A 72,089-nucleotide genomic window follows, 5' to 3' on the forward strand; every position below is an offset into this window, starting at 1 on the left:
GGGAAACATAGCACTAAATGCTCACAAGGGAAAGCAAGAGAAATCTAAAATTGACATCTGACATCACACTTAAAAGAACTAGAGAAGCAAGAGCAAACAAATTCAAAAGCTAACAGAAGACAAGAAATAATTAAAATCAGAGCAGAACTGAAGGAGATAGACACACTAAATACCCTTCAAAAATCAATGAATCCAAGAGCTGTTTTTTGCAAAGATCAACAAAATAGATAGCTGGCCAGACTAATGAAGAAAAGAGAAGAATCAAATAGACACAATAAAAAATGATAAAGGGGACATTGCCACTGATCCCACAGAAATACAATCTACCATCAGAGAATACTACAAACACCTCTACACAAATACTAGAAAATCTAGAAGAAATGGATAAATTCCTGGACACATACACCCTCCCAAGATTAAACCAGAAGGAAATCAAATCCCTAAATAGACCAATAAAAAGTTCTGAATTTGAGGCAGTAATTAATAACCTACCAACCAAAAAAAGCCCAGGACTAGATGGATTCACAGCCGAATTCTACCAGAGATACAAAGAGGAGCTGGTGCCATTCCTTCTGAAACTATTCCAAACAATAAAAAAACAGGGACTCCTCCCTAACTCATTTTATGAGGCCATCATCATCCTGATACCAAAACCTGGCAGAGACACAACAAAAAAAGAAAATTTTAGGCCAATATCCCTGATGAACATTGATGTGAAAATCCTCAGTAAAATACTGGCAAACTGAATCCAGCAGCATATCAAAAAGCTTATCCACCAGCCGGGCATGGTGGCTCATGCCTGTAATCCCAGTACTTTGGGAGGCTGAGGCGGGTGGATCATGAGGTCAGGAGACCGAGACCATCCTGGCTAACACAGTGAAACTCTGTCTGTACTAAAAATACAGAAAAATTAGCTGGGCATGGTGGCGGGCACCTGCAGTCCCAGCTACTTGGGAGGCTGAGGCAGGAGAATGGCATGAACCCAGGAGGCAGAACTTGCAGTGAGCCAAGATTGTGCCACTGCACTCCGGCCTGGGCGACAGAGCAAGACTCCATCTCAAAAAAAAAAAAAAAAAAAAAAAAAGCTTATCCACCACAATCAAGTTGGCTTCATCCCTGGTATGCAAGGCTGGTTCAACATATGCAAATCAATAAATGTAATCCATCACATAAACAGAACCAATGACAAAAACCACATGATTATCTCAATAGATGTAGAAAAGGCCTTTGATAAAATTCAACATCACTTCATGTTAAAAACTCTTAATAAACTAGGTACTGATGGAACGTATCTCAAAATAATAAGAGCTATTTATGACAAACCCACAGCCATTATCATACTGAATGGGCAAAAGCTGGAAGCATTCCCTTTGAAAACTGGCACAAGGATGCCCTCTCTCACCACTCCTATTCAACATAGTATTGAAAGTTCTGACCAGGGCAATCAGGCAAGAGAAAGAAATAAAGGGTATTCAGATAAGAAGAGAGGAAATCAAATAGTCTCTGTTTGCAGATGACATGATTGTATATTTAGAAAACCCCATTGTCTTAGCCCAAAATCTCCTTAAGCTGATAAGCAGCTTCAGCAGTCTCAGGATACAAAATCAACGTGCAAAAATCACAAGCATTCCTATACACCAAAAATAGACAAACAGCCAAATCGTGAGTGAACTGCCATTCACAATTGCTACAAAGAGAATATAATACCTAGGAATACGACTTACAAGGGATGTGAAGGACCTCTTCAAGGAGAACTACAAACCACTGCTCAAGGAAATAAGAAAGTACACAAACAAATGGAAAACCATTCCATGCTCATAGATAGGAAGAATCAATATCATGAAAATGGCCATATTGCCCAAAGTAATTTATAGGTTCAATGCTATTTCCATCAAACTACTATTGACTTTCTTCACAGAATTAGAAAAAACTACTTTAAATTTCATACAGAACCAAAAACGAACCCATATAGCCAAGACAATTGTAAGCCAAAAGAACAAAGCTGGAGGCAGCATGCTAACTGACTTCAAACTATACTACAAGGCTGCAGTAACCAAAACAGCATGGTACTGGTACCAAAACAGATATATAGACCAATGGAGCAGAACAGAGGCCTCAGAAATAACACCACACATCTACAACCATCTGATCTTTGACAAACCTAACAAAAACAAGCAATGGGGAAAGGATTCCCTATTTAATAAATGGTGTTGGGAAAACTGGCTAGCAATTATGTGGAAAACTGGCTAGCAATTATGCAGAAAACTGAAACTGGACCCCTTCCTTATACCTTATACAAAAATTAACTCAAGATGGATTAAAGACTTAAATGTTAGACCTAAAACCACAAAAACCCCAGAAGAAAACCTAGGCAATACCATTCAGGACAAAGGCATGGGCAAAGACTTCAATACTAAAACATCAAAAATCAATGGCAACAAAAGCCAAAATTGACAAATGGGACCTAGTTAAACTAAAGAGCTTCTGCACAGCAAAAGAAACTATCATCAGAGTGAACAGGGAACCTACAGAATGGGAGAAAATGTTTGCAGTCTATCCATTTGACAAAAGGCTAATATCCAGAATCTACAAAGAACTCAAACAAATTCACAAGAAAAAAAAAACCCCAACAAAAAGTGGGCAAAGGATATGAAGACACTTCTCAAAAGAAGACATTTATGTGGCCAAGAAACATATGAAAAAAGCTCATCATCACTGGTCATTAGAGAAATGCAAATCAAAACTACAATGAGATACCATCTCACACCAGTTAGAATGGAGATCATTAAAAAAATCAGGAAACAACAGATGCTGGAGAGGATGTAGAGAAATGGGAACGTTTTCACACTGTTGGTGGGAGTGTAAACTAGTTCAACCATTGTGGAAGACAGTGTGGCAATTCCTCAGGGATCTAGAACTAGAAATACCATTTGACCCAGCAATCCCATTACTGGTTATATACCCAAAGGATTATAAATCATGCTGCTATAAAGACACATGCACACGTATGTTTATTGCAGCACTGTTCACAATAGCAAAGACTTGGAACCAACCCAAATGCCCATCAATGATAAAGAAAATGTGGCATATATATACCATGGAATACCATGCAGCCATAAAAAAGGATGAGTTCATGTCCTTTGCAGGGACATGGATGAAGCTGGAAACCATCATTCTCAGCAAACTAACACAAGAACAGAAAGCCAAACAACGCATGTTCTCACTCATGGGTGGGAACTGAACAATGAGAACACATGGACACAGGTAGGGGAACATCACACACTGGGGTATGTCACGGGGTGGGGGGCAAGGGGAGGGATAGCATTAGGAGAAATATCTAATGTAGATGACAAGTTAATGGGTGCAGCACACCAACATGGCATATGTATACATATGTAACAAACCTGCACATTGTGCACATGTACCCTAGAACTTAAAGTATAATTTTAAAAAATCAGTTTTATTTTGGCTTTTTCTTAGCTTTATACTTAAATATTTTTTTCTGATATAATTAGAGTGGAATTGTTTTTTGAATTTTATTTTTGGATTACTCATAGCTAGTATATACAATTGCAATTGAATTTTATATTTTGATTTTGTATCTTTTCACCTTGCTGAACTCACTTATTTGTTCTAGTAGATTTTAGGAAATTCCTTACAGACTTTTACATATAAGTTTATGAAAGATGCAATAAAGAACTTTATCTTCTTTTCCAAAAAAAAAAAAAAAAAGATTTGTGCACTTAGCTCAGAAAAAAGTAAACAAAAAATTAACACAGTTACAAATTAGGATTTTTAGTGCAGGGGAAGAAGTTGTCACCACGCCTCTAAGAGGAAGGGGAAGTCTCAGAAGTATTTTCAGTTTATGACAGAAGGGCAAAAACATTGACTGCCTCAAGGTCTCAAGCACCAGTCTTCACGGCGGAAAGCATGTTGTGGCTGTTCCAATCGCTCCTGTTTGTCTTCTGCTTTGGCCCAGGTAAATGTCAGTCCAGACCGGTGTAGTCACTGAGTGACTCCCTGGTTTTGTGCAGCTTGCTCAACCTAAATCGTCTGTATACAGTTGTCTGTCTGGCTCTCTGCCAAGGGATTGGGGCGGGAAAGGGGACGCTCGCTGGCAGTGTTACCTGATATACTACTACCTCCTCTCAACTTTGGATGCGATAAGCCTGAGATGGTTGTCGGTGAAAAATTTCAATTGTGTCTGCCTGTAAGAAAGTTATTTGCTGGGGCAGAGGAAATAAGCTTTTGAAGACAAGACTGTTTGTGGTTTATGACCAGCATCTTGTGTTATAAAGAGTACCAAGACCAAGAAAATGGGCCCTCATACCAATTTATCTACTACCGTACTGTGAACCTCAGGGAGGTTACTTATCCTTCCTGAACCTCACTATCCTCATCTAAAATATTAAAAACCTATTATTCAGTTGAGCCAAATTTTCTGGGCCCAACCAAACACACTAAAAATAACCCTCTCACCTTTTGTTCATTGCAAAAAAAAAAAGGTTTCCATCTCTCCCCTCCTTTAGTGCAAATTAGGGCTAGCTAGTCCAGCAATGCATTATATATGGCAGTGAGAAAAGAATGAACTGATCCAGCTGGCTTCTTGTTTCCTGCTGTCCATTATATGGAGAAGATGAAGATTCATATCATATTTGGGGAACTACAAGTGGTCCACGGGAGACAAAGTGTAGCATTCAGGCAGAGATAAGCCAGGAGACCAATGGAAATCTAGTCCAGAGCTAGCCCAGGGTAGCAGATAAAAGTAGGAAGCATTCACTGAGCACTTATTGTATTTCAAGTATTGTGCCAGGTGCTGTACACACGTTATGAGTCTCATGAGAATTCTATGAATTTATACTATTATTATCTCCATTTTAAAATGAAGAACTGAGGTGAACTTAATTTAAATAATTTGCCCAAATTTCATTAGCCAGCATGCGACAAGCTCTTGTAATAGTTATGAGAAACAATAACAGTTCAACAAGTGTGGCAGCAGCATAAGAGAAAGAAGAGACTGAAGCAAGAGATCCCATCAATATGGAGTTAAGTAGATGAATTGGTAATTGGAATGAGAAAGGAATAAATATTCATTGAACACCTACTGAATGCTTGGCACTGTTCTAGTTTGCATGAATACATCATGAACAAAGCAAGCAAAAATTCCTGCCCTCATGGAGTTAACATTTTAGCAGGAGACAAACTGTAAAAAAAGATAAACAAGTAAAATAGTGTATTGGATAGTGATAAGGAAGAAATAAATCAAGAAGGAAAGGGAGAGATGAAATATGGTAAAGAGGGCAGTGAAATTTCAGACAGGATAGCCAAAGAAAGTGACAAAATTGGAAGGTGGAGAGCAGCCACAGGAGGAAGGTGAGTTCAATTTTGGACCTACTGATTTTAGGATGTCAGTGTGCTATACATGAGGAAGTTACGTGGAGGTTCCTGGGAACTTAGGACTAGGGGTAGAGCTGAGGCTAGAGACTTAAAAATCAATGGCATAGAGATATGTTAAGCTGAGGAGAAAACTGGAATGAGAACAAAAGTTTGGGAAATATATATAAAATGCAGAAAGAGAGAGAATTCTTTCCTTCATTCAAGAGCCTTTTCCTGATCTGGGAGCAGAATCTTGAGTTTTTGCTTCATTTTTGCCACCCTGCAAAATTATTTCCACCTCTAGAATAAAATATTCTGAATGTCCTTGTGTTAAAATTCCTCTTCTTCTCCCTATTTCCATGAATACTTCTTATAATGACCCTATGAAATATACAGTGCTCCAATCTCCACTTCACAGATGGGGAAAGAAGGCACAGAACACTAAAGTAACTTGCTCACTGCCCCACATTTATGGGGGAAATGGGTATAGAAAGAGAAACACATTTGAATGAGTTTACAGGAGGCAGATGCAGGTGTTCTGAGACCCAGGAGGAGAGAAGTGGCTGCTAGAATTGGAAATCAGGAAGCTTGGCTCCGGAGTCTGTGCTCATAGCCACTTCACTATGCTACTTAGCTTACACACAGTCATACATTCACACAAATGCGTACATAATTAGAAAATTGCGGCTAGCAAAAAAAATAAGCAGGGCACCTTGATAGAGAAAAACACGGGGACCTGCTTTGGACGGAGTGATGAAGAAAGGACTTTCTGGAAAAGTAACATCTCATCTGATATTTAAATGGTGTGAAAAGTTAAACAGGAAAAGTCAAATGAAGAAGATTTTAGGGCAGAGGGAATCATGTGTGAAAAGCCGTGATGCAGGAAAGAGCCTGGAGTGATTTAGGAAGGGAAAGAAGACCACTGTTGCAAAAATGTGGGGCAAATGAAATTAATCTTTGAAACAACCATGAAAAACAATGACTCATGCCAGCCTACATTCTTTGAAGTGGGTTGGGCACTATCCTGACTCCTTTTAGAAAATTTAGTGGAAAAGACAAACCATATTGAAAAATAATCCCATTTCCTTTAACTCAAGCCCTGGGTGGCAAAACTAACAGAACAAAACAATAATTGTAACTAAAATCAAGCATCATGACTTCCTAGAGAAAATAAATCTCGTTTGTTTCTTCATTTCGATTTTTATAGATGGAAACTTGGAAACTTGTCAAACTTAAATGTGCATATAAATTACTTGGGGGAATCTTATTAAAATGCTGATTGGGGAATAGGGACTGAGATTCTGCATTTCTAAGAGGCTCCCAGGTGACACCAATGCTGCCTGTCCATGGACCACACTAAGCAGCAAGGTTCTAAATTCCAATGGACTTCAGTCATACTGGGATTGTAGGGAGGAAGAAATAGAAACTAACTTTGAGTGTGTTTGCAGGAAGCAGATATAGGTATTCTGAGGTCCAGGAGAGAGCAGTGGTTGGAAATGTAAGTAAAGCAAACACATGAGGGCTGATTCTGAGGTTGAGTCAAAATGTGCAATGCTCTTCTGTGAAGAGATTGTGACCCGATGGCCCCCGAGCAGTGTTATCTACTTTTTACCAACCGTCCACATCTTTCAAATGTTTATTGTGCTCAACAGGCAGAGAGCTGTTTTATATTTTTTCATTATCCTCAGACACGTGTTTTTCCACCTCTCAGAATCTGCAATCTCCAATGTGACCTCCACCTAGGTGTTCATGCCTCTGTTTTTGGTCCCTTAACCCAGATTCAGCTTTGATTGTTTCTCTGTTCACACTCAGACATTTTGTATTAAGGTGAAATTCTTGTAACAGGATGTAATAATTTTAAAGTGACATTTTGTACATTTTGTGAAACCACCACTTCTATTATTCTAAAACATTTTCATCACCCCAAAAGGAAACCCTGTACCCACTAAGCAGTCATTTCCCATTCTCCCCTCCCCTCAGCCCCTGGCAAATACCGATCTGCTTTCTGTCTCTGTGGGTTTACCTATTCTGGATAATTTCATATAAATGAAATCACACAATATATGACCTTTCGTGTCTGACTTCTTTCACTTAGCATCATGTTTTCCAGGTTCACCTATGTTGAACCATGTATCAGTACTTCATTCCTTTTTGGCTGAATAGTATTTTGTATTCTGTATATACTACATTTTATTTATCCATTCATCTATTAGTGGACACCTGGGTTGTTTTTGCCTTTTGGCTCTTGCGAATAGTGCTACTATGTGTACAAGTATTTGACTACCTGTTTTTATCTGGGTATATACCTAGCAATGGATTTGTCAGATCATATAATTCTATGCTTAACTTTTTGGGAAATTGCCAAACTGTTTTCCACAATGGCTGTACCATTTTACATTTCCACTAGCTGTGTACAAGAGTTATAATTTCTCCACATCCTCATCAACACTTGTTTTTTCCTTTTTAAAAAAATTATTATCACCATCCTAATAGGTGTGAAGTGGTATATTAGTGTGGTTTTGATTTACATTTTCCCAATGACAAATGATTTTGAGTATCTTTTTAAGTGTTTATTGGCCATTTGTATATCCTCTTTGGAGAAATGTCTATTCAAGTCCTTTGCCCATTTTAGTTGAATTATTTGTCTTTTTGCTATTGAGTTATAAGAGTTGTTTATATATTCTTGGAACCAGACCTTTAATACATGATCTGAAAATATTTTCTCCCATTCTGTAGGTTGTCTTTTCACTTTCTTAATAATGTTCTTTGATGCACAAAAGTCTTTAATTTTGATGAAGCACAATTTACCTATTTTTATCTTTTTTCTTTTTTATCATTTTATTTTAAGTTCCAGGATACACGTGCAGGATATGCAAGTTTGTTACATAGGTAAACATGTGCCCTGGTGGTTTGCTGCACCTATCAACCTCACCTAGGTATTAAGCCCTGCATACATTAGCTATTTTTCCTGATGCTCTCTCTCCCCCCGCCCCACCCCCGACAGGCCCCAGTGTGTGTTATTCCCCTTCTTGTGTCCATGTGTTCTCATTGTTCAGCTCCCACTTAAAGAACATGCAGTGTTTGGCTTTCTGTTCCTGCATTAGTTTGCTGAGAATAATGGCTTCTGGCTTCATCCATGTCCCTACAAAGGACATGATTTCATTCCTTTTTATGGCTGCATAGTATTCCGTGGTGTATACATACCACATTTTCTTTATCCGGTCTATCATTGATGGGCATTTGGGTTGATTTCATGTCTTTGCTATTATGAATAGTGCTGCAATGAAGATACACGTGCAATGAACATGCACATACACATATCTTCATAACAATGATTTATATTCTTTTGGGTATATACCCAGTAATGGGATTGCTGGGTCAAATTGTCTTTCCGCCTCTAGGTCTTTGAGGAGTCCCCGCATTGTCTTCCAGAATAGTTGAACTAATTTACATTCCCACCAACGGTGTAAAAGAGTTTCTATTTCTCCACAGCCTTGCCAGCATCTGTTTTTTCTTGACTTTTAAATAATTGCCTTTCTGACCTGTGTGAGATGGTATCCCATTGTGGTTTTGATGTGCATTTCTCTAATGACCAGTGATGTTGAGCTTTTTTTCATGTTTCTTGGCCACATAAATGTCTTCTTTTTTTTTTTTAACACCTGAAGAGTAAGTTTAATGGAATTCATAGTTACAGATATTCAGAAAATATTTGTTGGGGGAACTAATTAATACATTTCTTTCAATTTTTATTTTTAGTTCTGGGGTACATGTGCAGGATGTGCAGGTTTGTTACATAGGTAAACCTGTGCCCTGGTGGTTTGCTGCACCTACCAACCCATCACCTAGGTATTAAGCCCAGCATGCATTATCTATTTTTCTTGATGCTCTCCCTCCCCCATCCCCACTCCCCAGGAGGCCCCAGTGCATGTTGTTTCCCTCCCTGTGTCCATGTGTTCTCACTGTGCAGCTCCCACTTACAAGTGAGAACATGCAGTGTTTGGTTTTCTGTTCTTGTATGAGTTTGCTGAGGATAATGGCTTCCAGCTTCATCCACATCCCTGCAAAGGATATGATCTCATTCCTTTTGATGGCTGCGTAGTATTCCATGGTGTATATGTTCCACATTTTCTTTATCTTGTCTGTCATTGATGGGCATTTTGGTTGATTCCAGGCCTTTGCTATTGTGAATAGTGCTGCAATGAACATCTGCATGCATATATCTTTGTAACAGAGTGATTTATATTCCTTTGGATATATACCCAGAAATGGGATTGCTGGGTCAAATAGTATTTCTGGTTCTAGATCTTTGAGGATTTGCCACACTGTCTTCCACAATCGTTGAACTAATTTACATTCCCAACAATGTAAAAGTGTTCCTATTTCTCCAGAACCTCACGAGCATCTGTTGTTTCCTGACTTTTTCATAATCACTATTCTGTCACGAGATGGTAATTTATTGTGGTTTTCAATTGCATTTTTCTAATGATCAGTGATGTTGAGCTTTTTTTCATGTTTGTTGGCTGCATGAATGTCTTCTTTTGAGAAGTGTCTGTTAATGTCCTTTGCTCACCTTTTAATGGGGTTGTTTGATTTTTTTCTTGTAAATTTGTTTGAGTTCCTTGTAGAATCTGGATATTAGACCTTTATCAGATGAATAGATTGCAAAAATTTTCTCCCACTCTGTAGGTTGCCTGTTGGCTCTGATAATAGTTTATTCTGCTATGCAGAAGCTCTTCAGTTTAACTAGATCCCATTTGTCAATTTTTGCTTTTGTTGCAATTGCTTTCACTGATTTCATAATGAAATCTTTGCCCATGCCTATGTCCTGAATGGCATTGCCTAGATTGTATTCTAGGGTTTTTATAGTTTTGAGTTTTACATTTAAGTCTTTAATCTATCTTGAGTTAATTTTTGAATAAGGTGTGAGGGAGGGATCCAGTTTCAATTTTCTGCATATGGATAGCCAGTTCTCCCAGCACCAGTTATTAAATAGGGAATCCTTTCCCCATTGCTTGTTTTTGTCATGTTTTTTGAAGATCAGATAGTGGTAGATGTGCAGTCTTATTTATGGGTTCTCTATTCTGTTCCATTGGTCTATGTGTCTGTTTTTGTACCAGTACCATGTACCATGCTGTTTTGGTTATTGCAGCCTTATTGTTTGAAGTCCAGTAGCATGATGCCTCCAGCTTTGTTCCTTTTGCTTAGGATTGTCTTGGCTATATGAGCCCTTTTTTGGTTCCATATAAATTTTAAAATAGTTTTTTCTAATTTTGTGAAAAATGTCAATGATAGTTTAATGGGAATAGTAATGAATCTATTAATTACTTTGGGCAGTATGGTAATTTTCATGATGTTGATTCTTCCTATCCATGAGCACAGAATATTTTTCCATTTGTTTGTGTCCTCTCTGGTTTCCTTGAGCAGTGGTTTGTAGTTCTTTTTGAAGACGTTCCTTCACTTCCTTTGTTAGCTGTATTCCTAAGTATTTTATTCTCTTTGTAACAATTGTGAATGGGAGTTCATTCATGATTTGGTTCTCTGCTTGCCTGTGTGTGGTGTATAAGAATGCTTGTAACTTCTGCATTGATTTTGTTTCCTGAGATCTTGCTGAAGTTGCATGTGAGCTTAAGAAGCTTTTGGGCTGAGATGATGGGGTTTTCTAGATATAGGATCGTGTCATCTGCAAACAAAGATAATTTGACTTCCTCTCTTCCTATGTGAATACACTTTATTTCTTTCTCTTGCCTGACTGCCCTGGTCAGAACTTCTAATACTATGCTGAATAGGAGTGGTGAGAGAGGGCATCCTTGTCTTATGCTGGTTTTCACAAGAAATGCTTCCAGCTTTTGCCCATTCAGTATAATATTGGTTGTTGGTTTGTCATAAATGTCTCTTATTGTTTTAAGATATGTTCCATCAATATCTGGTTTATTGAGAGTGTTTAACATGAAGGGATGTTGAATTTTATAGAAGGCCTTTTCTGTGTCTATTAAGATAATCTGTGGTTTTTGTCTTTAGATCTGTTTATGAGATGAATTACATTTATTGATTTGCATATGTTGAACCAGCCTTGCATCCCAGGAATAAAGCCAACTCGATCAGGGTGGATAAGCTTTTTGACGTACCGCTATATTTGGTTTGCCAGTATTTTATTGAGAATTTTTGCATCAGTGTTTATCAGGATATTGGCCTGAAGCTTTCTTTTTTGTTGTATCTCTGCCAGGTTTTGGTATCAGGATGATACTGGCCTCATAAAATGAATTAGGGAGGAGTCCCTCCTTTTCAATTGTTTGGAATAGTTTCAGAAGAAATGGTGCCAGGTCCTCTTTGTACCTCTGGTAGAATTCAGCTGTAAATCCTTCTGGTCCTGGGCTTTTTCTTTTAGACTATTTATTACTGTCTCAATTTCAGAATTTGTTATTGGTCTATTCAGGGATTCAGCTTCCTCCTGGTTCAGTCTTGGGAGGGTGTATGTGTCCAGGAATTTATCCATTTCTTGTAGATTTTCTAGGTTATGTGCATAGAGGTGTTTATAGTATTCTCTGATGATTGTTTTTATTTCTGTGGGGTCAGTAGTGATATCCTCTTTTAACATTTTTTATTGTGTCTATTTGATTCTTCTCTCTTTTCTTCTTTATTAGTCTAGCTAACTAGCAATCTATCTATATTATTAGTTTTTCAAAAAACCAGATTCTGGACTCCTTGATTTTTTGAAGCATCCTTCTTTTATCTATCTCCTTCAGTTCTGCTCTGATCTTGGTTATTTCTTGTCTTCTGCCAGCTTTGGAGTTTGTTTGCTCTTGGTTCTCCAGTTCTTTTAGTTTTAATGTTAGCATTTCAATTTGAGATCTTTCTAGGTTTTTGATGTGGGCATTTAGTGCTCTAAGTTTCCCTCTTAACAGCTGCTTTAGCTGCATCCAGAGATTCTGATACATTGTCTCTTTGTTCTCATTGGTTTCAAAGAACTTCTTGCTTTCTGCCTTAATTTCATTATTTAACCAGGAGTCATGCAGGAGCAGGTTGTTCAATTTCTATGTAGCTATGTGATTTTGAGTGAGTTTCTTTGTCTTGAGTTCTAATTTAATTATGCTGTGGTCTGAGAGACTGTTTGTTGTGATTTCAGTTCTTTTGTATTTGGTGAGGAGTGTTTTACTTCCAATTATGTGATCAGTTTTAGAGTAAGTTCCATGTGGCAATGCATAGAATGAATATTCTGTTGTTGTAGGGTGGAGAGTTTTGTAGAGGTCTATCAGGTCCACTTGATCTAGAGCTGAGTTCAAGTCCTGAATATCTTTGTTAATTTTCTGTCTGAATGATCTGCCTAATATTGACAGTGGGATGTTAAAGTCTCCCGCTATTATTGTGTGGGAGTCTATGTCTCTTTGTACGTCTCTAAGAGCTTATTTTAGGAATCTGCTTTTGTATTGGGTGCATACATATTTAGGATAGTTAGTTCTTCTTGTTGAATTGAACCCTTTACCATGCCTTTCTTTGTCTTTTTTGGTCTTTATTGCTTTAAAGTCTATTTTGTCAGAAACTAGGATTGCAATCCCTGCTTTTTTCTGGTTTCCATTTGCCTGGTAGATTTTCCTCTATCCCTTTATTTTGAACCTATGTGTGTCTTTGCATATGAGATGAGTCTCTTGAATACAGCACACCAATGGGTCTTCACAATTTACCCAGCTTGCCATTCTGTGTCTTTTAAATGGGGCACTTAGCACATTTACATTTAAAGTTAGTATTTTTATGTGTGAATTTGATCCTGTCATCATGATACTAGCCAGTTATTTTGCAGACTTATTGATGTAGTTGCTTCACAGTTTCATTGGTCTTCATTGTGTACTTCAGTATGTTTTGTAGTGGCTGATAATGGCTTTTCCTTTCCATATTTAGTGCTTCCTTCAGAAGCTCTTGCAAGTCAAGCCTGGTGGTGGATGAATTCCCTCAGCATTTGATTGTCTGAAAAATATTTTATTTCTCCTTTGCTTATGAAGCTTCATTTGGCCAGATATGAGATTCTGGGTTGAAAATTCTTTTCTTTAAGAATGTTGAATATTGACCCCCAATCTCTTCTGGCTTGTAGAGTTTCTGCTGAGAGGCCTGATGTTATTCTGATGGGCTTCCCTTTGTAGGTGACTTGGCCTTTCTCTCTGGCTGCCCTTAACATTTTTTCCTTCATTTTGACCTTGAAGAATCTAATAATTATGTGTCTTGTGGTTAATCCTCTCATGGAGTACCTTACTGAGGTTCTTTGTATTTCTTGAGTCTGAATGTTGGCCTGTCTTGCTAGGTTGGGGAAGTCTCCTGGATGATATCGTGAAGTATGTTTTCCAACTTTGTTTCATTCACCCTGTCTCTTTCAGGTACCATAATCAGTTGTAGGTTCGGTCTCTTTACATAATCCCATAATTCTCAGAGATTTTGTTTGTTCCTTTTCATTCCTTTTTCTCTAATCTTGTCTGCCTATTTTATTTCAGCAAGATAGTCTTCAATCTCTTAAATTCTTTCCTCCACTTGGTCTATTTGGCTATTGATACTTATGATTGCATTGTGATGTTTTCATGTTGTGTTTTTCAGTTCCATCAAGTCATTTATGTTCCCTCTAAACTGGTTATTGTGATGAATAGCTCCTGTAATGTTTTATCCTGATTCTTAAGTTCTTTGCATTGAGTTAGAACATACTCCTTTAGCTTGGCAAAGTTCATTATTACCCACCTTCTGAAGCCTACTTCTGTCAGTTCATCCTTCTCAGCCTGAGCCCAGTTGTGTGCCCTGCTGGAGAGGTGTTACAATCATTTGGAGGAGAAGAGACACTGGCTTTTTGAGTTTTTAGCATTTTTTATTGATTCTTTCTCATCTTCCTGAGTTTATCTAGCTTTGATCTTTGAGTCTGCTGACCTTTGGATGGGCTTTTTGTGGGGACTTTTTTGTTGATGCTGTTGTTGTTGCTTTCTGTTTTTCTTTTAGCAGACAGGACCCTCTTTTGAAAGGCTGCTGCAGTTTGCTGGGGGCCCACTCCAGACCCTATTCACCTGGGTCCCTCCCCACCCTGGTGGTGTCACCAGTGGAGGCTGCAGAACAGCAAAGATGGCTGCCTGCTTCTTCCTCTGGGAGCTCCGTCCAAGAGGGGCACCAAACTGATAACAGTGGGAGTGCTCCTGTATAAAGTGTCTGGTAACCCCTGCTGGGGAGTCTCACCCAGTCAGGAGTCACAAGATAAGGGACCCACTTAATGAAACATTCTGTCTGTCCCTTGGCAGAAAGGATGTGCTGTGGTGGGGGGCATCCTACTTATCCAGACTGCCCAGATTCCTCAGAGCCAGCAGGGGAAAAGAGTAAGTCTGATGATCTACAGAGTCTGTAGCCGCAGTACCCACAGGGACTCAATCCCAGGGAGATCAGAGTTCTGTCCATAAATCCTTGGCTGGAGTTGCTGAAATTCCCACAGGGAGGCCCCATTCAGTGAGGAGGGATGAGTCTGGGTCCAGCCTAAAGATGCAGCCTGGCCACAGTCTGCCACAGCTGCTGTGCTGCACCGTGGGGAATTCCTCCTGGTCCCAAACCACCCAGTCCCTCTGGCACTGGCAGGGGAAAGCAGCAGACAGAAGCTGCAGTGATGGCTGCTGCCCCTTCCCACAGGAACTCAGTAGTCTTAGACAGTCTCCAGCCAAGTGGCAGCTGAGAATCTGCACAGCTCTGTGCTTGGGATCCAAGGCCCTTGTTGTGTTGGCTCACGAGGGGATCTCCTGGTCCATGGGTTGCACAGATCCATGGAAAAAGCATGGTTTCCTGGGTAGGGTAGCACAATCACTCACCACCTCCCTTGGCCAGGGGTGGGAGCACCCCTCGCCCCATCAGCTTCCAGGTGGGCTGTTGTTCCACCCTGCTTTTCCTCACTCCCTGTGGGTCATGCCAACCACCTAGTCAGTCCCAATGAGTGAGCCTGGATACCTTAGTTGCTGGTGCAGGATTCACTCACTGTTTTTGTTCTTCTCAGTGGGATCCTCCAACCACAGCTGTTTCTAGTTAGTCATCTTGGCGCCTCCCCACGTTTTATCTTTTCTTACTTATGCTTTTGGTGTCATATATCAGAATCCATTTCCAAATCAAAAATCATGAATATTTATCATTATGTTTTCTTCTAAGAGTTTTAGCTCTTATATTTAGGTGATCGATACATTTTGAGTTAATTTTTGCATATAATGAGAGGAAGGGGTCCAACTTCATTCTGTTGTATGTGGATATCCAGTTGTCCCAGCACCATTTGTTAAAGAGAGCATTCTCTCCCTATTGAATGATCTTAGCACTCTTGTCAAAAATCACCTGGCCATAAATGTTTGGGTTTATTTATGGACTCTCAATTTAATTTCATATAGACATCTATACGTTTATCTTTATGCCAGTACCACACTGTTTTGATTACCATATCTGTATCAGTTTTGAAATTGGAAAGTGTGAGTCCACCAATTTTGCTTTTCTTTTACAATATTGTTTTGGCTACTTGGGGCATCTTGAAATCACATACAAATTTGAGAATTAGCTTTTCCCTTTATGAAAAAAACATCAAAATTTTGATAAGGATTGCGTTGACTCTATAAATTGCTTTGGGTGGTATCGGCATATTAATATTGTCTTCTAATTAATGAACATAGGATGTGTTTCCATTTATTTAGATTTTCTTTCTTTCAGAAATGTTATTTAGTTTTCAGTATATTATCTTGAACTTCTCTGGTTAAATTATTGCCAGGTATTTTGTTCTTTTGAATGCTACTGTACATGGAACTGCTTTTCTTAACTTCTTTTTCAGATTGTTCATTGCTAGTGTATAGGAACAGAACTGATTTTTATACATTGATTTTGTATCTTGCAACTTTGCTGAATTTATTTATTAGCTCTGATCATTTTTGTGGATTCTTTAGGATTTTCTATTTTCAACATCATGTTATCTGTGAATAGGAATAGTTTTACTCATTCTTTTTCAATTGAGATGCATTTTATTTATTTTTCTTGCCTAATTGCTCTGGCTAGAACTTCCAGTTCAATATTAAATAGAAGTGGTGAGACTGGGCACTGTTGCCTTTTCATGCTGTTAGTTGAAAGGCTTTAATCTTTTATCCTTGAGTAAAATGTTAGCTGTGGGTTTTCGTAAATGCCTTTTATCAGACTGAGGAAGTTCCCTTCTATTTCTAGATTCTAAAGTGTTTTTATTTAAAAGGTGCTGGTTTTTTTCAAACGTTTTTTCTGCATCAACTAAGATGGCCATTAGTCTATTTTTCTTCATTCTGTTAATATCGTATACTGCATTGATTGATTTTCATGTATTGAACCACTTTTGCATTTCTGAGATAAATTCTACTTGGTCATGGTGTATAATCCCTTTAATATGAGCTGGATTCAGTTTGTTAGTATTCTGTTGAAGGTTTTTGCATCAATATTCATAAGGGATATCAGTCTGTAGTTTTCCTTTTTCTGATATTTTTGGCTTTGGTATCAGGGTAACGCTGACCTAATAAAATGACTTAGGAAGTGTTTTTCTCCTCTTCTATTTTTGGGAAGAGCTTGAGAATAATTGAAGCTAATTATTCTTTGAATAATTAGTAGAATTTACCAGTGAAGCCATCTGGATTTTGTCAGGAGGTTTTTGAGTACTGATTCAATCTCTTTTCTTGTTATAGGTCCTCTTTAATTTTTTATTTCTTCTTAAGTCAGTCTTGGTATTTTATGTGTTTCCAGAAATCTATTTCATCTAGGTTATTCAATTTGTTGGCATATAGTTATTTATAGTGTTCTCTTAATCCTTTTAATTGTTATTTCTGTAAGATCTGTAGTAATGTCTCCACTTCTACGTCTACTTTTAGTAATTTGAATCTTTTCTATTTTGTTCTTTGTCAATTTAGCTAAAGGTTTGTCAATTTTGTTTATCTTTTCAAAGAACCAACTTTTGGTTTCATTGATTATTTATCTTGTTTTTCTATTCTCTATGTTATTTATCTCTGCTCTAATTTTTATGATTTGCTTCATTCTAATAGCTTTGGGTTTAGTTTGCTCTTCTTTGTCTAGTTTTTTAAAGTGTAAATTTCCTCCTTTTTTTTTTAATATACTTTAAGTTCTAGGGTACATGTGCACATCATGCAAGTTTGTTACATAGGTATATATGTGCCATGTTGGTTTGCTGCACCCATCAACTCATCATTTACATTAGGTATTTCTCTTAATGCTATCCCTCCCCCAGCTCCCCACCCCCTGACAGGCCCCAGTGTGTGATGTTCCCCACCCTGTGTCCAAGTGTTCTCATTGTTCAATTCCCACCTATGAATGAGAACATGTGGTGTTTGGTTTTCTGTCCTTGTGACAGTTTGCTGAGAATGATGGTTTCCAGCTTCATCCATGTCCCTAGAAAGGACATGAGCTCTTCCTTTTTTATGGCTGCATAGTATTCTATGGTATATATGTGCCACATTTTCTTAATCCAGTCTATCATTGTTGGACATTTGGGTTGGTTCCAAATCTTTGCTATTGTGAATAGTGCCACAACAAACATACGTGTGCATGTGTCTTTACAGTAGCATGATTTATAATCCTTTGGGTTTATACCTAGTAATGGGATGGCTGGGTCAAATGGTATTTCTAGTTCTAGACCCTTTAGGAATTGCCACACTGTCTTCCACAATGGCTGAACTAATTTACACTCCCACCAACATTGTAAAAGTGTTCCTGTTTCTCCATATCCTCTCCAGCATCTGTTGTTTCCTGACTTTTTAATGATAGCCATTCTAACCGGTGTGAGATGGTATCTCATTGTGATTTTGGTTTGCATTTCTCTGATGACCAGTGATGATGAGCATTTTTTCATATGTCTGTTGGCTGCATAAATGTCTTCTTTTGAGAAGTGTCTGTTCATATTCTTTGCCCACTTTTTGATGGGGTTTTTTTTCTTGTAAATTTGTTTAAGTTCTTTGTAGATTCTAGATATTAGCGCTTTGTCAGATGGGTAGATTGCAAAAATTTTCTCCCATTATGTAGGTTGTCTGTTCACTCTGATGGTAGTTTCTTTTGCTGTGCAGAAGCTCTTTAGTTTAATTAGATCCCATTTGTCTATTTTGGCTTTTGTTGCCATTGCTTTTGGTGTTTTAGTATTGAAGTCCTTGCCCATACCTATATCCTGCATGGTATTGCCTAGGTTTTCTTCTACAGTTTTTATGGTTTTAGGTCTAACATTTAAGTCTTTAATCCATCTTGAATTAATTTCTGTATAAGGTGTAAGGAAGGGATCCAGTTTCAGCTTTCTACATATGGCTAGCCAGTTTTCCCAGCACCATTTATTAAATAGGGAATCCTTTCTCCATTTCTTGTTTTTATCAGGTTTGTCAAAGATCAGATGGTTGTAGATGTGTGGTGCTATTTCTGAGGCCTCTGTTCTGTACCACTGATCTATATATATGTTTTGGTACCAGTACCATGCTGTTTTGGTTACTGTAGCCTTGTAGTATATTTTGAAGTCAGGTAGTGTGATGCCTCTAGCTTTGTTCTTTTTGCTTAGGATTGTCTTGGCAATGCGGGCTCTTTTTTGGTTCCATATGAACTTTAAAGTAGATTTTTCCAATTCTGTGAAGAAAGTCATTGGTAGCTTGATGGGGATGGCATTGAACCTACAAATTACCTTGGGCAGTATGGCCATTTTCATGATATTGATTCTTCCTACCCATGAGCATGGAATATTCTTCCATTTGTTTGTGTCCTATTTTATTTTGTTGAGCAGTGGTTTGTAGTCCTCCTTGAAGAGGTCCTTCACATCCCTTTTAAGTTGGATTCCTAGTCTTCCTTCTTTCTTTCAGAGGGATAAAAATATCCCTCTGAGCACTACTTTTGCTCCATCCCATGTTTTGGTAAGCTTTGTTTTTGTTTTCACTTGGTGTCAAGATATATCCTAATTCATCTTGTTATTTCTTCTTTGATCCATTGATTATTTTACACTATCTTAATTAGGACATATTTGTGAATTTTCCAATTCTCCTTCTGTTCTTGATTTCCAGTTTTATTCCATTATGGTCATAGAAGACACCATATATTTAAGTCTTTTATAATTTATTGAGACGTGTTTTTGTGGCCTAATATATGGTCTGTCCTATGAGAATGACTTATGTGCATTTGAGGAAAATGTATATTTTGTTGTGTTTGGATGTAGTGTTTTTCATATATGTGTTAGGTATTGTTGGTTTATAATGTTTTCCAAGTCCTCTATTTCCTTATTGATCTTCTCTCTAGTTGTTTTGACCATTATTGCAAGTGAGGTATTGATGTCTCCAACTATTACTGTAGAACTATCTATTTCTCCCTTGAAATTTGTTACTGTTTGCTTTATATATTTTGGGGCTGTTGTTTGGTGCATATGTGTTTATAATTGTTATAACTTTTTGCAGGGTTGACCCTTTTATTAATGTATAATGTCCTTTTTTGCCTCTACTAATAATTTTTGACTTAAAGTCTATTTGCCAATATTAGTATAGCTACTGTAACTCTCTTTTGGTTACTACTTGCTTGGAATGTCATTTTCCATCTTCTTCCTCTGAAAGTATTTGTGCCTTTGAATCTAAAGTGAATCTCTGTATGTAGAAAGTAGTTGAATCCTGTTTTTTCAATTCATTCTGCCTATCTCTGCATTTTAATGAAGATTTAATTCATTTACATTTAAAGTAATGACTGATATGTAAGGACCTACTTCTTGAATTTTGCCATTTCTTTTCTGTATGTCTTAAACCTTTTCCCCTCAGTCCCTCCACTATTCTATTCTTTCATGTATAGTTTATATTTTTAAGTTTAGATTCCTTTCTCATTTCCTTTCCTGTATTTTTAGTTATTGTATTGTTATCCTCAGTGTTACATTTAACCTCTTCAACTTACAACAAGCTATTTTGAATTCACACTACCTTAGCTTCAATAATATACAAACACTGTGCTCCTATGTTGTTTCATTCTGCTGCCTTTATGTTGTTGTAACAAACTACATCTTTGTGCATGTGTGCTCATTAACAGATTTATAATTATTGTTTTACTCATTTGTCTTTTAAATCATGTGGGAAAAAGGAGAAGTTGCAAAGCAAAAATGCAAGAATACTGGCTTTTGTATTAATCTATGCAGTCAGATTTACCTTCATTCTTTGTTTCTTGGTAGGGATTTGAGTTACTTTCTAGTGTGATTTTATTTCAGCCTGAAAGATCCCCTTTAGTATTTCTTACAGTACAAGTCTACTAGCAATAAACTCTATCTGCTTTTGTTTATCTGCAAATGTCTTAACTTCTCCTTCATTTTTGAAGGATAATTTTTTCAGATGTAGAATTCTTGGTTGATGGGTGTTTTTTTTCTTTCAGCACCTTAAATATGTCATCCCACTGCCTCCTGGCAATCATGGATTCTTCTGAGAAATTGGCTGTTGATTTTATTGAGCATGACTTGTACATGACTAGTTGCTTTCTCTTGTTGCATTTGAGATTCTCTCCTTGTTTTCATTTTTCTGGTTTGATTATAATATGTCTTGTTATGGATCTCTTTGTGATCATTCTTCCTGGAGTTCATTGACTTTCTTGGATGTATAAATTCATGTCTTCTATAAAGTTTGGGAAGTTTGGGGCCATTATTTTTTCAAACATTATTTATGCCCTTTTCTCTCTCTCCGCTCCTCCTTGGACTCCTATTATGCTTATTTTTTGGTATTTTTGATGGTGTCCTACAAATATCTTAGGCACTGTACATTTTTCTTCACTGTTTTCTTTTCTGATCCTCAAACTGGATAATTTCAATTGACCTAGCTTCGAATTCGCTATTTCTTACTTCTGCCTACACAGAGCTTCTGTTGAAAGCCTCTAGTGAATTTTTTATTTCAATTATTGTATTTTTTCAGCTCCAGAATTTCTACTTGGCTCCTTGTTATTATTTCTATCTTTTAAAAATATTCTCTTTTCTTTATATATCCTTTTCTTGATTTCCTTTAGTTCTTTGTCCATTGTTTCCTTTAGCTTTTTGAGCATATTTAAGATAGTTGAGGCCAGGCAGGGTGGCTCATGCCCATAATCTCAGCACTTTGGGCGGGCCGAGGCAGGTAAATCATTTGAGCCCAGGAGTTCAAACCAGCCTGGGCAACATAGTGAAACTGCATCTCTACAAAATATTTTAAAAATTAGCCAGGGATGGTGGCATGTGCCTGTAGAACCAGCTACTCAGGAGGCTGAGGTGGGAGGATGACTTCAGCCCAGGAGGCAGAGGTTGCAGTGAGCTGAGATTGCACCACTGCACTCCAATCTGGGCAACAGAGTGAGACCCTGTCTCAAAAAAAGGCAGTTGACTTAAAGACTTTGTCTAGCAAATCCAGTATCTGTCCTTCCTTGGGGACAATTTCTGTTTATTTCACCTGTGAATGGGTCACACTTTCTTGTTCTTCACATGCTTTATAATTTTTTGTTGAAACTAGATGTTTTTAATATTATAATATGATAACTCTGGAAATCAGATTCTTCCCCTTCCTCAGTATTTTGTTTTGTTGCTTGCTGTGGGTTGTAATTCTTGTTTTTTTTTTAGTGACTATTCTAAACTATTTTTGTAAGTGTATTATTTGTCACATGTAGTCTCTAAAATGCCTTTTTCTTTAGCTTATGGTCAACTAGTGTTTTGACAGATATTTCTTTGAACACCCGAAGGAATAAACAAACAAACAAATAAATAAATTTCTGTGCTTGTCTTTGCAGATTGTTTCTGTTTTGGGGCACTCCTTTAATGCCTAGACAGGCTACCACTCTGCCTTAGCCTTGACTTTCTTCTTGTACCCAGCATAATTATCAGCCATAGATAAAATCTTAGAGTCTTCTCAGAACTTTTCTAAGTATGCACCCTGCCCTAGGCATGTATGTGGCTTTCCAAATTCCCTGGTATAAGCAGACATTTTTTAATGCCTGAATTCTTCTAAGAATCTTTCTCCCCAGCTTTTCTTCCCAGGCATTCGACATATCTATTTTTTGCCTCCACTATAATGTTTTGCCCCAGGTATTGATGGGTTATTCATTGCCTTTCAGTGTTTATGAGAAATGTCCTCTGCATGGCTAATTTTCTACCTGAAAGAGAGGTAGTTGAAACAAAGACAAGTGCTTTTCCTCAGTTTTTTAGGGAGCATCTAGATAGTTGAAAACAGACAAATACAATTCTTTCAGAACCATGTCTGCTCTATGCCTGCTGGAACCAGTGACCATAGTCTCCTACTGAAAATGTAGACGGCCGTCTTCAAGACTGCTATCAAGTTGGAGAAAAAAGATTGGGGAAAGGGCAATCAAACATTCTGCAAAGCTCCCCAATCATTTTTTTAAATTGTATATATCTAAGCTGTACAACATGACATTTTGATATATGCAGTGAAGTGGTTACCCTAGTCATGCAAATTAACATATTCATTATCTTGCACTGTTACCCTTTTCGTGCAAGTATGGTAAGAGTATCTAAAATCTACTCTGAGCAAGTGTTCGGTATACAATACAATCATATAAGTATAGCCTTCATGTTGTATATTAGATTCCTAGACTTATTTACCCTACATATCTGCAACTTTGTACCCTGTGACCTACATCTCCCCATTTCCTCCCTGTTCCCTCTCTCCACCTCTGATAACCACTGCTTTATACTTTGTTTCTATGTATTTGACTTTTTTAACTCCTTTTTTTCTTTTGTTTTTTTTTTTTTTTTTTTTTGAGATAGAGTCTCACTCTGTCACCCAGGCTGGAGTGTAATGGCATGATCTCAGCTCACTGCAACCTCTGCCTCCCAGGTTTAAACAATCCTCCTGAGCTGGGACTACAGGCATGTTCCACTCTGCCTGGCTGATTTTTTTGTATTTTCAGTAGAGACAGGGTTTCACCATGTTGGCCAGACTAGAACTCCTAGCATTTTTAAGTTGCCTCTTTTTTTGACTCATCTTTTGTTTGGTTGCTATAATCCTTTGACTAGTTTCTACAGTTTTGACAAAGTTGATTCTGACAATGTTTGCTCACTCTGTGTGTGTTCGCATGAGTGTGCATGTTTTTTGTGGAGGGATGGACCCTTGCAGTTATTTATTGTGCCATTTTGACTAATGTCACTGACCCTCAGACTTTAGGCCAGCAATTTCAACAAAGTAATCACCATTCCCCTGAAATCCCTCTCCCCTTTGATGCCACACCTACCTATACTATGCCTATTGCTAATATTAGGTGATCCCCAGCACCTTCTTTCCCTGTTCCTGGGCTACATGTGCTATAATCATTGGAGAAAGTTATTAGTGTGGTGCAAAAGTGATTGTGGTTTTTCCCATTGAAGGTAATGGCAAAATCCGCAATCGCTTTCGCACTAGCCAATGCAAAACTGGATGGACTCCATGAATGGTGCGTGTCAACCAAGCTTGGCCAGTTCCTCCTCACTGCTTCCACACTCATCTATTGATGACTTGTCAGTTTCCTAACAAATTCCTCATAGCAGCTTTTACATGTCTCATCTGTCTTCCTCTAGATTCTATGAGATCTACTTCTCTTAGAACAACTTTGAGAAAAACATAAGTGAAATATTCCAACTTCTTCCCCTTTACCCTCTAAATCTTTTGAGATCTTTAACCTTATTCTTTTCAGTCTCAAAAGAAAAGGAGAACCACGTCTACCCAAGACTAACCGCTTCACTTATGCTCCTAAGCCCACCCTGGCTTACTCCTCAGAAATGACACCGTTTTGAATACTCCCTTTCACCATATCTTAAGTTTTTTCTTTTTCTCCCGGCTGCTTCCCTTTGCTCCAAATTTGCTCAGGACTCTGTTACCCTAAAGAGTAACTTCCATTTGTCCTACCTTCTTCTCAATATCCTGACTATGTTTCTACTCCCTTCCCTTTAAATTCTCTTGAGAAATCAGCCCCTACTCTCTTTCATACTGCACTTGCCTCCTGTGGAGCTAACACAGCTTGCTATATTCCTGTTAGCTATAGATGGGCCTAAGCTAGTACCTCAGGTTAGAAACCCCAAAGTTCCTTGACTTTTCTCTCTTTTTCAGAATCTGCTTAGTTCTACCTCTCTCCTCTCTTTCCTAAGACACTGCTCTCTTTATACTTTGCCAATTTTCAAAAATACTTCATGTTTTTTAATACCTTCCAAACTAACCCTCCACTAATCAGATAACCCTTAAAAACTTCTCTATTCTAATCCCAATCTACTTAACATTCACTGAGTTCCCTGGACCAGGTTATGGGGAAATACAATGCTGACTAAGATATTATTTGAGTTCCCCAAAACATATCATACAGTAGATGAAACTTGTAAACAAATGTACCCCAAATGTCTGCTGTCTTAACATCCTCACCAGTGGATGGGCAAGACCTCAGCACCACCTTCATGTTGCAAGGGGTTCCCCAGTGACTTATGAGAGTCTCAAAGGAAAGCTTCCCATGAGTCCCCAAAGCAGCCTACGAGTTGTAGCCAACATGAGGCATCTTTTCCATTCCTAATCTCCTTTTCTGGTTCTAGTCCTCCACACAGGATGCCAGCAGAGCCATTTAGATGCCCTGCCTATTCCAAGAACATCAATGTCCATGCCAAGGGTGCTGGTCCCGGATGCTCCCAAAGCATCAGTGTTGATTCCTGGCAGAGCAGAGAAAAGGACCTCCATGTGCCCTCTGGGCCACACCACAACACCTTGGCCCTGAAGCAGCTCTGCTTCTGTCCAAAGTCTCACGTAGGGTCTTTTAAACATTTTCAGTAGCATCTGACCTTCACTGTCCCTAAGCATATTGTCTCAAATCTAGTTTTGCTTTGGTTTGGTTTTGGGTCTGTGGGGAACTATTCCTACCATCTCATCCATCCTGTGCTCCTTCTCCCTTTGCTTCACCACAAACTCCTTTCTCCCCTTCCCCATGTACCAATGCAAAACCCCCATAAATATAAGAGGCAAACAGATATTTTAGCTCATCCTTGAAGGATAAATAGGAGCTTACCATGTAGGAAAGATGAAGAAAGGCATTTTAAGCAGAGGGAAAAGCAGTGCAAAAAAAAAGGCAAGGCATTATTGGAAGAATTACAAATAATTAAGTAATGGAGAACTCATAGCTTTTATTCAAGACTTTGCTACAGTGTCATCTCCTGTGAACTGTTCCCTGACAACTCCCAACTCTTCCCAGTTCATGATTCTCTAAATTTTTGCTCCCATGGAGCACATATCTCTAACCATTCCACATTTATTGAGCTAGAAATTGTGTGCTAAGTTCTAGGAATATAGAAATAATAATCAGAATCCCTGACGTCAAGATTATGGAAAAGAAAGGAAAATAATCTTGTAATTATAACAAAGAGAAAGAACTGCTTGCAATTGCCTGTGTAACTGCAATAGTGATACGAGGGCAATGCAGAGGCAAGCCTTACACTAGCTCAATGCCCAACCCACCACATCAGAACTAACTACTCATTTACCTGTCAGCCTCCTCTATCAGATGATGGACCCAGAGGACTGACAGTATCTTATATTCCCAGTTTCCAGTCCAGAAACTGGTACATAAAACAGACCTAATAAATATGCCATGGTTCCTAAGGTTTTACTAATTGAATTAGCATGAAGTTAGCAAATATTAGAATATTCGAACACCAGAATGAATAAACAAACAAACAAATAAATAAATTTCTGTGCTTGTCTTTGCAGATTGGCTCTGTTTTGGGGCACTCCTTTAATGCCTAGACAGGCTACCACTCTGCCTTAGCCTTGACTTTCTTCTTGTAAGCAGCATAAATATCAGCCATAGATAAAATCTTGTTACATAAACTAATTATTTCAATCTATAAAATCAATGGAACTTAAACGAGTGTTCCAGGCAAGGGAAGAACAGCTCCTGGTGAGTCCTTAGGCCACTGAGTAAGCCCAGACTCCCTACCAAAATGAACTGAGCTTTAACATTCTAGACAGAAAACCTCCAAGAGATGGAATGGAGATATGTCTATTCACTAAATAAATATTCATGGGATGCTTACTATGTGCCAGGTACTGTTCAAGAACGTTCACAATAGTAGACAAAAGAGACAAAAATCTTTGTCTCCATAGAGATTACATTCTAGTGGAGAGGTGAGAAAATAAACAAAAACAAATATGTAAATTATAAAGTATACTAGATGGTAAGTACTAGATGGTAAATCCAAAGGCAGCTGGATGTGCAAGGGTGGATGGGGGCTGATGGTGCAAAAAGAGTGGTCACACTTCTTTAAATTCTCTGAGCAGGAATGTTTGCATTAATAACTTTATAGAGGCAAAAGAGTGAGCTGCATGGATACTTGGAGAAAGTACATTCCAGACAGAAAGGACTGCAAATGCAAAAGCCCTGGCCTGTTCAAGGAATAGCCAAGGGGGCTGGAGCAAAGTGAACAAGGGGGAGAATATAGGAATTAGGTCAAAGAAAGAGAAATGGCCAGATCATTTTGGTCCTTATAGACCATAGACATGGTTTTGTTTTGCTCTGCTTTTGTTACTATTTTAACTTTTTAAACTGAAATACAAAGAGAAAAACTATACGAATCTTAAATGTCAGCTCAATGAATTATCATAAAATGAACAAATCTGTGTAGCCAAATACAGATCTAGAGATAGGACATTATCAGTATTCCAGGATCCTTCCTTTATACTCCCTCCTATTCACCACTTCTCCCTCCTCCTCAAAGGTAAACACTCTCTTGACTTCTGACAGCATAGATTTGTCTGTTTATCAACTTTAAATAAATAGAATCATATAATTGTATTCTCTGGTATCTGGACATTCTGCTCAAAATGTTGCTTGTAGTATTCACCCATGTGATTCAGAGGAAAGAGGAATAAAGATGACAAATAACAGTGTGTTAAAATGCTGATGGGAAAGATGTTGATGACAGCAATGCTCATGTGCCTGGAACCCATATGACAATTCATGAAAGAGAGAGGAAGTGCAAGCTCACCCAGGAGCTGAGCACTAGGACTCCAAGAGACATTTCCTTCCCTATTCAGCTCCTTAACCATATACAAAAATTAACTCAAGATGGATGAAATATTTAAATGTAAAACCTCAAGCTATAAAAATCCTAGAAAAAAAATAGGAAATACCCTTCTTGACATTGGCCTTGGCAAAGAATTTTTGGCTAGGTCCCCAAAAGCAATTGCAACAAAAACGAAAATTGACAAGTGGAACCTAAGTAAACTATAGAGCTTCTGCACAGCAAAAGAAACTATCATTACCATAAACAGACATCTTACAGAATGAGAGAAAATATTTGCAAACTGTGTATCCAACAAAAGGTCTAATATCCAGAATCTATAAGGAGCTTAAACCAATAAGCAAAAGGACGAATAACCCCATTAAAAAATGGGCAAAGGACATGAACAGGCACTTCTTAAATGAAGATATACAAGCACCCAGCAAACATGAAAAAATGCTCAGCATCAGTAATCATCAGAGAAATCCAAATCAAAACCACAATGAAATACCATCTCACACCAGTCAGAATGGCTATTACTAAAAAGTCAAAAAAAAGAACACAATAGATGCTGATTTGGTTTTTGATATGGTTTGATTGTGTCCCCACCCAAATCTCATCTTGAACTGTAGAGCTCCCATTATTCCCACATGTCATGGGAGGGACCCGGTAGGAGGTAATTGAATCTGGGGGTAGGTCTTTCCCGTGCTATTCTCATGATAGTGAATAAGTCTCATGAGTTCTGATGGTTTTATAAAGGGGAGTTCCCCTGCACATGTTCTCTTTGCCTGCCACCATGTAAGATGTGACTTTGCTCCTCCTTCACCTTCCACCATGCTTGTGAGTGCCATGGCCTCCCCAGCCATGTGGAACTGTGAGTCAATTAAACATCTTTCCTTTATAAATTACTAGTCTTGAGTATGTCTTTATCAGCAGTGTGAAAATGGACAAATAACACTTTTTTGACTTTGTAATAATAGCCATTCTGTCAGAATGACAGCTGGAAGAGAACAGAAAATTCAGAATACACTAATACACTTTTTTGTGTTTTTGTATAGCCATATGCAGAAGATTGAAACTGGACCCTTCATTCTTTCAGAATGGCATTATTAAAAGTCAAAAAATAAAAAAAAACAGGTGCTAGGTCCCACTTGGTGAGGTTGCAGAGAAAAGGAAACAGTTATACACTGTTATTGGGAAATATAAATTTTCACTGTGGAAAGCAGTTTGGAGATTTTTCAAAGAACTTAAAACACAGCTACCATTCAACCCAGCAATCCCATTACTGGGTATATAGCCAAAGGAAAATAGATCATTATACCAAAAAGACACATGCACTTGTATGTTCATACTATGCTATTCGTAATAGCAAAGACACAGAATCAACCTAGGTTCCAATCAATGATGGATTGGATAAAGAAAATTTGGTATATATACACCATGGAATACTAACCAGCCATAAAAAAGAATTAAATCATGTCTTTTGCAGTAACACGGGTGGAGCTGGAGGCCATAATCCTAGCAAACCAACACAGGAACAGAAAACCAAATACTACATGCTCTCACTTATAAGTGGGAGCTAAACACTGAGCACATATGGACATAAATATGGGATTAATAGACGCTGTGGACTACTAGAGGGGGAAGGAAGGGAACAGGTAATGGGTTGAATAACTACCTATTAGTTATTATGCCCACTATCTGGGTGTGATATACCCATGTAACAAACCTGCACATGTACCCCCATATCTAAAATAAAAGTTGAAATTTTTAAGAAAAAGAAGCAAGAGATCCTGAGAAGGTTGAGGTAATGGTTATAGTTATTCATTCATTGACCCACTAGAACATTTCCACAGACTCTACTATGTGTCAGACATGGTGATGAGTACTGACATGCAAGGCTAATTAAGGCGTGGTCAGTTAGACAAACAGGTGAACAAAACTACAAAATAGTGTAATAATTGCTAAGAATTTGGGAAAGGATGCTAAGGAAGCATCTTCTTTAAGAATCATTGTGACCATTTCACCACTTAAACATTGATAGTTCTGAATAAGTTCACAAGAATGTGGCCATCATGTGTTACTTTGAAATTATATTTATTATTTCTATATGTATCCATTTTGTCTCCTCAATAACTACACTATAATCTTTCTGAGAGAATAAAAAAAAATCTTCTGGTATCATGAAGAGAGCACAAAGTCACTGGAGTCAGAAGACCTGGGTTTGAATCCTGACTCTGCTATTCTTTAGCTGTGCAACCCTGGGAAAATTAGTTAACTTTTCTGTAGCTCAGTTCCTTTATCTATAAATGGAAGTAATAATATCCATGCTGCCTGCCTCACAGACTGTAGTCAGCGTCAATGAAATAATATATAAGAAGAACTGACTATCCTATAAATCCCTGATATTAGTCCCTGTTACCAGCCTTCTAAGTTGCACAAGCCTACTATGTTGGACACACAGTAAGTAATCAGTAAATATCAGGCTTTAATTATGCTTTATTAGCAAAGACTTGCAGTTTTTGGAGTCTATAGTTTCCTGTCCCCCTCAACCTAATGTCCAAGGACTTCAGAGGCTAGGATCACAAAGTATAGTTATGACCTAGGAGTGACCAGCCAGTGTAGGACCCAGCATGGACTGGGCCGGTTTCATCTAGACTAGCTGCCTACTAACCAATAGTGGCTGACATTTTGCTGGAGGTGATGCTCTGGGACTGTGATTATTCATTTAGAAACATCTCCTTACCCTTTCCTACTCTGTCATATCTCTGAGTTTTGGTATCAGAGAGCTCTAACAGACTGGCAGAGTTAGGTGAAAGGGTGCAGGACTTGGCAGGGAGATGGTCAGGAACATTTTTAAAACCTTTCCTTCTGTGTTTACAGGGAATGTAGTTTCACAAAGCAGCTCAACCCCATTGATGGTGAACGGGATTCTGGGGGAGTCAGTAACTCTTCCCCTGGAGTTTCCTGCAGGAGAGAAGGTCGACTCCATCACTTGGCTTTGCAATGGAACATCTCTTGCCTTCATAGTACCCCATGAAACCAAAAGTCCAGAAATCCACGTGACTAATCCAAAACAGGGAAAGCGACTGAAGTTCACCCAGTCCTACTCCCTGCAACTCAGCAACCTGGAGATGGAAGACACAGGCTCTTACAGTGCCCAGATATCCACAAAGACCTCTGCAAAGCTGTCCAGTTACACTCTGAGGATATTAAGTAAGTCAAAATATGGGGTTTAATTCCATATGGACTGAAAAATATACAAGTATTTCAATCCTATGTGACTTCAAATGTGCACTGTCGCCTAGTGGTAAAGAATATGGCATTTGGAGTCATTGAGTCAGTGTCAACACAATGACACTGCAAAGCCAGTTAATGACAGAGCTGAAGACAGAGCCTAAGTCTTGTGTCCCAGCCCAGAATTACTTCACTCCAATAAAATGGTCTTCTTCAACCAGAAATGTAGCAGAAGTAATGGAAATCAAATATTTATGATGGTGTTGCCCTGTGCACTACATGTATTTGCCATGTAATTCTCACAAAGACTCCATGAGGTAGGTACAGACCTTATACCCTTGAGGCACAGCCTCAGTCACAGTGATTTGCCTACAAGTCACAGAGATAGTAATGGTAGCACTTCCCACATAACTACCTGCCACGACACCTCCCTTTTCACAAAGGCTAGTCTGACCCAGTAGAGTGGTCAGTGTACAGAACAGTGGTCTACCTAGAAAGTTATCTGCAAAGATAGGCTGATAATGAGAAACATCCTTTCTGTCAAGGTTATTTAATTTTTAACAATATTTTCCCCCAATGGCTCATATTAATCACCAGTCAACAATCTGCCTTCCCAAGATTAAAAAGAATGAAAATGTTATCAACATAAAATTATGAAAACTATAATGAGATTTCTTATGAGTCAATATCAGAAAAATACCTCTCTAGCAATCAGTGATATTCAGAGATGCCACTAATGGCTTTAGAATAATCACTTAGCAGGAGATTCAAGCATTAAATTGGCAATAAGACCAGAAAACATTAAAGGCCATGGAAATTCTGTGATTTTTATCCACTTGAGGGCCTGTAGTGTCTAAAATTCACTCAGAGTCCTTTGGGTTAAGACATGGTACTCAAAAAAGCACTGTTAAAATAAAATGTCTCCACAGACAGATTACATGTTAACTTTTAGTATCCCCTGAATATCTGGCAGGTTTATTGTGTTAGATTAGTCAAAATCTTGTCCTTGAAGAATAGAACACAAAACAGGTAAATGTAATGGGAAAGAGGTGATGTCTGGAAAACTTCTATACAAGCGATTCTAACTAAAAAGGAAAAATCACCCTGGGGCAATGTATTACTTTCCTGAGGTTGCTGAAATAGAAATACCATAAAGTAGGTGGCGTAACAGAAATTCATATTCTCTCACAGTTCTGGAGGCCAGAAGTCCAAAATCACAGTGTGGGCAAGGCTGTGCTCCCTCTGGAGGCTGTAGTGGGCAATCTGCTCTTTGCCTTTCCCAGCTTCTGGTTGCTGCCAACACTCCTTGGTTTTCTCTGGCTTGTGGCTACGTCACACCAATCTCTACCTCCATAGTCAGGTTGTCTCCTTCTTTTCTGTCTGTCTCAAACATCCTTTTCTTTTCTCTTATGGGAACATTTGTCATTGGGTTTGGGGACTATCCAGATAATACTGGATAATGTCATATAACTTAATTCCATCTGCAAAGACCCTTTTTTCCAATAAGGTAATATTCAGATTCTGGGAATTAGGACACAGACAGATCTTTTCTGAGGTCATTATTCAACCCACTACAGGCAGAATCACCCTGGGTGACCAGTAATTATCAAGGCAGTGTAGGACACTGGAGAGAAGAGAGACTCATCCAATGGAAAGCCTGAAATGGGTACCAGGCTTCATCACATTTGCTGAGATAATGTTCCTCTAACATTGTTGAGAAGACCAGGTATGACTTATCTTGTTACAGCCACCCTCTTGAGGCTCAATGCTGATCTCTTTCAGGGCTTTTTAGAGTGCCATCTCCTTCAAAGTCACATACACAGAGAACTGTGTAAGCTACACCAGGTAGTTTTACAATAGTGCAAAGGAACTTCAAGGTTTAAGTTATATAGGTTTGATTTTTAACATTGATCAATCTCTTGGTATGTGCTAGGATATGAATGGCAAAGATTTGATTTTATGGGCCAATACCAATTAATTGGGAGTGACTGCTAACCTGGTTTGGCTCTGTGTCCCCACCCAAATCTCATCTCGAATTGTAATCCCTACATGTCAAGGGAGGGACCTGGTGGGTGGTGATTTGATCATGTGGGAGGTTTCCCCCATGCTGTTCCCATGATAGTGAGCTCTCATGAAAGCTGATGGTATTAAGTGTGGCACTTCCTTGCCCTTTCTCTCTCTCTCCTGCTGCCATGCAAAACGTGACTGCTTCCCCTTGCCCTTCCATCATGATTGTAAGTTTCCTGAGGCCTCCCTAGCCATGTACAACTGTGAGTCAATTAAACCTCTTTTGTTTATAAAGTACCCAGTCTTGAGTAGTATCTTTATGGTAGTGTGAAAACAAACTAATACAACTGCCTAGAGTTCAGTGTTAAGAAAATCTTGAAGCCATGATAGGTTTATTAATTGAGTCGACAATATTTGTTAGACATGGATAACATCCAAGGCACTGTTATAGGCACCTGGAATACATCAGTGAGCAAAACAGACAAAGATCACTGTCCTCATGGAGCAGACATTCTGGAAGGGAAGTAGAGGAAGGTAACAAGCAATTCACATAACATATAAACAAGTGATACAGCATGTAAGAAAGCCCTGAATGGTATAAACAAAGGAGAGATTAGAACAGCATAAGAAGCATCAAGAGTGCCAGGGAGCAGGGGACAATTTTAAAAGGAGTGATCAGAACAGGCTTCATTGAAAAGATGACATCTGAGCCAAGACCTGTTGGAAGTGAGGAAGTGTGCCATGCAGATAACTGGAAGACACGCCATCCAGCATTGATAGCAAGATCCCCTGTGCCTAGACTACTCAAGAAACACCGAGGAGGCCAAACGTCCAGGAGCAGAGTAAGGGGGAGGTAATAGAAAATGAGGCCAGAAAGGAAACAGGGACCACATCGCAAAAGGACTGAGAGCCATCACAAAGACTTTGGCATCTACTCTCAGTGACTCTGAAAGCCATCAGAAGGTTTTGCAAACAAGTAATATGATTTGACTTACTTGTCTAAAGGATTCCTTTGGCTGCTCTGTTGAGAATAGAGTTCAAGGGGGAAGGGTAGAAGCCAATGGGCCAATTAGGAGACCATTGCAATAGTCCAAACAAGAGTTGATGCTAGCTTGGATCAGGGTGGTAGCAGTGGAGATGGTGAGAAGTGGTTGCATTTTGGACATATGTTGAAGGTAAAGCCACCAGGATTTCCTGATGTGGGAGTATGAGATGAAGATATGAATCAGCGATAACTCCAGGGGTTTTGGCCTCAGTGATAGGAAGGATGCAGTTGTCAACAAGTCAGATGGGGAAAACTGCAGGTTGAGAATGTTTGGGAGAGAAAAACAGAAGTCCTTTAGACTATACCAAGTTTGAGATATACTTACACACTTACATACCTGTGGAAATGTCCTTACATATTCATTAAGTGGAAAAAGGTAACAAGATGGATTTTTTTTTTCAGTTCAGCCATCAACACTGGATGAGGGAGATGTGAATTTCATGCCAAATATTTGCCATCCCTGTACTAGGCACTGTCTCATTTATTCCTCAAAATTACCTGAGAAGTGGGTATTATTAGCTGGTCTTACAGATAAGGAAACTGAGGCTTGGATATAGCAATAATTTGTCCGTGGTCATGTAGCCAGTAAATTACAAAATTCAGGTCTTGACTCCAATTCCAACACTTTTCCCATACATGAATACTCTGTTCTGGCAAGATTTCAGTACAGATACTCCACAACCCCTACTCAACTAAGCTTAAAGTACTACTCAGTCTCTTCTAATCAGAGAATTGGAGTCATTCTCTTCCTGGTTGGGTCATCTTTACTTCAAACCTCAGGCCAAGGCTAAGTCAGTGGCCTTTTCTGTCTTGCTCCCATGTTCCCATTGGTTCACAGTTACATCTTACTAGGCAATATTTCCTGGTCTTTGCTCTCAGAAATATCTGCATCACATGTCATCTCACATGCCTAGATACGCCGCACTTCTTTGCTCCCCAGAATTGCTTGCTTGCTCTCTCAACTTCTTCACTTCTTCCTTCCCCACTTCTTTGGTTCTCAGCATTTTCCTTTCTGTCTTGCTGACCTTCTACATCTGAGTCTCTTTCTCACTATTGGAGCCAGCTTTAGATACAGTAGGAACCAGGATCCCCATAGATTCAAATTCCCCAAGGAAGTGATGCTTCCATCTTCCACCCCAATTAGGTAATTCTGATAGCAGAGGAAACAGGACTCTTCCACCTGGTCTCTTGGCTTCTGACATCACTGAGTTGCCCTCAGAGTTCTTGGCTTGGTCTCCAAATTGTCTTTACACAGGGGCAGAGTGCAAGGACTAGAAGGGACCCCAGGGATAAACTGGAGACCAGAAATATAAAATGACCACCCCAAAACTACCCAACTAGTTGATGGAAACCTCAGTCTCTCCCTTCCCACTTCTTCTGCTGACTATCCTGCCCCATACTGATGTCCCGCATCATTTGGTCATCCCAGACCTTGCTACCATCAATTAGGTAATATAAGCAGAGTCATTTACAGAGTCTACAGACCATAACACACAGCAAAGGTGAAATACAAAACATTGAGGTGAAGGATATTTTTCACAGGGGGCTGAGCCAAGACATTTGTCCTTAATCTGGATCTTTTTTTTTTCTGCAAACAGGACAACTGAGGAACATACAAGTTACCAATCACAGTCAGCTATTTCAGAATAGGACCTGTGAGCTCCATCTGACTTGCTCTGTGGAGGATGCAGATGACAATGTCTCATTCAGATGGGAGGCGTTGGGAAACACACTTTCAAGTCAGCCAAACCTCACTGTCTCCTGGGACCCCAGGATTTCCAGTGAACAGGACTACACCTGCATAGCAGAGAATGCTGTCAGTAATTTATCCTTCTCTGTCTCTGCCCAGAAGCTTTGCGGAGGTAACAGCCTGCCTCAGGTCTGAAAGCCTTGAGCAGCTATGGGGTTTAACGCATCCTCACATCCTACATAATTTCCAATACAGTGGCCCAGTGGGAGGCAGAAAATGCTGCTGGGAGGGGACAGATGCCCTCTGGAGCTCTGCATCTCTCAGTACTCCCAGAGGACTCTCCTTCCTTCCTCTCCATTCCCCAACCCCTCCTCCAACCTACTCAGAACCCAAAAATCAAAGGCCTGGGAATGTAGGATTGCTTTCTCCCCCCAACTCCACTGGGCCCCACCCTCCCCTGCCTGCCACATAGGACTCCCACCCCAGAGCCTCCGGGTATAGACAAACCTACCTAGTCCCCAAAGATGGCCTAGAAGAGGCTCCACGGAGGCTCCAAGAACAGTGGGCTTCACTTGATGTGTCTCAAATGTCATTTCTTTTTTCTCTTTTCAGATGTTAAAATTCAATATACAGATACCAAAATGATTCTGTTTACGGTTTCTGGGATATGCATAGTCTTCGGTTTCATCATACTGCTGTTCCTTTTTTTGAGGAAAAGAAGAGGCAGGTTTCCTTTCTTCCTACTTGTCTCTTCTCCAAGGTTCCAGGGATTGAGAGTTTGGCGCCTCTGATTCCCAAGGATCTCTTGTGGAAGACAGGAGGAGGGAGGGAGGCTGCAAACCCTGGCTCAGCTAATCCACTGAGATAATCCCTGGGTGTGATCTTGCACCTGCTAATATCCTGAGAGAAATGTCCTACTGGGAAAAGTGGGACCCTGTCTCAGGGCTGCTTGCCCTTCCTTTTGGGTCCCCTCCCACCACATCCCAACACTCATGGGGTTAGGGGTGAAATGCCTCTCCCCCTGCTGTCACACATTTCAATTTTCTGGTTTTATTTTTCAGATTCCCTATCTTTGTCTACTCAGCGAACACAGGGCCCCGGTGAGCATTCAGACTCTTAACTCTCCATCATAAAGCAGATGGGAAGAGCCAAATGGAAGAGAGAGGGGGATGGCAGAGGGCTGGATAATGACAGAGGAAGGAGTCAGAATGTCATTACTCAGACCACATGGTGTGAGAGGAGATGATCTGTAATCATGGGTCCTACATGGTTCATAGGCATAGGCATGTGAACCAGTCACTCACACAGTTTCTCTTGGTGATATCAGGTTCATTCACCACCCTGCTGATGGAGAAACTAAGTCCCAGTGAAAGGGATCATCCCTTGTCACCCAGCAAGTCCAGGGCACAGGCAGGATTAGAGCATCTAAGGCACAAAACCAAACTCTCTGACTGCATCATTACTGTTCAGCCAGGGTCTGGGCAATGGATAGACACAGTGGAAAGAGAAAACATGATATAGAAACACAAACACAGGCTCTGGACTCAGATTGGCTTTGGGTCTCATTTCATGCATGAGTGATGCATGACATCACTTGCAGAAGAAAAGGCATAAGGTTTGAAGTCAGAAGACATGCATTTGAGTTCCTGTTTCATCACTATCTGTATGGCTTTGCACAAGCCAGTTAAGTTTTCTGAGCCTCCAGTTCCTCATCTCCAAAATAATCAAATCCACTATAGGGACCTCTGAAAAGCTTAATAATATCCCTTATGTGAAATAACTGGCTCCATTATGTTTGCCAACGAGGTGTCTTTAGCCCTTCCATAGGCAGGGCTATTTGGTCCCAGGAGCTTCCTGACCCACATGTGAAGCCTGAGGGAGACTCTGAAGCTTTAGGGGACCTCAACACCACCTCCTACCCCAAGAGATGTGGTCAGAAATAGACCACATGACTGAGAAGGTTCACCCAGAGCTCCAAAGACTGTCAAGAATGAATGATCCCTCAGGAAAGGAGATGCTTCAAACACCTGCCTATCTGGGGACACGGTGTGCTCTGGGGAGGGCGAAGTCCTGGGAGAGAAGTCCCAGAGTCCTTGTGCCATTGACTGTGCCTTCCTATGTTAACAGCAGAGTCCGCAGGGAACCTAGAGTATGTTTCAGTGTCTCCAACGAACAACACTGTGTATGCTTCAGTCACTCATTCAAACAGGGTGAGTCCTTTCAGCTTTATACGCCATTGTTGTCAGTTTTACAGCCATTGTTCACAAACTTGTCACCATAACCATCTCACTGATGGGGAGGAGAAGACAGCCACAGCGACAGGAGCTGCAAAGTTATGTGCTAGACCACTCTGGTGTCTGCCTTTCTCACCCTTAAGGGAATGTTTATTCATACCCTGCCTTACACGGTTCTCCAACTGCTTGATGCATCAGTAAGTCTTGTCCCTTCAGCTTAATTACAAGCTGAACGAAAGTACAAATTATGTCTTCCTCTCTCTTGCCCTATATCCTAGCATAACGATCAGTAAATACTTGCTGAATGGGTCAGAGTTCCACTAAGTTTGAAAGTTTCCTATGGACGTAGTTCCATAGCAGGTGGCTGACTTCTCACTCTGCATGTAGGGGTCTTAGGGGAGCTCAGAAGTAGTCTCTCAAGAGGGGAAGGGGGCACAGTAGAGGCCACTAAACCATGAGCAATGGTTCACCCCTCCCCTCTCATCTAGCAGCATAACAGGATGGCCTTGGTCAAGCATCAGCAACTCATCTGTCATGCATCAGCAACTCCCCACCACCCCTAAATAAAGGACCTGCAGGTGGCACATCTCTAAATAATACCATACATTTTGAGAGGCCAGTTTTCGGAAAAATAAGCCAGGAAAGCTTAGCATTTTCCAAATGATGTAAGCAATGATCTAGCTAGAAATCTTGGATTCCCTTCACCTATATTTGCAAAGTATGCTCCTTGATGACAGGAAGCAAGAAGGGGTACTCTCACTTGCTCAGACATTTCTATTGCCTTTGCAAATTCCTCCTGAAAACAAGTCAACTCACACTCTGACAAATCAAAAAACTAATTTCCCACAAATTTGTTAGCTTTCTCTTTAGCAAAAAGCAAAAAAAAAATGTGCTTTGGAGAGTTTGAGGTCTTTTTGTTTTTTTTTGTTTGTTTGTTTTTTGGTTTTTGGTTTTTTTTTTTTTTGAGACAGAGTGTCACTCTGTCACCAAGGGTGGAGTGCAGTAGCACGATCACAGCTTACTGCAGCCTCAACCTCCTCAGGCTCAGGTGATCCTTTTACCTCGGCCTCCCAAGTAGCTGCGACTACAGGCGAGCACCACCACATCAGGATAATTTTTCTACTTTTTGTAGAGACGGGGTTTCACCATGTTGCCCAGGCTGGTCTCAAACTTCTGCACTCAAGTGATCCACCTGCCTCGTCCTCCCAAAGTGTCGGGATTACAGGCATGAGCCACTGTGCCCAGTAGAGATCTTGATAATTCTCTAAATACTTCTTCATTAATTTAAAGTGTCAAAATCTTTGAGTAGGTTCTTTGAGGGCCGCAGGGACTTCTGCTATTATTTCTGTAATGTGCATTCCAGGCAGAGCCATTCTTAAGGCCAAGTGTTCCTATTCTACCAATTCCCCATGCTTGAGAAGACCCCAATGACAGGATGACAAGGCAGTTAGAATTATAGCAAAAGATGGAGCAGGCAAAATGGGTAGTTTCAGTCATAGTTAGTAAAAATTTGAGACAAAACATATAATATAACTATCTGGTATATAAGTTTTTTCTTAAAAATGGAGGAAGGAAAGTAGAGCTGGACAAAGGACAAGAATACTTCCTTCCCTTCATACAGCAAGGCTGCCTTTCTCTGGCTCTTGAGCCCATTGGTTTGCTGCAGTGTTGCTGTTCTGTTTGGGGCTCAGGAAATGCCACTAAATCCTCACAAGTTTGATAGCTAGTCGTGCTTGGTCTTCCACTGAACATTCCCCGGCCTTCCTCTGGAAGAACTTTGACATATTCTCTTTTTTGTCACACAGTCTTTCCTAAGAATATATCTATGCATTAATCTCTTTGTCTCTGTGTAAGCCAAATTGGTATGATTCTTTTTACAGGAAACAGAAATCTGGACACCTACAGAAAATGATACTATCACAATTTACTCCACAATTAATCATTCCAAAGAGGTAAGCCCACGATTGCTCCACGTTTTTATATTCTTACCTCTCTCCACAGACCTATGATTTTTCAAATAAAGTAAAAATAAAACGGTCATTTTACAGATGCACAAACACCAGCAGCATGCGGAAAGTCTCAGGACATCACCAAAACATAATCAAGAAGTTATTTTGTATTAGGATCACCATGCATAACTGAGTTTTCAAATTACATGTTTTTAAATTTAATCCTGCCCTATGCTATCAATATCTCTATTATCTGCCTCTCTGTAGTCTCCAGTCCTCTCTCTGTAGTTATGAGGAGTGGGCTGAGGTTCCAGTTCCAATTAACCTACCTCATCTTCCTCTTTTTCCCACAGAGTAAACCCACTTTTTCCAGGGCAACTGCCCTTGACAATGTCGTGTAAGTTGCTGAAAGGCCTCAGAGGAATTCAGGAATGACACGTCTTCTGATCCCACGAGACAGAACAAAGAACAGGAAGCTTGGTTCCTGTTGTTCCTGGCAACAGAATTTGAATATCTAGGATAGGATGATCACCTCCAGTCCTTCGGATTTAAACCTGCCTACCTGAGTCAAACACCTAAGGATAGCATCATTTCCAGCATGTGGTTCAAATAATATTTTCCAATCCACTTCAGGCCAAAACATGCTAAAGATAACACACCAGCACATTGACTCTCTCTTTGATAACTAAGCAAATGGAATTATGGTTGACAGAGAGTTTATAATCCAGAAGACAACCACTTGTTTCCTTTTAGAGAGCAGCAGGATTGACTTATTGAGAAATAATACAGTGTGTTGGTTACATGTGTAGTCTCTGGAGTTGGATGGGCCCATCCTGATACAAGTTGAGCATCCCTTGTCTGAAATGCTCGGGATTAGAAATGTTTCAGATTTCAATTTTTTTCAGATTTTGGAATATTTGCATTATATTTAGTGGTTGAGTATCCAAATCCAAACATCCAAAATTCAAAATGCTCCAATAAGCATTTCCCTTGAGTTTCATTCATGTCGATGCAGTGCTCAAAATCTCAGATTTTGGAGCATTTTGGGTATTGGATTTTTGGATTTGGGATGCTCAACTTGTACAATGTTTATTAGACACATCTCCTGGGACATACTGCCTAACCTTTTGGAGCCTTAGTCTCCCAGACTGAAAAAGGAAGAGGATGGTATTACATCAGCTCCATTGTTTGAGCCGAGAATCTAAGTCATCCCTGACTCCAGTGTCGTTGTCACCAGGCCCTTTGGACTCTACCTCAGAAATATTTCTTGGACCTTCCGCTTCTCCTCCAACTCCTTGACCACCATCCTGTATCCAACCATCACCACCTCTAACCGGAATCCTACCTTAAGATCAGAACAGTTCTCCTCACTTTTGTTCTTGTCCCTCTCCAACCCACTCTCCACAAGACGGCCAGAGTAATATTTTTAATATAAATTGGATCCTTCCGTTTCCTGCTTGAAACCCTGCAGGTTTCCCAATGCACTCAGAAAGAAATCCAGTTTCCATGGCCCTGGATGGTCTGGCTCACCTCCAGCCTCAGCTAGCATTACCCTTCTGACACTCTCTATGTAGCCTCCCTGATCTTCTTTCAGCTCCTCTATTAAAGGAAAAGTTCTTTATGTTAATTATTTACATCTTCCTGCAGGCCCTTCCTCTGCCTGCTGGGGTCCTCCTGTTCTTTAGGTTTAATTTTAAATATGTCACCTCCTAAGAGAAACCTTCCCAGACCACTCTATCTAAAATGAATCTTCTAGGCTGGGCATGGCGGCTCACACCTGTAATCCCAGTACTTTGGGAGGCCAAGGGGGGAGATCACATGAGGTCAGGAGTTCAAGACCAGCCTGGCCAACTTGATGAAACCCCGTCTTTACTAAAAATACAAAAAAATTAGCCAGGCTTGGTGGTGCACCCCTAAAATCCCAGCTACTTGAGAGACTGAGGCAGGAGAATCGCTTGAACCCAGGAGGTGGAGGTTCCAGTGAGCCAAAATCATGCCAATGTATTCCAGTCTGGGTGACAGAGTGAGACTCTGTCTCAAAAAATAAATAAATAAAATAAAATGAAATAGATCTTACTATTCTGTTACACCTTCTATGTCATTTATCATATCATTAAATATTTATTTTTACTTTTTTAACATCTATTTCTCCCACTATACCCTAAGCTCTTCAGAAACAGAGACAATAACTGTTTTGTTTATCACCGTAACCCTAGCACCTAACACAGTATCTAGCATATAGCAAGTGTTCGAAAAAATGTTTTAATAAATAAATGAATATGTAATGGGGTTTTGTGAAAATGAAATAAGACAATACACCTGGAGTCCTTAGCATAGCTCTCAGCCACATAAAGGAGCTCAATAAATGTCAGTCAGCATTGTTGGTATAATTACTGATATAATTAGTATAAATTAATAATAGTAAAAATTAATTATTACTGAATTACACAGAATCATCTCACAAACCTTCAGCACAACAAGACATGTGACAGAGATCAGCTCTCAAGACCACAAGATTCAAAGGGAAGGGGTTTGGAGAGTTGGAATGGGGAAAAACTGAAATAATGGCTGAAAAGAATAGAAAAAAACAAAGCTCATCAAAGTTAATTAATCTCAAATACCAGCCATCAATTACAGTATTAGTCAGTGGAGTAGGACAAGATAGGGAAGCTTAATCAAGAAGAAGGAAGAGTTTCCAAGGAATAGGTTCTGGGTTCATGGAGACTTCAAAGAAAAGAGTAAAAAGAGGGTTACTGCCATGTTCGTGCAAGATGACCTGAAGCTCAGGAAATCTCACTGGGCAGGTAAGAGAGTGTTTTCCTTTCAAGGGGACCCAAATATATATATATATATTAAGCTTTTTTGTGTGTGTGGAAACTTTGAAGAATTCCAAGGTTCTTCAGAGAGGGAAAAGGAATAATCTGTAAAGTCAGTGCAGATAGAAAAATATTTGCAACATCTAGGGTGCCCAAAACCAGCAAGAAAATTAGGGGATATGTCATGGAAGGCACAACTAATCCATCTAGAGCAGGAAATCTACCAGAATCTACCCTGAATCTGGACTGCGCTGGGGAGGATCACAAACAAAACAAAAACTAAGGGCGTATCTATGGATATCTAAGAGGTGAGTAAGAAAAGAACTCATAAGAAAGCTAAGCTCACATGTCATTATAGACCAGCTACTAAAACATAGAATTCCTGATTGTTATATTTCTTTCAATCTCTTCAACCTTCTCCCTTTTTATCATAAATACCACACTCTCTTCTCTTGGCTTCTGTGACACTACATTCCCCAGGTTTTACTCCTTCCTTCCTAGCTGCTTCTCAGGCTCTTTGCAGAGCCACTGCCTCCTCCACAGGACCAGTAAAGACTGAAGCTAAGGCTCACATGTGGGTCCCATTCACTTCTCCAACTAAGTACTCTTCTTATCTGATGTCAGCCATTCCTATTGCCTTAATAGCCTTTATAAGCTAATGGTTCCCAAACACATCTTTAGTCCTGACCTCCTGGCTTACCTCATTAACTGCCTACTTGGCATCGCCATTTGCATATCTGGTAGATATATCAAAGTTTTTTAAAAAATCAAAACTCTTGGGCAGATGCGGTGGCTCATGCCTGTAATCCCAGCACTTTGGGAGGCCGAGGCAGGTGGATCACTTGAGGTCAGGAGTTCGAGACCAGTCTGGCCAACATGGTGAAACCCTGTCTCTACTAAAAATACAAAAATTAGCCGGGTGTGATGGTGGGTGCCTGTAATCCCAGGTACTCAGGAGGCTGAGGCAGGAGAATCACTCGAAACCGGGAGGCGGAGGTTGCAGTGAGCCAAGATCATGCCACTGCACTCCAGCCTGGGCAACAGAGTGAGACTCTGTCAAAAAAAAAATCAAAACTCTTGATTTCTCTTATCAAGCCTTTTCTTCTACTATGCTTTTTCATATCAGTAAATGGTATCATTGTTATGGGACACTCTTGAACAGATCTCCTTTACAAAACTGAAAACTACCCAGTACTCACCATATAACTAATCATTTTTGTTTTCTTGCGGGAAACAAATGGATTTAATCAACAAAAACCTAATCTATTGTTCTAAAGTTAAATACATTAAGACCCAGATGCCCCATTCCCAAAAGATAAATCATGCATTTTGCAAGCAGGGAAGAAAACATGCAATGCTTATAAAATTCCTACCAGAAAACAAACTTTCTTTGCCCAGGAGGTAAGCTTGTTCTTTAATATTTTTATTGTAGAATTGAGGAAAGGGTAGCCCCATTAAACTACTTTGAATAAGGTAAGATGGCTGTGATTGGCTATCCTGGAAAGGTAATAAAAGGGAATAAAAATACTCTTCCCACTCTGCCAGCACCCAGTCATTCCCACTAGGGGGTCACAAAGTGTTGACAAGGCCTACAAGACCCCTACTCACATCTCTACTCCTTCTTTCACTGCATTCCAGCCACACTGTTCTTTATTCAGCTCCTAGAATAATCCAGACTCTCCTTCCTACTTCTGTGCCTTATGGATACTGGGACCACATCCCTATGAGGCAACAATTAGCTGGTGCTGAGTAGCCTCTGTTCTATTCTAAATGGGGCTTGCACTTCACATTTCACTCCTGGCCTGCACTGCCTGCTTCACTCACTTAAGATACCTACCTAGTACTGAAAATAGTTAAGTTTCCAACCTCTTACCTATACCATGAAGCTTTGCCCCATATCATGTTGGTCAAAAGAGCACATTAACTAGTCCCAAAATAACAATGTCTGATCTCACTTGTCCACACCCCATCCCACCCTCAAGCCAACACCTGAACCCCGTGTAGCTTTAGGACACTTACTTGAAGATTTCATCGTTTAGCCTCCCTCAGGGTTCAGTGTACACGTTGTTATGAGGAAGCAGGGCCACAGCTAGATGCAGAACAGAGAGAAGGCTACCCTGTCCAAGGTCACTGGATAGACATTTCACCCTGAGTTTCAAGTTGATGAAAGGAATGGGCTAAGAAGTGACTTCTCAAATGGGGAGGGAGCAAGTCTGACCCCCTGACTTTCCCCTTCCCAGAGGCCATCTAAAAACACTCCCTGTGGGAAGAAAGGAAGGGGACATCATCACTGACCTTTTACTACCAGATGTCTAGAATGGCCATATCCAAAGCTTTTGCTTCCTCACCCCTAGCCCACTCTTCTGAAGCTGCATGGCTAACTAGAATAACCAATGCAGAGAAGTCCTTAAAGGACCTGATGGAGCTGAAAACCATGGCACGAGAACTATGTGACGAATGCACAAGCCTCAGTAGCCGATGCGATCAACTGGAAGAAAGGGTATCAGCGATGGAAGACGAAATGAATAAAATGAAGCAAGAAGAGAAGTTTAGAGAAAAAAGAATAAAAAGAAAAGAACAAAGCCTCCAAGAAATATGGGACTATGTGAAAAGACCAAATCTACGTCTGATTGGTGTACCTGAAAGTGATGGGGAGAATGGAACCAAGTTGGAAAACACTCTGCAGGATATTATCCAGGAGAACTTCCCCAACCTAGCAAGGGAGGCTAACATTCAAATTCAGGAAATACAGAGAATGCCACAAAGATACTCCTCGAGAAGAGCAACTCCAAGACACGTAATTGTCAGATTCACCAGAGTTGAAATGAAGGAAAAAATGTTAAGGGCAGCCAGAGAGAAAGGTCGGGTTACCCACAAAGGGAAGCCCATCAGACTAATAGCTGATCTCTCGGCAGAAACTCTACAAGCCAGAAGAGAGTGGAGACCAATATTCAACATTCTTAAAGAAAAGAATTACAACCCAGAATTTCATATCCAGCCAAACTAAGCTTCATAAGTGAAGGAGAAATAAAATACTTTACAGACAAGCAAATGCTGGCAGATTTTGTCACCACCAGGCCTGCCCTAAAAGAGCTCCTGAAGGAAGCACTAAACACGGAAAGGAACAACCGGTACCAGCCACTGCAAAAACATGCCAAATTGTAAAGACCATCGAGGCTAGGAAGAAACTGCATCAACTAGCGAGCAAAATAACCAGCTAGCATCATAATGACAAGATCAAACTCACACATAACAACACTAACCCTAAATGTAAATGGACTAAATGCTCCAATTAAAAGACACAGACTGGCAAATTGGATAAAGAGTCAAGACCCATCAGTGTGCTGTATTCAGGAAACGCATCTCATGTGCAGAGACACAAATAGGCTCAAAAAAAGTGATGGAGGAAGATCTACCAAGCAAATGGAAAACAAAAAAAGGCAGGGGTTGCAATCCTAGTCTCCGATAAAACAGACTTTAAACCAACAAAGATCAAAAGAGACAAAGAAGGACATTACATAATGGTAAAGGGATCAATTCAACAAGAAGAGCTAACTATCGTAAATATATATGCACCCAATGCGGGAGCACCCAGATTCATAAAGGAAGTCCTGAGTGACCTATAAAGAGACTTAGACTCCCACACAATAATAATGGGAGACTTTAACACCCCACTGTCAACATTAGACAGATCAACGAGACAGAAAGTTAACAAGGATACCCAGGAATTGAACTCAGCTCTGCACCAAGTGGACCTAATAGACATCTACAGAACTCTCCACCCCAAATCAACAGAATATACATTTTTTTCAGCACCACACCACACCTATTCCAAAATTGACCACATAGTTGGAAGCAAAGCTCTCCTCAGCAAATGTAAAAGAACAGAAATTATAACAAACTGTCTCTCAGACCACAGTGCAATCAAACTAGAACTCAGGATTAAGAAACTCACTCAAAACCACTCAACAACATGGAAACTGAACAACCTGCTCCTGAATGACTACTGGGTACATAACGAAATGAAGGCAGAAATAAAGATGTTCTTTGAAACCAACGAGAACAAAAACACAACACACCAGAATCTCTGCGACACATTCAAAGCAGTGTGTAGAGGGAAATTTATAGCACTAAATGCCCACAAGAGAAAGCAGGAAAGATCCAAAATTGACACCCTAACATCACAATTAAAAGAACTAGAAAAGCAAGAGCAAACACATTCAAAAGCTAGCAGAAGGCAAGAAATAACTAAAATCAGAGCAGAACTGAAGGAAATAGAGACACAAAAAACCCTTCAAAAAATTAATGAATCCAGGAGCTGGTTTTTTGAAAGGATCAACAAAATTGATAGACCGCTAGCAAGACTAATAAAGAAGAAAAGAGAGAAGAATCAAATAGACGCAATAAAAAATGATAAAGGGGATATCACCACCGATCCCACAGAAATACAAATTACCATCACAGAATACTACAAACATCTCTACGCAAATAAACTAGAAAATCTAGAAGAAATGGATAAATTCCTCGACACATACACTCTCCCAAGACTAAACTAGGAAGAAGTTGAATCTCTGAATAGACCAATAACGGGATCTGAAATTGTGGCAATAATCAATAGCTTACCAATGAAAAAGAGTCCAGGACCAGATGGATTCACAGCCGAGTTCTACCAGAGGTACAAGGAGGAACTGGTACCATTCCTTCTGAAACTATTCCAATCACTAGAAAAAGAGGGAATCCTCCCTAACTCATTTTATGAGGCCAGCATCATCCTGATACCAAAGCCAGGCAGTGACACAACCAAAAAAGAGAATTTTAGACCAATATCCTTGATGAACATTGATGCACAAATCCTCAATAAAATACTGGCAAACTGAATCCAGCAGCACATCAAAAAGCTTATCCACCATGATCAAGTGGGCTTCATCCCTGGGATGCAAGGCTGGTTCAATATACACAAATCAATAAATGTAATCCAGCATATAAACAGAACCAAAGACAAAAACCACATGATTACCTCAATAGATGCAGAAAAGGCCTTTGACAAAATTCAACAACGCTTCGTGCTAAAAACTCTCAATAAATTAGGTATTGATGAGACGTATCTCAAAATAATAAGAGCTATCTATGACAAACCCACAGCCAGTATCATACTGAATGGGCAAAAACTGGAAGCATTCCCTTTGAAAACTGGCACAAGACAGGGATGCCCTCCCTCACCACTCCTATTCAACATAGTGTTGGAAGTTCTGGCCAGGGCAATTAGGCAGGAGAAGGAAATAAAGGATATTCAATTAGGAAAAGAGGAAGTCAAATTGTCCGTTTGCAGACGACATGATTGTATATCTAGAAAACCCCAATGTCTCAGCCCAAAATCTCCTTAAGCTGATAAGCAACTTCAGCAAAGTCTCAGGATACAAAATCAATGTACAGAAATCACAAGCATTCTTATACACCAATAACAGACAAACAGAGAGCCAAATCATGAGTGAACTCCCATTCACAATTGCTTCAAAGAGAATAAAATACCTAGGAATCCAACTTACAAGGGACATGAAGGACCTCTTCAAGGAGAACTACAAACCACTGCTCAATGAAATAAAAGAGGATAGAAAGAAATGGAAGAACATTCCATGCTCATGGGTAGGAAGAATCAATATCGTGAAAATGGCCATACTGCCCAAGGTAATTTACAGATTCAATGCCATCCCCATCAAGCTACCAATGACTTTCTTCACAGAATTGGAAAAAACTACTTTAAAGTTCATATGGAACCAAAAAAGAGCCCGCATCACCAAGTCAATCCTAAGCCAAAAGAACAAAGCTGGAGGCATCACACTACCTGACTTCAAACTATACTACAAGGCTACAGTAACCAAAACAGCATGGTACTGGTAGCAAAACAGAGATATAAATCAATGGAACAGAACAGAGCCCTCAGAAATAATGCCGCATATCTACAACTATCTGATCTTTGACAAACCTGAGAAAAACAAGCAATGGGGAAAGGATTCCCTATTTAATAAATGGTGCTGGGAAAACTGGCTAGCCATATGTAGAAAGCTGAAACTGGATCACTTCCTTACATCTTATACAAAAATTAATTCAAGATGGATTAAAGACTTAAACGTTAGACTTAAAACCATAAAAACCCTGGAAGAAAACCTAGGCATTACCATTCAGGACATAGGCATGGGCAAGGACTTCATGTCTAAAACACCAAAAGCAATGGCAACCAAAGCCAAAATTGACAAATGGGATCTAATTAAACTAAAGAGCTTCTGCACAGCAAAAGAAACTACCATCAGAGTGAACAGGCAACCTACAAAATGGGAGAAAATTTTCGCAACCTACTCATCTGACAAACGGCTAATATCCAGAATCTACAATGAACTCAAACAAATTTACAAGAAAAAAACAACCCCATCAAAAAGTGGGCGAAGGACATGAACAGACACTTCTCAAAAGAAGACATTTATGCCGCCAAAAAACACATGAAAAAATGCTCATCATCACTGGCCACCAGAGAAATGCAAATCAAAACTACAATGAGATACCATCTCACACCAGTTAGAATGGCAATCATTAAAAAGTCAGGAAACAACAGGTGCTGGAGAGGATGTGGAGAAATAGGAACACTTTTACACTGTTGGTGGGACTGTAAACTAGTTCAGCCATTGTGGAAGTCAGTGTGGCGATTCCTCAGGGATCTAGAACTAGAAATACCATTTGACCCAGCCATCCCATTACTGGGTATATACCCAAAGGACTATAAATCATGCTGCTATAAAGACACATGCACATGTATGTTTATTGAGGCACTATTCACAATAGCAAAGACTTGGAACCAACCGAAATGTCCAACAATGATGGACTGGATTAAGAAAATGTGGCACATATACACCATGGAATACTATGCAGCCATAAAAAATGATGAGTTCATGTCCTTTGTAGGGACATGGATGAAATTGGAAATAAACATTCTCAGTAAACTGTCACAAGAACAAAAAACCAAACATCGCATATTCTCAGTCATAGGTGGGAATTGAACAATGAGAACACATGGACACAGGAAGGGGAACATCACACTCTGGGGACTGTTGTGGGGTGGGGGGAGGGGGGAGGGATAGCATTGGGAGATATACCTAATGCTAAATAACGAGTTAATGGGTGCAGCACACCAGCATGGCACATGTATACATATGTAACAAACCTGCACGTTGTGCACATGTACCCTAGAGCTTAAAGTATACTAATAATTTAAAAAAAAAAGAAATAGAACATCTATTAAACTATATTTCCTAGACTTATAAAGCTAGGACAATGCCTCTGTTTTTCTTCCTCAGCTTTTTGTTGTGCAGACATAGCTTTGAAGGAGGCAGAGCTGGATTTAATCAGTGTTAGCATTTCAGAAATAGAATTCATCTTTCAGAAATATAATCCACAGGCATTGGTGACTTGACTGCATATAGGAGATGAGGAAGAGGGACTATGATGAGTTAAAAGTGGTGGACTGAAATTCAAAAATGAAGAAGGAAGTTTGGAGAGGAAGATAACTAATTCAGTCCTGAATGAATTTAAGCTGCCTGAAAGTCATCCAAGGGCAACTTGGTAGGCAGTCAGAAATACAGGACTGAAGCAATGGAGCATAGTTGGGGATGGAGACACAGATTTGGAAGCCACATGCATTTGGGTGGAAGCTGAAGCCATGAGATTGGTGAGATCACCCAGGAAGTGTGTGAACTGTGAAAAGAGAGGACATGTAGGGAGCTCCAGGCAATTGCCACTGAGAAGCAGAATCCAAGAGATGACAAAAAAGAGGGGGTGAGGTGGGGGCAGGAACTGATAGAGAGGTAGGAAAACCAACAGATCCCAGGGTCATAACATCTCAAAAAAAAAAAATTTTTTTCATGAAAGTGGAAGTGATGACAAATTCTGTATAAAACTTCAGATCCATTTTTGGTAACTAGAAGGTCATGCATGACCATAAGATGAGCAATTTTAACCTTGAATCTCATGTTACAAGATTGTACCACCACTACTCTTCCTGTTGCAGTCATCTGTTATCCTCAGGGCACCACTTCCTATTCCTTGAAGAGTTTAGCTTCTGGTTGGCTCTTACATTCTTCGACACCACTCCATAATTCTTTCCATGTAGATGATCTTTCCGTTAGCCCAGCTTTTCTGATCCTTGACCTCCTCTCCTCCAATGATGCTGTCCTCTACCTTTTTTAATCCTTTAGCCTTTCAGCCTTTCACTTCCATAGTCATACCCTAGTACCAAAAGCTATAACCCTTCTATAATCTTAATTTCAAGCACCCCACTGTCTCTAATCACTACCTTATATCTTTTTTTTCATTTCCTCTTGTGCCCCAACTCCAACAATCCTTTAACTTCCATCCTCTGGCCTACAATCCATTGATCCAAGCACTTTTCACTATCCTTCACACCCCTTGTGCCATCACTTTCCTCCTTATTCAACTTAAATAAAAGTCATTCTCACCACTTTCTTTCATACAAAGCAGTTGACTCCGTTGTCCCTCAACTTTATGTTGTAACTGCCAGGCCTAATAATAAAATAATAATAATAATAATAATAAGAAGAAGAAGAAGAAGAAGAAGAAGAAGTTAATACTACTTAAATCCAACTGTTTGGCTCAATCATGCCTGAATTTGCATAACTAAAGGTAGTTAGAGAAAAGCATACAACCATGTTGACTAGTCTTACTGAAAGTTATGATCCATAATCTCAATGCTGACAGATAATTATACTTTATTTCCTTAGTTCATTCTCTCACTCCCCAAGACAACTAGGAGATGAGGGCAGAGAGGTAATGAGAGCATGAACCTTCCAATACTTCTACCCCCATCCTCGCTCCCAGTTTCCTTATTGATAAAATAGAAGCCATCTGAAGAATATTTCTATGCACTTCCACCATAACATTTACCACCTGCCTACATCTATACCCTACCCTGTCTTCTCTTCTGTTACTGTGGATGAATTAACTGTGCTTCTAGTAAAGGACAATTCCTCTACTAGAACCCATCTCTTCTCACCTACTTAAGGACATCACTCCAGCAATTCTACCCTTTCCCCGCTTTAACAAAATTTCCTCTTTACTGGATCTTTCCCATCAAGTTACAAACATGTTTTTATTTCTCTCATCTAATAAACAAAATTCTCTTGAGCCCACTTCTCTCTCTAGCTACTGCCCCATTTTTCTCCATCCTTTACAGAAAAATTCCTATTTCTTTCCTCCCACTCTTTTGACCCACTGAAACACTCAATCCTCAAATTAACTGACCTATCAGCAACATTTGCCATAGTCAATTCCTTCCTTTTAGAAACATGTCTTCACTTACCTTCCCAGACATCACACTCTTCTAATTTTCATCCCACATAGTGGCCATTCCCTAATTTCCTTTGCTGGTTCATTCTCATCACCCCTGCCTTTTAACACCAGATTGCTCAAGGACTCAGTTCTTAAAGCATTTCTCTTTTCCTTTTATTTTCATTCCAGTGATAAACTCATCTAGCCTCATGAGTTTAAATACCATCTACAGGACAATGAATTTCAAATTTATACCTCTAGTCCCACTTAACTACTAAACTCCATTCTTTATCTAGCTGCCTCAAGACTTTCACATTTGATTGTCTAATCAATAGCTCATATTTAATTGGTCCAAACCTGACCTCCTAATCTTCCCCCAAATCTGTTTTTCCCACAGTATTTCTCAGCTCAGTAAATTGCAACCCCATCATTCCAGTTACTCAGGCCAAAAATCTTTGAGTTCTCCTTTTTCTCAGAACCCAACATCCAATCTGTCATCATATGCTGTTGGCTCTCCAATAACATGTATTCATGACCAGCTGCTTGACTGCCGCTACTCTGGTCCAGATCACCACCATTATCTCTCATCTAAATTATTGCAATAGACTCCTACTCTGGTTGCTCTGATTCCTATTTTGCTCTTTTCAATCTATATTCAACACAAAGTTATACTTTTAAAACTTCAATCAGAGTATATCACTTCTTTGCTCAAACCCTGCAGTGGCTTTTCATTGCACTCCCGGTAGAAGTTAGGATCATCAACATGGCATATAAGACCTTATGTGATTTGACCTTCACTCTCCCACTGCTTCTCTGACTTCATTTTCTACTAATTTTTCCTGCATTCTCTCAGCTCCAGCCACACTGGCTTCCTTGCTTTTCTTTGAACATGATGAAGACACTCCTACCTCAGGGCCTTTGCACTTGCTATTTCCATTCCCTGAAATGTTGTTCTTCCAAATATTCATGTGATTCATTCTTTTACCTCTTTAAGGTCTTAACAAAAGAATATGGTTGGAACTAGATATACAGACTTGGGAACAATTTTTATTTGGGTGGCAGCTGAAGCCATGGTATTGGTAAGATCTCGTAAGGAGTATGTGTTTAATGAAAAGAAAAGATGATCACATACAGAGCCCTGGGTAACATTACTGATGATGAGAATCCCAACAGAAGGAAAAAAAATTGATAGAGAGGGGAACAAAAAATTCCTAGTGTCACAAAATTTAAGGAAGAAGACAGTTACAAGAAATAGAAAATGTGTAACTAAATTCTACATAAAACTTAAGTAACATGAGTTTTGTGAGTAGGAAATCATCAGGGACCTTCCATTCACATGGTAGAGTTGAAGCCAGTAAACAATGAGTTGAGAAATGACTAGAAGAAATGGAAGTAGAGACTGAAAATGGAAATTATTATTTTGAGAGTTTGGTTCAGTACAGAAAGAGAAAAATTAACTGTTAGCCAGGAGGTGAATATAAGCACATTAGAAGGAAGATTTTTGTTCTTTTGGGATTCTTTTTTACCTTCAGGGCTAAAAAAACAGTTTGAATATATTTACAGACTGACAGATAGGAGGTACAAGAGGGAGAAGCAAAAGATTCAGGAGAGAAAAGGAATAATTGATGTAGCAAAGTTCTGTAAGGCGGCTTCAATAAGTATTCAACAAATATTTATGGTGTGCCTACTACCACATGATGACAAGAGCTGGTATACAATAATGACTGAAATAAACATCAGGTAATTTGTAGCACAATGATTGTGGGTGAGGTTAAGACCACAACTGTAGGTTCTAGTTTAAAAACTGAAAGGAAACAAAGAAAATAGGAAAAGTTGGTTACAGGAAACTGAGAAACTTTGTATGTCATAGCCTCAATTTTCTTAGCAAAGCAAGGGACTGCAATCCTTTGAGAGTAAAAAGGATAGAGAAGAGGGCTTAATAAAGGTAGTGTGTGTTAAAGATGTGTAATAACAATTAAAGGGAGTAGGAGAGGCGGCTAATGAAAACAAAATAAAAAGAACTAACAAACAGTTCTGGGTGCCTTAATGCCGTTAATTTGTAAAAGTTCCATTATTTACAATTTTGTAGGTTCTATCCAATAACACAGAATTCAAACACAGAATGATTTGTAAAGCTAGAAGGTAGCTGGTTGTTTGTAGGGCAGGTGAAAATGTAAGATATAGTTCTGGGATCCAGAGAAAATCCAAGTTTTCAATTCGGGTTTGTCCATTTCCAACTCTTCTTTCCTTTGCCTACTTCTAATACAGAGAAAATAAAGGCTAAACACTTAATTTCCTAGCTCCCCTGCAGTTGGGTAAGCCATGGGACACACTTCTGGCCAATGAGACATAAACAGAAGTCTGCAAATACGGCCTCTCCACGTCCTCTTTCCTTCTGCCTAGAGCACAGTTGTGGCGCCTAGAGAAGTGGCAGCCACTTGGCAATAAGTAGGACAAAATCCACAAGTAAGGATGGCAGAGCAGAAATACAGAAAGAACCTGGATTCCTGATGGTACTGCTGAGCTACTGCATTAGCTCTGGACTGCCCTACCTTAGACTTTACCATGTGGAGCAAATAAACTCTTATTTATGTAAGACATGGTTTTTGTGTTTTCTGGCGATTTGCAACCAAATGCATTCATAACTGAAATAGAGGTCCAGGCTAAGAGTATTAGTCACAATGCTTTTGGTTGTTAAAAAACAAAAATGTTACAAAATAGTATAAGAAAAAAAGCTAATAAAGGATTTACTGGTTTATATAGCTGGAATGTCTAAGGAATAGAACTGGCCTCAGGTCTAACAGGATCCATGGTTCAAATAACATCATAAGAATGTTGTCCCTCTTCATCTCTCAGCTCTGCTTGCCTTTGCTTGACTTCATTCTCTTTAAAATATATCCAAGCACAACAGGACAACCTCCAGCAGTTCTAGTCTTACGTATTCCTTAGAAGACATAACGCCATAGGCAGACTCCAACCCTTTCTTTCACAGTGTGCCTGTCAATCCCTAATAGGGATTGCTTGGTCAACCGGGGTCAGGAGCCCACAGCTGTGGTGAGAATGGTTAGGTCATATGAGTAACAGCTTCACCAACACCAAACAGAGTGGGAGAAAAGCAGCTCCCAAAAGACATAGGTATTTAACATACAGAAAAGCAATAGGTCGACCATAGTAGAAGAATTAAGCAAGGCCAGAAAGGAGACAAATAAACTGGGAATAAATGAGTGGGTCATTGATAAGCCTTATCATTTGTGTGGAGAAATGACACAAGAGATAGAAGGATATGAAGCTGTAGTCAAAGGTAGGATATAGAATCTAATATTTCAGAAGAGTGGAGCAGTTTTAGATGATAACTGGCAAGGTCTAGTTTATGGATGTATAGAAAAGGATGGTTTTAAAAAGATCAGCCAAAAAGATAAAGGTACAAGATCAAAATTATCAATGCTAGATTTATATCTTTAAGGTCTTAAGCTAGTCAAACAATTATGGTACCCATATTAGTTACCTATCGCTATGTAACAAGTGATCCCAAAATTAAACAGCTTGAAAAAAGAGACATTTATTAGCTTTCACAGTTGCCAAGCTTCAGAAATTCAGGAATGGCTTAGCTGGGTGGTTCTGGTTCAGGATTTCTCATGAGGTTTCAGTCAAGATGCTGGCCAGGACTGCAGCCATCTGAAGGCTGAAGGATCTACTTCCAAGTTTACTCACATGACTGTTAGAGGGCATCAGGGCCTCATTGGCTATTTGTCATCCTTGAACCCTGTTGATTCCAATGGGGATAGCACCATGTCCAAGAGGCCAAAGAAGAAACCCAGAACCAGCAAACCAGACATAGAGTGTATTGAGGACTTACACACAGAATGGCCCAGGAGCGACGGCCTGGACAGAAAAAATTGCTACTGTTCATAAAATGCATGCAGTTTATACAGGAATTTTCACTTGGCATCCTTCACCTAGCAACCTCCACCGAGTTCAAGACAAAGAACCTCAGCTCAGTTCCTTGCACAACCTGCATTCCAGGGAAGGGGCCAAGGGCTCAGATGTCCTTTGTATAGGTTGGTGCAAAAATAATTGTGGGTTTTGCCATTTAAAAGTAATGGCAAAAACTGCAATAACATTTGCACCAACCTAATAAAGGGTAAACTTCTGGGTTGGCCACTACTGGATTCCTTAGCTGGGAACTTTGAATCAACATTCTTCTTACACCATAAGGTCATCCTCAGGGTATGCTTAAATTATTGCTGTCAGATGCATCTGCCATATACTATTGACCAGAGACATCATTTTCTGGTGATGTATAAGCTCCCTGAGTGTTCCCATGACATGGTAGCTAGCTTCCCACACAGTGAATGGTCATAAAGAGAGTAATCAAGCCCCTGATGCTTTTAAACTAAACGTTGAAAGTGACATGCCATCCCTTCTGCCGTCTTCTGTTGGTCATATAGAGCAACTGTAGTACCATGTAGAAGGGGATTACACAAAGCTGTGAATACCAGCGAAAAGGGAAGCCATCTTGGAAGCTAGCTACTCAGTAATTCAACCATATAGAATTCAAAATAAAGACAATGCTAAAGTTAACCCAGGGCCTTGAATCTCAATAGGAACAAGAAATTAGGGCTTGAGACCTTTCGAGGTGATGACGTGAAACAGAAAACCCCAGATAAAGTTGGGACAATATAATAGCTGCACTATCCGATAGATCAGGGGAAAAAGTCATCCATCTGAATTGGGAGTTGACAAAGAAGCTTGTCTGTCTGCCTGAGCTCTGAGTGGAAGAAACAAAAGTCTCCTCTAAGAACCTGAGAATTCAAAACCATGGCTCTCCATCTTCTATTGAGTTTAGGGTTTAAATTTATGCTCCTCACATAGCCTTGGAATCCTCAAATCAAGAATTAACACCAAACTTCATCTTAATTTGTGATATCCCTCTAGAGCTTACTCAGACGGGATAGATCCAAAACCTAGACCGCTAGGGATTCTCACAGGAAAAGAAAAAACAAAAACCTGCAAAACATGAGCACACATTAAAAAGTCCGAAGCACACAAGAAAACAATTCGTTATGAGGAAAAGCAAATTTAAAAAGGAAAACTAAAGCTCTCAAGCACTTAAAATAGTAGGTTGACAATATGAACTAGAATATAAAATATTTATATTTAAAATTACTAAAAACATAAAGAAAACAAAAAGCAAGATTTTAGAAAATCGAATTTTTGTAGATTAAGCATATAATCACTAAAATTAGAAACTCACTAAATATTTTGTCCTAATGGAAATTCTGTCACATACTACAAAATGGATGAACCTTGAGAACATCATACTGAGTGAAATAAGCCAGTCACAAAAGGACAAATACTGTATGATTCCACTTAAATCAAATATCTAGAGTAGTTAAAATCACAGAAACAGAAAGTAGAATGGTAGTTGCTAGGAACTGGGAAAGGGAGAAATGGGAAGTTGTCTGATAGGTTTAGAGTTTCAGTTTTTGCAAGATGAAAAAGTTGTAGTGATCTGTTACACAATAATATGAATATAGTTAACACTACTGAACTGTACACTTCATGGCCAAGAGGGTAACTTTGTATTATGTGTTTTTTAACAAAATTAATTTTTTTTTAATTTTAAAAAAACCTCAATAGGCACTGCCACCAAGATAGAGTTGATATATTTTTTCTATTCTTCTCACTAAGTAAAACCACAAAAACCTCTAGACATTATATATCACTATATATAGTATGTATAATTATATATAATTTATACATACACAAAAGAAGAAAGGTGGGCAGAAGAAGACAGACATGCTAGGGACCTGAGGACCCAAGGAATGACTAGATGGTAAGTTTCCTGAGTTTTCTTCTTGCTTCGTATACCCCAAACTTGTAGTTGAAGAAGCCAGCAACCCAAAAATGCCAGTGGGAATAGATAACTTACACCTTACAGTCACCAACATATAGGTGATATTTAAAGGCACAAGACTAAATGAGATTATTTACATGTGAGCATAGACTGAAAGGGGAAGAACTAAGGCAGACTGCTGCCCCCAAATAGGATATGAAAAAGGAGTCTGACCAGGAGTGGTGAGTAAGATGGGGGAAGCCACTGTGTGCCGAGATTGCATATACATCGCCTCATGTCAAAAGTCCTGGCCAGAGCATTTAAGAAGAAAATAAAGGGCATCCAAACTGGAAAGAAGTCAAATTGTTCCTCTTTGCAGATGACATGATTTTATTTACAATAGCTACAAAAAAAAAAAAAAAAAAAAACCTAGGAATAAATTTAACCAAGGAGGTAAAAGACCTCTACAAGGAAAACTGCAAAACACTGATGACTGCCAGGGGCCGTGGCTCACACCTATAGTTACAGCACTTTGGGTGTCAGGGATGGGAGGATCAATTGAACTCAGGTGTTCGAGACCAGCCTGAGCAACATGGCAAAACCTCATCTCTACCAAAAAAATACAAAAATTAGCTGAGGGTAGTGGTGTATGCTTGTAGTCCCAGCTGCTCAGGAAGTTGAGGTGGGAGGATCAATTGAGCCTGGGATGTCGAGGCTGCAGTGAGCTGAAATTGCACCACTGCACTCCAACCTGGGCAACAGAGCAAGACCCTGTCTTAGGAAAAAAAAAAAAAACACTGATGAAAAAAATTGAAGAGGATACAAACAAATGGAAAGACATCCCATGCTCATTAATCAGAAGAATTAATGTTGTTAAAATGACTATACAACCCAAAGCAATCTACAGATTCAATGTAATTCCTAACAAAATACCAATGACATTCTTCACAGAAATTAAAAGAAGAAATCTTAAAATTTATATGGAAGCACAAAAATCCTGAATAGCCAAAGCAATCCTGAAGAAGGGGGAAAAATGCAAAGCTGTAGTCATCACACTACCAGACTTCAAAATATACTACAAAGCTATAGAAACCAAAATAGCATGGTGCTGTCATTTAAAAAAAAAAAAAAAAAAAAGACACCTGGGCTAATGGAACAGGATAAAGAACCCAGAAATTAATCTGCATATCTATAGCTAACTGATTTTTGACAAAGCCTCCAAGAATACTCACTGGGGAAACTACAGTCTCTTCAATAAATGGTGTTAGAAAGACTGAATATACTTATGCAAAAGAATGAAATTAGACCCCCACCTCTCACCCTGTACAAAAATTAACTCAAAATGAATCAAAGACCTAAATGCAAGACCTGAAATCATAAAACTACTAGAAAAAAACATAGAGGAAATACTTCTGGACATCAGTTTGAGAAAAGATTGTATGAGTAAGACCTCAAAACCACAGGCAACAAAAGCAAAAATTTTGAAATGGGATTATATCAAACTGAAAAGCTTCTTCACAGCAAAGGAAACAATCAACAGAGTGAAAAGACAATATATAGGATGGGAGAAAATATTTGTAAAGTATTCATCTGACAGGTGATTAATATCCAGAATATACAAGGCACTCAAACATCTCAACAGCAAAAATCTCAAAAACGCACAATTTGATTAAAATGGGCAAATGATTCAAACAGTCATTATCCAAAGAAGACATAAATATGACCAACAAATATGTGTGTTTTGTTTTTGTTTTGTTTTGAGACAGAGTCTCACCCTGTCACCAGGCTGGAGTGCAATGGCGCGATCTCAGTTAACTGCAACCTTCACCTCCCGGGTAGCTGGGACTACAAGTGTGCACCACCATACCAGGCTAATTTTTGTATTTTTAGTAGGTACGGGGTTTCACCATGTTGGCCAGGATGGTCTCCATCTCCCAACTTCGTTATCCGCCAGCTTCGGCCTCCCAAAGTGCTGGGATTACAGGCATGAGCCACCATGTCTGGCTGAAATACGTGTTTAAATGCTCACCATCACTAACCATCAGAGAAATGCAAATCAAAACCACAGTGAGGTATCATCTCACTCCACTTAGCATGGCTATTATCAAAAAGACAAAAAATAAATGTTGGAGAGGATGCAGAGAAAAAGGAACTCTCATATACTGTTGGTGGGAATGTAAATTAGTACAACCACTGTGGAGAACAGCAGGGAGGTTCCTAAAGAAAATACAGATAGAATAAGCCCAGGCACAATGACTCATGCCTGAAATCCTAGCACTTTGGAAGGCCAAGGCAGGAGGATTGCTTGAGGACAGGAGTTTAAGACCAGCCTGGGCAACATAGCAAGACCGCCTCTCTACAAAAAGCTTTCAAAAATTAGCTGGGTGTGGTGGTGCACTGTAGCCCTAGCTACTTGGGAAGCTGGGATGGAAGGATTGCTTGAGCCCAGGAGTTCGAGGCTGTAGTGAGCTATGATCACATCACTGCACTCCAGCTTGGGTGACAGAGTGAGACACCATCCCTAAAAAATAAAAAAAAAGACAAATAAAAGCTACAAATAGAACTGCCTTATGATCCTGCAATCCTACTACGAGGCATTTATGTAAAAGAAAGGAAATCAGTAGATCAAAGAGACATCTGTGTCCCACATTTATTGCAGTACTATTCACAATAGCCAAGATATGGAATCAAACTATTCACAATAGCCAAGATATGGAATCAAACTAGGTATTCAATAAAAGATAAGTGGATAGAGAAAATGTGGTATATACACACAATGGAATAATATTCAGTCATAAAAACAGAATAAAATCCTGTCATTCACGGCAACATAGATGGAACTGGAGATCATTATTTTAAGAGAAATAAGCCAGGAACAGAAAGTTAAACATTACATGTTCTCATTCAAATGAGGAAGCTAAAAAACGTTGATCTCAAAGAAGTAAAAAGTAGAGCAGAGGATATTAGAGACTAGAAAGGGTAAGGCAAGGGGAGAGTAAGGAGAGATTTGTTAAAGAATACACAATTACAGCTAGACTAAATTCTAGTGTTCTGTACTACTGTAGGATGATTACAATTAACAACTATATATTATATAGTTTCAAATAGCTAGAAGAAGAATATTGAATGTTCCCAAAACAAAGAAATTACAAATTTTTAAGACAATGGATATTCTAATTATCATGATCTCATCATTACACATCACAATGTACCCCATAAATATTTTTATTTATATTTTTAAAGTAATTCATCATCATGAAAAGGAATTTGGGAAATATAGAAGAATATAAGAAGAATATGAGTCATATCATATACAAAAAAAATCACCTCATTTTATCCTCGCAACAGCTCTGCGGTTTACGCACTATTATTATTTCCATTTTACAGCTGAAGAAATGGAGGCTTAGAAGCTAAATGACTTGCCCAAGTTTCCACAAGAGAAAAAAGTAGCGCTGGAACAAAATCCAGGTCTAAAAGCAAATTTAACTCTTTCAGTCAGCACACCATAGAAAGAATTGGATTTCCAAAGCCAATGTAATGGATGTGTGTTAATAAGGTAGTCTGGAGAAAGAGCCCAGGAAGCTGGAGACCATTACAATTAGAGATCTATGGAATAACTTGGGTGTAAGGTAATATGAAGTTAATCAGGAGAATAAAAATGGAGGAAAAGAGCAACCAAAGAAGCATTGACAAAACGTTGAAACTGATTGCACACAGGAAATAAGAAGGTTGTTCAAAGATGAATCCAAAGCTTCAGGCTTGGTGATTGTGGTGCAAAAATGGAAACTTGGTAGTGTGGATAGGAGGTTAGTTTGGGTGACTTTACAAGTTTGGTTATAAATAAGTTGAGAATGAGATGAAAACAGAACAGTAAGTGGAAAAGTGTAGCCAGAGGTATAATTTAAGCTTCCGGTTAATATTCTGACAACTCTGATAATTTAGGAAAGTGGTTGCAGATGGCTTTCTAAAACTCAAATGTAAAAATTAGATAGCAAATCTGCATGTATCCAGCATCCTTAAGGAACAAAATGATTTACATTAATGCATTTTTTAAGATAGCTAAAGTTTACTTCTTCAAGTAACATCTTTTTGTTGTAAACAGTTTTTATGAAAATCTGCCTAGACTGTTTTATTAACATCTCCCTTCTTAAATAGATGACAATAACTTATTTCACCATTTCTTGATGAATTGTGTTTGTATCTTATTAGGTTTTCCCTATCAGGACAACAGTAGTTACTTCTTTTGTCATAGAGTCTGTCTCTTATAATGCCAGTACTTTGTAACCTGCTGTTTCCTTTTTTCTGTGGTGTGAGAATACAATAACCTGGATTCTATATGAATAAGAGTTGGTAGGCTCTGAAAGACCATCCAAGGACTTCTCCTACAGGGCTTTAGGACAAAGGAATGGTGGTGGCCACCTTAGCAGATACGCTCTTATTTACTTACTGTTTCTCCTGGCCAGGGAATCTGAATGTCTACAATTTCTGGAAGTCCGGGGCAATTTCTGTAATAATTCTGTAACAACTTTTGGGACTCACTTTTTGTACATATTGCCATGCCAGCCCTGTTGCCAAGGGAGGAATGGGGATGGACAAGTGACAAGTGACTGGAACCACTCTTCATTTGTCCAATATCCAAATGAAATAATCAAACCTTATCTCTTTGGGTCACTCTTAGTCATTTAAACCATTTTTAATATTAAATATTTAAACCAAATGTTTCTAGGTCTTCTAGCCTTCTGAGGTCACCCTTTCCTTCAACATTTAAATAAAATACCTCCCGCACCTTCCCACACCCAGCTGGAGACCTCCATCTGTAAGGATTGGTGGATGGTTGGGAAGGGAGCAGTGCTTATATTCTGCTGGTAGCCTCTCATCCATGTTGCTGCTCCCATATAATTTCCAGTCCCTGTTATCACCTCACTTTCTAGAACCATGCTTCTCTCCATGCTGCTTCATCAGAAGCATGGACCCAGCCATCAAAAGAACACCAACACAAGCCTGACGATTTGAGGATAAGGGCAGGAGACTACAGCAGAGGACAGACTAGGAAACAGATTAAAATTGAGTTATTGGCTGGGCGTGGTGGCTCACGCCTGTAATCCCAGCACATTGGGAGGCCAAGGCAGGTGGATCACCTAAGGTCAGGAGTTCAAGACCAGCCTGGCCAACATGGTGAGACCCCCATCTCTACTAAAAATACAAAAATTAGCTAGGCATTGTAGCACGTGCCTGTAATCCCAGCTACTTGGGAGGCTGAGGCAGGAGAATCGCTTGAATCCAGGAGGTGGAGGCTGCAGAGATCTGAGATAGCACCATTGCACTCCAGCCTGGGTAACAGAGTGAGATTCCATCTCAAAAATAAACAAACAAATAAATAAATAAAAGTTATTTAAATCACTCTCCTCAAATTCCTTTGGTCATCCCTGCAGAGGAACTTTCTCTTTGGGTACCATTTTCCTTAGGCCCCAGCATGTACCCTTCCCAGGAGCCTACTGGGTCTCACTCTCCTTCTCTCCAGGTTCCAGACCCCCAAATCTAGTCACATGAGTCAATAGCTAAAATTTCAGGATTTCTGCAAGTTAGCTGTTAAGCATCCCATCGTTAACTAAATGCTGATATTTAAATAAATTATATATTTTTAAAAGGGTAGTAAGTACTCAAATGCATCACTTCTTAATTATTTTACTATCCTTTACTATTCTATGCTCTTGGGAGGATTTACATCTACTGCACACACATAGAGGCAACACTATATAATGGTGCACATCTTTTCCTAACTCAGTGACTTGATGGAATTGCTACCACAGAAATGGACAAGTACTACAAATCAGAGTTTTAGAGTGCTTTGTATTGCTTGGTGGTTGTTGTTATCGGAGAGGTGATTGTTAAACGTTTACCAGCACAAAACTGCCCCACTCCTCCAGGAAAAAACTGAAACACACCTGTCACTCCAGACTCCAGTATACAGACCAGTTTAAACTATTTTTACTCACAGTATCTCTCTTTTCAGAACATGCTATGGGGCCTAGATCTGAACAAAGTGGCCTGTTAAGGAGTTTGTCTAAACCCAATAGCCTTCTACTTCTCAGATGAGTTTTACCAACATCCCTAAAATTTGAAACAGCTGCCATGGTTTTTTTCAAATAATCCATTTACTAATCTTTGCGTTTTCCTCTGTTTTCTTCAAAAGCATATATTGAACACAATATTCAGTGTTAAGATGCCTCATGAGAAGTTGGGGTGAAAGAAGAGGGTAGAGAAGTATGTTGCAACTTTGGAAAAACTGAGTCTCCCTCAAAGAAGGGGGTTAGGAGGGTTAGAGTTAGAGTTGTTGTTGAAGAAAAACTCCCAAAAACAAAGCTAGTGGAAACTCTTTCTCTCTCTGAGGGGGATAATAAAAGCGAGGGGAGCACCCCTTCCATTGTTCATGAGTCATTTCCTGTTTTAATTCTTCCTGTTTGTCCTTGGTTTTTCCACAAGTAAATGTCGACTCCACCTTTCACTCTTACCTCCCCTCCTGGGTCATGATGATCACGGCCCAGTATTGCGTGAACATGTTGGTGACCTGAAAGCACTCTGAGGATGAAAACTGTTAGGGAGCCAGAAATGACTTCTAAACCTGCAAACTGGTCTGAACTGTTTCTTCCTTCTTTGATTTTATCTCTCTTTCCTTCTTTTTTCCTTCCTTCCTCATGATCTTCCCCCCACCCCTTTCTACCCTTTCTTTCCTTCTTTTGAGTGTTGCTTTCAGTGCTTTAAATGTTTCTCGATTGGGAATTGCTACCACAAGGACAGGAAGTAAGGTTTTGAGCACAAGATTTTGACATTGGTCCACCAGCAGCATGAGAAAGAGACAAATAAGAGAAAGGAGCAAAACGGTGTTCCTTTGAAAGCGGAACCCTAAAAATGAAACTTCTTAGCCTTGTTTACCCTTATCCAAATAACTTCTGAGTAACTACCTCTGAGAATAATAATAGCTATCCTTGGTGTGGCTGCTTTCTTCTGAAGTGTTCAAATAACTAAAAAGAGCAGGAACTTTGTCGTGGGGCGCTCTGAGAGTAACCCTGGCCACTCCTTGCTGGCTGGCTGGCTGGCCCTGTGTGCTTTGCACCCCCTCTTCCAGCAGTCTCCCTGGCACAGTTTGACAGTCAGTAGCCAGCATCATTGTGATTGGCCAGCAACTGCACTGGACCAGTTGCTAAATATTTTTTAGTCAACTTTGATTAAATTAAATAGTGTCTGTAAAAAGCCTATCACAGAGCCTGCCTGGCATATAGTAGTGGGTGTTTAAACATTTTTAGTTCTAACAAATTTTTCCTACCCACCCACCTTCAAACCTCATTATCAACACAGTTCTGTTGGGAAGCAGGGAAAAAAAGTATTATTATTATTCTTATGTGACACACTTACATAAAGGAAAATTTAGGTGCAGAGGTGAATGGACTAAGAACACAGTCGTGAGTCAGAGGTACCAGTGCTTGAACAAGACTCCCCATGCCAACTCAGAGCATTAACCACAAGACTCAGGACTCTGGTAATCAATTAACAGTTTCCAAGTGGAACGAGCACTAACTTTGGAGTCAGAAAAAATCTGGGTTTAGATTTTTCTGCCACTTACCATGAGACCTTGAACAAATCACTTGACCTCTCTAAGCCTGTTTTCCCATGTGTAAAATGGGACCAATATACCTAAACGATTAAGTGAGATAATGCATGTGTAAAAGGATTTAAAATGAGGTTCTTTCTTGTTTAGTTTGAGCCCAGGCTCCAAAAATCAGTTAGCCTTGATGTGATTGCTTTCAAAACAAAACAAAACAATAGATGCTAAACTCTCCCCACATTACAAAGCTTGCCCACTTTTTCAGGGATTGACAAAGGAAATGACCAAAAGCTGGCTTTGTGGCTCTTGGCACATCACCCATATCAGGAGTCGAAGTTGAAGAGAAGGAGGGGAGAGGATTTATCCATAAAGAGTCATTGGAATGCTGTGCTACTATGGGGAAGGGGTGCGCCCTTCCATGGGGAAGGGAGACTTTCCCTTCACTTCAAGCCAGCTGAATGAGCTTCAACAGGACCATAAGTGGAAGATCACTCAGAGTGACATTTGTCCTCTGGAGTTTGGCATATATAAGGAATGTGAAGACAGGCTGTTGATAGATGTGCCTGAGGCCACACAGCAGAGAAAGAATGAGGACTGACCATCTACAGATGGTAGGACAACGATGCAGAAGTGTTTCCCAAGACCACACATAGACTTTCCAAGTCGGAGTTGGCCAGGAGTCTGTTTGAAAGCTCATTATAGAGTGATAACCATAACCAACTCTGGGAAGCTCAGTCCCGGAAGTTGAAGTGAAAACCAGCCAGTCACATAAGAAGCACCACCTACCTCACAGGAATTACAGTTAAAAGTTCCCAGCAGAGGAATCTTTGAAGAACCTAAAATATACCCCATGGGAAAACTAGCCAGCAATTGTACATCTGCTCCATTCCTGGTCACAAAGGCATATAAGCTGCACTTAAGCCTCTATTCCACATCCTTTCCTGACATGGCTCCCATGGTCACCTCTGGCTCCAAATTCCTGATTCTGTTTAATTAGTTCAGATTACAGGTCATTTGACCCCTTGTGTGTGTCTCCTTATTTGTTACTACCTTAAACCTAGGCAAGGCCCAGCATCCTTGCCATAATTTTCACCTAAACAGCCCGATGTACACAAGGCTGCTGCATGGATGGAACATTCTGGTTATACTGAATGTTTTTGAAAGAGGCATTGGTTTACACTGAAGCAACACAAAGTGGCAACTATCATTTTATCTTCCCATCAAGAATTTCCACCTCCTTTCTTCTCATTAAAGACCCTTGCCCCCAGGCAAAAACAGAGGTACATGACCTGTGTGGGATAATCATGGTGCTCTATTTCCCTGGCATTGACAAGGGATGGACATGTAATCCAAGCCGGGACAATTATAACACATCCTTGGAATTGTTATATGGATACTTAGAGAAAAAAGCTCTCTATGGTTGCTGAGCTGAGTCTGGCTGCAACCATGTCTCCTTTCTGTCTGTTTCACATGGCAAAGTCCTTTCTGTCATAGGAAAATGTGAGATCAACATGGAAAGGGAAACAGAGTTAAGCAGAGATGAGAAAGATAGGAAAGGAAGGGATGGAGTGAGGGAGAGAAAGAGATTTGGCAGCGTTAATTCAAGTTTCTGTACAGTGTCTGCAGCTTTAGTTTCTATAATTCTTCCTTGGATGCAGCAAACAATCCTGGAATCTTTCCAAATGTTGTGAGCCACTAAGATCCCTTTTTTGTATAAGCTTCTTGGAACTGGGTTTATGTTACTTTCAAACACCAGAAACCTCAATAATACAGCAAAAAGTTTCCAATTAAACGTTGGGTATCTCTAACCTTAAAAGCCCCTTTTTCCATTCTGTCCCCAGGGATTTTCACTCCATGTACCTCTCTGGTTTTATACCCTCTTAAGGCTTTGCTCCTTCCTCCTTCCCTTTCCTGTTTCCTCCTAGGATCAAAACCAAATTCCTTCCTTCCTCTACTTATGCAGAACAATTCGGCCATTTTTTAAAAACTCTATTGGTTCCTGAAGTCCATGGCCACATCTTTTGCCATGAGTGGTTTATCAGGATATTTTCCCAAAGACAGTTCAATACAAGAAAAAGTCTTGAGCATTTTATTGGCTATTAGAGAAAAAATTCCAATCCATACAGTCTTCCTCTAACAAGTTGGATAGTTGGTCAGGTAAATTATTTAAGTTTTCTCACCTATAAAGTTACATTTTAGAGTTAAAAAGTCTGTATAGATAAGCTAACCCAAGCCCTTTAATAAGATTAGAGAAGGTAAGTAGCTTGTCATGTACTATAAAGAAGTTAGTAGTAATGTCATGATTAGGACATTGGTGCCGAGTTTTGGTCCAGGGCCTCAAGACCCCAGTAAAAAGAACAAGCCTTTATGACTTGACTGTTGTCATAATTTAGGTTGATTTCAGTTTGGAAACTTAGTATCCAAAAGAGACCTCCAAGCTTCAGTCCCTCAATTATAACATGGTAAAAAATAGATCACCAGTTCTCAAACACTTTTAGATATGGAATCTTTTCTTTTTATTTTATTTTATTTATTATTATTATTATTTTGAGACAGAGTCTTGCTGTTATCAGCCCAGGCTGGAGTGCAATGGCGTGATCTCAGCTCATCGCAACCTCCGCCTCCTGGGTTCCAGCAATTCTCCTGCCTCAGCCTCCCGAGTAGCTGAGATTACAGGCGCGCGCCACCACACCCGGCTAATTTTTGTATTTTTTTGTAGAGATGGAGTTTCACCATGTTGACCAGGCTGGTCTCAAACTCCTGACCTCTGGTGATCCACCCACCTCGGCTTCCCAAAGTGCTGGATTACAGGCGTGAGCCACCTTTTATTTAAGTGAAATCTTATACCGATGGGAAATAAAAATAAAATAATGGTAATAATAAATGTGTTAGCTCAGATCCTCTAGGAAGCAGATGCCAAAGATTTATTGGGGGAGATGGCTATGAAGGAAAAAGAAGATAGAGATGGAGATGATAGGGAAACTCCTTAGACCATGTAGATGTGAACCCTGGGAAAAAGAGAGGAAAGGAAGAAGGATTAAGTAAGAATAGTCTCAGACTTCTGCACTGTTCTAAGATAGTTTCAGGCCAGGTGCAGTGGCTCATGCCTGTAAGTAATCACAGCACTTTGGGAGGCCAAGACAGAAGGATCACTTGAGCTCAGGAGTTCCAGACCAGCCTGGATTACATAGTGAGACCTCATCTCTACTAAAATTCAAAAAAAATAGCAGGGCATGGTGGCACATGCCTATAGTGCCAGCGACTCAAGGGGTGGTGTGGCAGGGTGAGTGGGGGCTGGCAGTGCTGAGGTGGGAGGATCGCTTCAGCCTGGAACGTCAAGGTTGCAGTGAGTCCTGATCATGCCACTGCACTCCAGCATGGGTGACAGAGTGAGACTCTGACTCAAAAAAATAAAAGTGTCAGCCAGGCTGATGGGGAGTCCTCAAGTCAAAGTCACCCATCAGAAGAGTCTGCATCTTGCAGAAAAAGGTCTGCATTCACATTTGTACCACATTCAATCATTGGTTAGGAGCAGCCCATTAAAAGTCTGGCTTCAGTGGAAATACAAGGTAGAGTCAGAGAACAGCTGCTGGAGTCACCAATCAATCAACTTCCCAAAACAAAAGGCCTGACATGTACTTTCATGGCTGCTTCAATTTAAAATATCTTTTAATTTTTTAAGTAGAAGGAAGGGAGGAAAAAATTGAAATAGTCATCGAATATTCCAAATTTGGTGAAACTATAAATTCTTATATCCAAGAAGCTCACTAAATCCCAATCATAAGAAATTTAAGAGAAGTATGCCGAGGAACATCATAATCAAATTACTTAAAACCATTAATAAAAACAAAAACTTAAAAGCAGACAGAGAAAAAAGACACAATATGTACAAAGGAAGAAAGGTAAAAATGAAAGCAGACTTCTTGGCCGGGAGCGGTGGCTCACGCCTGTAATCCCAGCACTTTGGAAGGCCAAGGTGGGTGGATCACCTGAGGTCAGGAGTTCAAGGCCAGCCTGGCCAACATGGCGAAACTCCATCTCTACTAAAAATACAAAAATTAGCCGGGCATGGTGGGGGGCACTTGTAATGTCAGCTACTAGGGAGGCTTAGGCTGGAGAATCACTTGAGCCTGGGAGGGGGAGGTTGCAGTGAGCTGAAATCAGGCCATTGCACTCCAGCCTGGGCAACAAGAGTGAAACTCAGTCTTGGGGAAAAGAAAAAAAAGAGACTTCTCAATGCAAGCCAGAAGACACTAGAGCAACATCTTGAAAGCAAGGAGGGAAACACACACACACACACACACACACACACACACACACACACACACCTGTCAACATGAAATCCTATACTCAGTGAAAATAACCTTAAAAAAAGGTAAAATAAAGACTTTTGTAGACATACAGAAGCTGAAAGAATTCACCACAAGCATATCAGCGCTGTAAGAAATGTTACAGGAAGCCTTTCAGGAAGAATGAAAGTGATCACAAATGGTTTTATCAGAGGAGGTGGCACAGCTACCACTGAGTCTTTTCCTTGCCCCTCTCCTGAGGTGCTCCCAATGGGAACTTTGGAGATGCCTAAGGATGCCTAAAAACCACCTCAAGTTATTTCTAATGGTCTTTCCAGTTCTTGCCTTTTAAAATGACTTAATTCTGGATTGTGTATTTTCTCTTGGGCATTTTGCCTATAACAGAATGAACACCCATCCAATAATGATGAGTTAAGAGTCGTGAATGAGTTATGGTTTCATGATGCAAAGAGTCAGGAATCATAACTTAATGAGATGATAGTTCAGAAATTGTCCTTTTTTCCAGTGCTAGTGATATATATCAAGTATTGTTTTGATCATCAGCAATCAGGGATGTGGCAGAGGAATTTCAAAGGGGAAGAATTTGTGCTAGAACTCAGAGTCAGGCAAAACTGATAGTACGAATCAGGGCGTATAGTAGTTGAAAGCATACTGAAGTTGACTATTGGGAAATTGAGTGCTAGGCCAGCTCCACACAGTTGTGCAAGTTTGAGACTCATTCTTGCCTCTGGACCTCAGTTTCTTCATATTGGGATGTTAGCTAAATGACTCTAAAAACCCTCCCAAGTCTAACCACCTGTGATTCTACAAGTGTGACTGAATTCAGGCTAGTCTTATACTGCCTCCGTCTACCTCACTCTTCTTCATCTGACTAGTTACCAGCAGGGAAATCCCTCCAACCCCAAAATAACCATTATTTTCATAATTCAACTATTAAAATGAATAAATTTTAAGTTTGAAAATCTCTCTTCAAACTGTATATATTGTATAATGTCATTGAAAAGGCAAAACTATAATGACAGGGAAGTCATCAGTGGTTGCCAGAGTCGCAGGTGGGGAGAGAGGTTGACTACAAATTGGTAGCACAAGGGAATTTTTGAGGGTGATGAAACTGTTCTGCATCTTGATTGTGAGGGTGGTCACAGGACTATATGCATTTGCAAAAATCCATGAAACTATATACCACAAAGAATAAGTTTTACTGTATGTAAATTTAAAACTAACTAAATAATTTTTTAAAATAGGGCAACAGCTTTGGTAGTGATTTACATCCATGTTTCTTTAAGTGTGCATCATTTTAATATATTCTAGATAATTTTCCAGGTATTAAATTTAACTTCTTATTTGAATATCTAGCCTCTTAAAAGTGTATAAATTATTAGCATACACTTTAAACATATATAATGTACGTTTTAAAATAAATACATTGTTTTCAAAATATGGCAGTTATAGTCTTAAGAGACTTTCTAAAAACAGATTTATTGAGGCATAATTTACATACCATGAAATCATTGGTGTGAAGTATTCAGTTCAACGATATTTAGTAAATGTACCCAGTTGGACAACCATCACCACAGTCTAATATTAGAACATTTCACCATCCCAAAAAGATCCCTCATGCCCATTTTCAGTTTAGGAGACTCATAAAAGTAGAAGAGCAGTCAATCTGCTAGTAAATTTGCTAACACAGAATCACGACATTTTTAGTGTCGGAAAGCTCTTAAGACCACCTTAAACTCCCATCACCTGTTTAAATGCCTCTATAACACGTCTGATGGGTAGTTTACCCAGCCTAGCTAGACAACGTCCGGTGATATCAGCGACTGTCTTGTTTAACAGTCATTTCATCCTTGGCCAGATCTATTTATTACACAGTTATTCCTCACTTTGAAGCACTGAGGCTTTATATGAGTAATCCCCCATACACTCTGAGAACTACATTAGTATCCAAGAAAGGTGGCAGGAAATGTTTAAAAGGAATTATTTTTGAGCATTTGAGTTTCAAACAGAAAGCTGATATAAGTAAAAGAAGACTGCCAGCTTTAAAGCAGAAGCAAAGGCCAAGGGAATTGACTACAGCATTCAAAGATGGGCTGGCACTGGTGGATGGCTATGGAGCATGTTCTGGGTAAAGGACAAAGAACAACAGAGTAAAAAGTTAGGAGACGTCAATGGGAAAGTCCAAGGGACCGCATAAAACCATTCAAGGCAGCACTTTGATATCAACCGTGTCAAGAGGCCCTATCAGTAAAGTAGACCAAAATCACTAAAACTAAGATTATTTACATTTTGGTATATAATATCTTATTCTGGCTCGGCATGGTGGCTCACGCCTGTAATCCCAGCACTTTGGGAGGCCGAGGTGGGTGGATCACTTGAAGTCAGGAGTTCGAGACCAGCCTGGCCAACATGGTGAAACCCCATTTCTACTAAAAACACAAAAATTAGCCAGGCATGGTGGTGCATGCCTGTAGTCCCAGCTACTCGGGAGGCTGAGGCATGAGAATCGCTTGAACCTGGGAGGCAGAGGTTGCAGTCAGCCAAGATCGCACCACTGCACTCCAGCCTGGGCGACAGAGTGAGATGCTGTCTCAAAAAAACATATCTTATTCAGTGAATTTCCTCACTTTTTACTAAGTTGGTAATAACTTGCATGATTGATCCTTGTGTATTA

At 39.6% G+C, this 72,089-nt stretch overlaps 1 protein-coding gene across 2 annotated transcripts; it reads left to right on the plus strand.

The window, feature by feature from the left end:
* Positions 1 to 3,867: 3,867 nt before the first annotated feature.
* SLAMF6 (SLAM family member 6) lies at positions 3,868 to 41,588 on the plus strand. Of its 2 annotated transcripts, none has more exons than XM_019025327.4 (8): positions 3,868 to 3,979; positions 30,239 to 30,571; positions 35,243 to 35,506; positions 35,947 to 36,057; positions 36,396 to 36,434; positions 37,462 to 37,544; positions 39,449 to 39,520; positions 39,871 to 41,588. In XM_019025327.4, exons 1-8 carry the CDS (start codon positions 3,931 to 3,933, stop codon positions 39,916 to 39,918), a joined length of 999 nt encoding a protein of 332 aa, XP_018880872.2. In that variant the 5' UTR covers positions 3,868 to 3,930; the 3' UTR covers positions 39,919 to 41,588. The 2 variants fall into 2 exon arrangements, with proteins under 2 accessions (XP_018880872.2, XP_018880877.2); XM_019025332.4 differs by having other exon boundaries at positions 37,465 to 37,544.
* Positions 41,589 to 72,089: the final 30,501 nt, after the last annotated feature.

The sequence above is a fragment of the Gorilla gorilla genome, chromosome 1 (assembly GCF_029281585.2).
Source record: "Gorilla gorilla gorilla isolate KB3781 chromosome 1, NHGRI_mGorGor1-v2.1_pri, whole genome shotgun sequence".
In the NCBI taxonomy this organism is placed as follows: domain Eukaryota; kingdom Metazoa; phylum Chordata; class Mammalia; order Primates; family Hominidae; genus Gorilla; species Gorilla gorilla.

Coding starts and splice junctions, on each gene's coding strand:
- SLAMF6 (XM_019025327.4), top strand. CDS start 3,931: ATGTTGTGGCTGTTCCAATCGCTCCTGTTTGTCTTCTGCTTTGGCCCA. Junction 36,435..37,461: donor TCAGCGAACACAGGGCCCCG/GTGAGCATTCAG, acceptor CTATGTTAACAG/CAGAGTCCGCAGGGAACCTA. Junction 37,545..39,448: donor CAGTCACTCATTCAAACAGG/GTGAGTCCTTTC, acceptor TTCTTTTTACAG/GAAACAGAAATCTGGACACC.